We start from the raw sequence: 72,089 nt of genomic DNA on the forward strand, positions 1-72,089 counted from the left end.
TATATGCTGATGGGTTATGAGCACTACATCATTCCTATGGTATACATGCAAACCCTAAAGCTTTGGATCTAGTTTGTCTAATGAACATGCAATAATCATCCAAAGCCATAAACCCTAGATCTAGCATGTGATAATCGATATTAACATAAGAATAGGGTTTAGATCTTACCTTGATTGTTATGTAGCAATAACAATCTATTCCTTCCAATAATTGGCTTCTAAAAGCTTAGAGTCACAAATGTCACTCCTCTAATGGCTCACAAACACCAAGAGCGAGAGGATGAAGAAGTAGAAGAGGAGAGGCACTCGAAAACGTCTAGAAACCCTAAGGAAACTCTTAGCCACGTTTTTGGTGCCGTAGGGGTGCTTAAATAGTGAGGCTATTAGGGTTATCTAACAAGGAAACCCTAATTTGACTGCTTAGGCCCTAAGCAACCCATGGACTCCTCCTTTAGAGGCCTTGGATGATTTCTAATGGGTTTCCCCATAGAATTCGTCCACCCCTCTAATAAGAAGTCCATTAGCCCAATATTCAACTATCACACAATTAATAGTTCTAGTCCCCTAAGTTTAATTAATCTCTTTTAGCCATAGAATTAATTCTTAATTAATTATTGACTAATATTAATTAAACAATATGATTTCTCCTTTAATATATTATTCTCATAATATATTAATAAATCATAATTAATCCTCTCTCTCCATAATTCATCCTATCAAGTTGCTTTGGTGAAGGCAACCCAAAAGGACCATGCACCATCGGGTCAAGTACATACCAAAATAGTTATGGGCTTAGACACTAATCCAACATATGCGACATCACAAATGTAATATTTATTTGCAAATGAGTGTGACATATATTATATAAAGAATATAGATAAAAAAAATTTATATAAAGAATAAAAACGTGGTGGAGGAAATGGAAATTCAGAAGTCGGATTGAATGAAACTTCTTTCAAAACTTTTGAATCATGTGTTGTGCCCTCCCATCCAGCCCAAACAAAGGTGAATATCATATCAAAATCACAAATTCCTATGACATTTCGAAAACATTCACCTTTTCCTCTTCCCCTATAACGAGTTTGCTGATCAACGGTCACAACTACATGTACAAGAGTTCCATCTAATGTACCTATTGCTCCGGAAAAAATCTATTTTAACCATGTATGTCGTTCTGAGTTATGTTTTGTTGGATTTGGAGTTGTTGGTACTATAATTTCTTTTGAAAAACACATCATTGTAGTTAGGACCCCGTGAAACATTGATGAATCGCTTGTGTGGAGTGTTGAAATCTTCCCTTAACCACGCGAAAACGTTCATTATGTCCTATAACATGTAAGAACATAGCCATCTTCTGTAATATCCCAAAAAGTAGAGTAAAATTTTCATTTTTGCAAAGCAACCCCAAGACAATAATTGTTTACAAAAACATTGTTTCAAAAGTATGTGACAACCGTCAAATTTCGGTCAAGTCAAAGTCAAACAAAGTCAACAAGTCAAACCGGTCAACTCCAATAACCCTTGTATGTTAGGGTTTACGTTATGTAATCACTATACAATTCGCTATTTTAATGAGAAATCATCATTTGGAAAGTTCATGTGTTTGATTTTCCTTAGCCTTAACAGTGCTAAACAACGAACCAAAGCGATAAAACACTATTGCACAATCATCGGGATTGTGTACGACACTAAAACACGGTTTAACGGGGTTTACGAACCTTGCGTTGTGAAGCCGGACACTCAAATTAATCACAAACGAAACCTCTCTAAATCGTTTTCACTCTATCTCTTTCTATTTGAAATCTCTCCCAAATCTCTCTCAAAAGTTACTTTAACTTTTTGTAATCATTTGGGTCATCTCGACCCTTAACCGGGTCAAAAACCGCTTGAAACGGGGTAAAAACGAGTAAAATAGCTTTAAGGACCCGAAACCGAAGCTTCAGGACCGAAGCCTCCCATCCGAGGCCTCTGATCCGAAGCCGAGGCTTCTCACGAGACTAGGACCGAAGCCAGCAGACCGAAGCCTCGCATGCAAGGGTCCGAAGCCTCGCATCTTCGGCCCCCATGCGAGGGGTCTCGCAGACGGCCCCTTTTTACCGGTTTTTCGACTACGACTTCGTTTTAACTCCGTTTTTCATTATTTTAACGTGGGATTTTCACCCAAAACTTTATTTTATAAACTAAGGCCCCAAAATATATAAATCTCCAGGGTTTTTATAAAAATATATTAAAATAATTAGTGGTTGAACTAATTATTGAGGGAATATTTGCTTTTCCTTAATTTATGGCAAAAGCAAACCACCACCACCTTACTCTATGATTAGTCACTCTTTCCCACTACCCCTTGTCTCCTTAGTGGACCTTTACACCCAATCTCCAGCTCTTCCCACGTTCTAAGAGCTGGAGGATTGATCCTCTCTCCTCATTCTCCATAAAGTTCTTTCATTCTACACTTAGCAACCAAGAACACTCTCCAAAATTCTCTCATCTTTTCTCTCAACTTCAAGAACTTCAAGGATTTCTCCAGGGATTTCTTTCTTCAATTATTAAGTATCTTCATCATTCACATAATTATTAAACTCCATTCTACTCAAATCATTGATATCTTACACAAGTTCCATCTTATTCGGTGTTAGATTCTCGAATCATCAAGACATCTTCTTAGTGTTCTTGGGTTGAACACTTCCTCTCTCTCACTTTCATCTACTGAAACCACATAAGGTGAGTTCATACCCCTATATTTACATGTTTTTCTTAAGTTTTAAGGGGGGAATACAAGTAAAATCATCAAGAACACAATTAAACTTTTTCTATCAGATTACATCAGAAAAGATGAACTTCGATCACGGACTGTTTTGGTCAACTTAAATATTTTAGTTTTCAAAACTGTTCCAGGTTCAAGTATTTCAAACTATTAGCTTTAAAATGGCTACTTGCACATCTCCATATGATTTTTCTACAATTTATGGTGATTTTTACAAAACTGCCTGTCATTTCAGAGGCAAACCTGGACCAGTCTGTGATTTTGAACATTTTCACCTCTGTTAGAGATCACTAAAAATCATGATAAAATTTACGAACAAACTAGACTCATATTCCAAACTCTCAGAATTTGCGGATTTGGATTTAGAGCTTTGATGATTTTTCTATAAATTTTCTAAGAACAGTAACAGAAACTGTATTCAGCGAAAAGTTGCTGTCAATTTCATTTCACCTTGTAACATGTTGAGCAAGGTGTATATCTTTATGTGATTATATGTTATTGCAATATATGACATTTTATCTTAATATTTAGACACACATCAGTTTACAAATGGATTTGGACATATAAAATATAAAGAATAACAAGTGATTATAATCAAAGTACAACCGATACATTCAAACATTTAATAAACTATTTTGAATATAGTTTGCATACATTACTACGTACTACCCTTGGTTGATAAACTATAATAGGTATAGTTTATGATACATTACATAACACATACATTTAAAAAGGGTACATTTATACAAAGGATATTTTCATTAAGCAAGGTACGACCATACGGTACCAAGTTTTCATAACACGTAATTCCGTTAATGACTTTGTGAGACATTTACTTCAAATTACCATTAAGTCCTGTATTGTAACCAGAGTCTCCTTGAGGGAGAGCGTGATAGTTGTGTATAGATCTATATTGGGTTTGACAAACCCACACCTAAACTGCATGCAACAGTTAGACCGATAGGTCTGGGGTGACAAATGTCATAACATTTCCGACGCCTGAAGAACGTCGTTTTAGGCAACCTTGGTCATAGTATGGTTATAATAAACTCACATAAAGTATTAATAAACATTGGAATTTACGGGAACTTCATTAAAATTTAACGAGTTTATGTCGATTTAAACTTGCATTGTTTTACTATAAATATGACAAATTACTTGTACATTTCGGTCTTTGGGTTTTAAGACTACATTTACACATTAAGGAAAATATTGGATTTTCTAACACAAATACTACTTTTACAAACGAAAGGCTTTTAATAATACCAAACAAAAGCTTATGAACTCACCAACCTTTGTGTTGACACTTTTTCAAACAACTTGTATTCTCAGGAAATCATTAAACAGGTAACCAAGTGCTTTTGAGGATGGGACGCTAAGGCGTCTACTATTTCATATTTTGTCAATATATTGTAATTGATTCGTAAACATGTAATTCATACAATGATGTCACTTTTTCAATTATATATATGTTGGTTGTGTTTGCTTCAATTACTATTACAATTGTTGTTATGATACTATACATGAAGTCCTCCACCCCCGGACGTTTCCGCCATCCTTGGTTTGGGGGTGTGACAAAGTATAATTCATAAATCAGAATATCCCAAAATCCAATAACATAAAATCTAAAGGATGTGCACGATCACGTCTTCGCCTTATCACGATCTGTCACACCCCCGAACCAGACGGCGGAAACGTCTGGGGGCTTGTACGTGACTTCATCTTGAAATATCATTACAGTGAATATAAATGAAACATAACATCATCATCACCATGCATAGTATAATATAACTGCCATTGTTTACATCAAGTACAATCTTTTAAATTACATGACCAAAACATTCAATGGATGATGTTTAATAGTACACCAAACAAAATCCCATATTCTTGTTGATTCTTCCGCTTAACGAGTCCCTGAGAATACAAGTTTTTTTGAAAACGTCAACATATATAATGTTGGTGAGTTCATAAGCATGTTTGACTTAGAAGTTTTGTATAGTTCGTAAAACACCAGAAAATCCGATATTTTCTGCAAAGTAGTTTGAAAGTAATGTGTCAAAATCAAGTATTAATGCATGTGTTTTTGCTGCTTTTGGAATGTACAAATAACAACAATGTAATCCGGATAAAAACCCTGTATTTTCTGTTGTAAGTAGAAGGTAAAGTATAAATGTATTTATCCCAGAAAAACCGATATTTTCTGCTTATATAAGTATCGAAATCATAAAATTTCAAAGACTGAGTATCGATGTATGCATGTTTTTAGTATCATCTAGATTTGTATAAATATACCGAAATCTTTGATGAAGTTAGTCTCTAAGTGATTTGTTACAACCATGCTTGATAATGACTAATTCGCCTGTCTTGGCGTTTTCAGGCGCCGGTTTTGATGTAGGTAAGGTTTGTCGCCTTAGACTAGCCTAGTCTAGCTGTAGCGAACAGCTAAGGCGTGGGGGGTCACCCCGTATAGATCTATACACAAACTTCCGCTCTCCCTCCAGGAAACTCTGGTTATAACTACAGGCTACGATTGTACACTCAAAGGTGCCAACCGACAAGTCTCACTAGATCCTCAACTTTTCACGATTGTTATGTCTTTCACCATGTTTAATGTTTACGTGTATGTTTTAAGTTTTCAAATCTAAAAGTATGTATATGAATATATGAAGTTCAATAAATATGTAGAGGTATAGCTAAGATCCACTAAGCATGTGATTTTTAGTCCAAGCCCAATTAGCATGTAAATGGACCACTAAGGCCCAATAACATGTAAAAGGGTAATTTAGGCCCAATAGGCATGTAAATGGACCACTAAGGCCCAATAAACATGTGATCCATAGTTCAGGCCCAAATTAAAATCTAAATGGGCCGTAAGACCCAATAAACATGTTATGGAGAATATTAGGCCCAATCTACACTTAAATGGGCCCTTAAGGCCCATTGGCCATGTAACGAGAGTATTAGGCCCAATAAAAATTGTTATCGATGTATTTCGTCCGTTCGTTATTATTTCGTTGTTTGTTTTAGCTCGAGGTTTACCAAGACAACAAAAATATCTAATTTTAGTAATAGTGACACTTTTGGCCCACTAGACCGAAAATATACTTGTTAGTCACATTTTTGGAAAATTTGACAGTTTAGATCCCTTAAGGCTAAAAGTCTTCCATTTATGGGCTTAATTCAAATATAATGACCATTTGTGGCCCATTTTGGTTAAAATTTTACTTTCGGCCCAAAATTCATAAATATTTACAATTTTGGCCCAACTAAATATAATTTAACGTTTTTGACCCAAATACATCTAAATGAATATTTTTTGCCCAAATATATAAATTTTGCTGTTTTCGACCCACTTCTACAAAAATTACATTTTCAGCCTATTTTTCATAAAAATGACAATTTCGGCCCAATTTTATAAAAATAACATTTTTGGTCCAATTTCTATTAAAGTGTCATTTTCAGCCCCTAATTCCACAAATTTACATTTTTAGCTCGAATTTGTACCAAATGACAATTTTATCCATCAAAATCAAGATTTTTACATTTTAGGCCCAAGGAAAACGTAATGGCCCATATTATGGCCCATTATGCGAAAATTTTACTTTTAGCCCCTTTAAAGTCATCAATATCATAAAGACCCATTTTTAAAAAGAAAATGACTCTTGTGACCCTTGTAAGAATCGAAAATAAACTAAAAACCTCAACTTTTTGTTTATGTGCCAAAAATGATCCCTTTTTCAAGATTTGTTAAGTTCCTTAAGGATCTTTACATGTATATCACATTCATCTTTATAGTAAGTTATATGAAGTGTTTTAGTTTACAAAACCACTACTTTTGGTTAGAGATTTTCGAGATATATAGTGTTTCATCAAGTTTTATCACATAATCACAACATAAACCAAGAAAATCACACATAACATGCATAAATACATAGATCTACACATAAACACTTGTATTCTCCCCCAAAAACATGTAAAACCGAAAACAAGGGGGTATGAACTCACCTTTGCTTGTTGTTCTCGGTTTTTGGTGAAGATGTGAAGAGATTTTGGTCCTAACAAGCTTCTTGAACAACTTTAGAACTTAGATGGCTCAAGGATGATGATATTGGTGAAGGATCCTCTTGAAGCACTTCACAAATCTTGAAATTTTGATGGAAGAAGGAAGTGTTCTTGAGAGATTTGAGAGTGTTTGAAAAATTAAAGATGTGTGTGTGTGTGTATACTTGCTCTCGGCCAAGAATAAGAGAGGAGAGAAAAAGAATGATTTTTGCATGGAGGGTAATAGGTTTTATGGATGTATGTGAGTTTATAGATATATGGTGTGTAATTGTGAGTTGTCATCTTCTCCTTAATCCTCCCTTAATCTTCTTTTTTTTAACACACACACACACACACACACATATATATATATATATATATATATATATATATATATATATATATATATATATATATATATATATATTGGGCCGAAATTTGGGCCAAGGAAATAAGATTGAGATAGTTTGGGCCCATTCTAGGCTTAGTTTGAATTTCATAGGCCTAATAATATTTTTCGGCCCATTGGGCCCTCATGATGGTTCACGGCCCAATATAGTATAAAGGAATGGGTTTATGGCCCATTAGGGCTACCTAATTCATTTATGGCCCAATAAGGCCCATTAGGGTTAGAATGAATCATTTTAGACCCAAATGGTCCAAAATGTTATAGATTTATGAATTGGGTCCATTTAGAGCCCATTTAAGAAAATCCTAGTCTATAAAGAGCTTGAACCGAGATTTTTAGGGTTTTCAACTCCCAGTTGACTTTCCGAAATGTTTTGCATAAAGGTTTGAACTACAATTGTGGATCTTGACTAAGTTTGTTGTCATAGAATGAACATAGTGCATATCATCAAGTTAGGGTTACAAGGATTATCATAGTTAATGTTTACATGATCACAGAATTTCCTGGCAAAAATGTCAGTTGTGACACGATCAACTGAAGTACCTAAAACAATAAACTAAAACTGTAAGCCAAAGCTTAGTAAGTTCCCCCAAGGTACGACCACACAAACATATAACCAAACAAATATTGGGTCCACAACCTCCTGGTTAGATTACTCCTGGTTCACAACCTTCTGGTTGGAATGCCCCGACCCACAACCTTTCGGTTGGATTGCCTAATACATATTGGGTCCACAACCTCCTAGTTGGATTACCCCTGGCCCATAAGCTTCCGGTTAGAATGCCCCGGCCCATAACCTTTCGGTTGGAATGCCCCGGTCTGTTCAGACTAAGAGGTGAGTTTTTCCTCACTGTACTCGTGGGTCAAAGACACCAATGTCGGCCCACTAGATTATGTATCATGGTATATGGGATGTTTCTATGTTGTAGTGAACTGTTAGATTTGTGTCATGGTATATAGGACGTTGATATGTTGTAGTGATCTGTAGATCTGCATGTTTGTCTGATGACTGGTTATATGATTGTCTGTTAATGGATATCAGTTATTTGTTATACATATGTCGACATGGTGTGGTAGGGTTGAGACTTTACTCAGAGTAAAATTTTCATTTGTTAGGAGGGTACATTTCATCACCAAGTTACCTCGGTCGGCTAAGGGATTCGATGTGATATGGGCTATGGTGGACCGCCTAACCAAGAACGCCCACTTTCTAGCCATTAGAGAGAGCTCATCGGTCTAGAAATTGGTTGATTTATATGTGTGCAAGATTGTTGCTCGACATGGTATTCCAATTTGCATTGTGTATGATCAAGATGTTCGATTCACATCTCGTTTTTGGTAGAAGTTCCACGAGGAACTGGGTACGAGGTTACATCTTAGCATTGCTTATCATTCGCATATTGACGGTCAGAGTGAGCGGACCATTCAGTCACTTGAGGACATGTTGAGAGCATGTGTCATAGATTTCGGTGGGAGTTGGGACTCCTACATTCCCTTAGCTGAGTTTTCTTACAACAACAACTATCACTCCAGTATTGGTGCGCCACCATTCGAGTTCTTATATGGGAGAAAGAGTCGTACCCTAATTTTTTGGGGAGAGGTTGGTCACAGAGTCATGGGATGGACCGAGGTAGTTCTTTATACGATGGATCTTATTCAGCAGATTAGATAGAGACTACAAACAGCTCAGAGTCGGCAGAAAAGTTATGCCGACAAGTGTCGATCGAGTTGGAGTTCCAGGTCCGCGACATGGTTTTGCTGAAGGTATTACCCTGGAATGGGTGTAATACTCTTCAGGAGGAGGGGCAAGGTGGAGGCCCGATATATTGGGACATTTTGAGTGATTGTCAGGGTTAGGAAAGTAGCTTACAGGCTGGATTTTCCTGAGGAGCTTAGTTAGATTCATAACAACTTCCATGTTTCTCAGCTTTGGAAGTGTGGCTGATGATTCAGCAGTTGTTCCTCTAGAGGATATTCAGGTTGATGACCGCCTGAATTATGTTGAGAGACCAGTGACGATCTTGAATCGAAAGATGAAGGCCTTATGCAGCAAGGTGGTATCTTTGGCCAAAGTCCAGTGGAAACAACAGAAGGGTTCCGAGTGGACTTGGGAACTCGACGTAGAGATGCGGGAGCATTACCTTGAGTTGTTCACAGAAGCGGACTTCAAGGACGAAGTCTAGTTCAAGTGGGAGAGAATTGTAACATCTTGATTTACACGTATTCCACTTATGCCCTTAATATGAAAATTGTTTGCAAATTGGTCTTTAGTGGCATTTTCGTAATTTTTTGAGATTGCACGAGTACGTTGGGCGTACGTGGCAGAGTCCCAAATCGTAATATTTAGGGTTTGTGCACTATTTAAACACTTTTATAGCCTCATTAACCTTTCTTGCATCAGCCTCCAGCCCCATTTCGATCCCTTTGCAAATCTTAATCCATTTGAGAGCATTATTGAGCCTTGAGTGTGCATTTTATTGTTCTTGAAGGAGAAAGAAGGAAGAGGAAACCATCCTAGAAGAGTGAAACACTTTGGATCCAGAATCACATCATCATTTGACACCCTTTGAAGGTAAAAAGCTTTGAACTTGATGAAGCTATGCTTAGATCTTGTTTAGCCATGGGTTTGTGTTCATTTTAGTCCCATAAGCTTTGGTATTATGAGTATGGGTTACTCTAATTCATATAAGTTGTCCTTTAATACTTTTTTGGAGTGTTTAGAAGCATAAAAATGTAATCTTGGACCTTAGTTTCCTTCCATGCATGAGCTAGGATGTCTTAAAGAGTTAAGAAGTTAGGGTTTTTGGTATTGAGTACTTAATATGCAAGACCATAAAGTTGGAAAATTTATGGTTAAGGACATCATTTGATGACTAGATCTGGAATTTGGATGAAAGAGCTTAAGGGATTTAGCTCTTAATAGAAGGAAATGATAGTTGAAACGTACGTTGGGCGTACGCTATGGTATGCAGGGAGTACGAGGTCAACACCCGTTTTCTGGTCAAGACTTGAGTACACTAAGTGTACAAGCTGAGTATGTTGGGCGTACTCAACTGAGTTGACTCGGTTGACTTTTGACTTTGATCGGGATTTTACCAAGTTTGGCCTAAGGGTATTTTGTGTATTTTGAGTTGTAGTTGACTTTTGTCACTATCTGATATATAAAGAGTTAAGGTGTCTTGATATATTATGAGTTGGACCTTAGTTTCATTCCATGCATGAGCTAGGATGTCTTGAAGAGTTAAAAAGTTAGGGTTTTTGGTATTGAGCACTTAATAGCCATGCAAGACCATAAAGTTGAAAATTTTATGGTTAAGGACATCATTAGAGGACTAGATCTAGAATTTGCACAAAAGAGCTTAAGGGATTTAGCTCTTAATAGAAGGAAATGATGGTTTAAACGTATGCTGGGCGTATGCTATTGTACGCAGGGCGTACGAGGTCAACACCCTGTTTCTGGTCAAGGCCTAAGTACTTTAAGTGTAATGTCCTTACCATAAAGTTTCCAACTTTATGGTATTGCATGGGTATTTTGGGTATTTTGAGTTGTAGTTGAGTTTTGCCACTATCTACTGTATACGTGACTGGTAGAGCTGATATTAGGAGCAGTAAGCTATTCAGCTATTTGTTCAAACTGAGAGGTGAGTTTTTCCTCACTGTACTTGTGGGTCGAAGGCACCAATGCCGACCCACTAGATTATTTATCCTAATATATAGAATGTTGTTATGTTGTAGTGAACTGTTAGATCTGTGTCTTGGTATATAGGATGTTGTTATGTTGTAGTGATCTGTAGATCTGCATGTTTGTCTGATGACTGGTTATATGATTATATGTTGATGAATATATGTTATTTGTTATGCATGTGTCGACATGGTATGGGGTGGTTGAGACTATACTGCTTTGTACTGTCAGTCAACAGACCGGGGCATTCCAATCGAAAGGTTGTGGGTCGGGGCATTCTAACCGGAAGGTTGTGGGCCAGGGGTAATCCAACCAGGAGAAGATTTCAAAAATTATACACAGAAAAGGAGCAAAAAAAGAATTCTGATTCCATAACTTATACACAAACAATTTCAGATTTCATAATATCATAGCAAAAAAAGGATTCTTATTTCATAGCTTATACACAAACAACTTCATATTTCATAACATTAAAGCAAAAACGGATTTTGATTTTATAGCTTATACATAAACAATTTCTAATTTCAAAAATTATACACAGAAAAGGAGAAGATTATCCTTACCTATTTGACGAATATCCGGCCGGAGGTAGGAAATAGGGAGGGTGGAGGTCCGACTGAAGGAAGATGGTGACGACTGGCGAGCTCTCTTTGGCCTCGATAGGAAGTCGTCGATGGAGGCATCGTTTTTTTGGTCCGTGTGTCTTTCTTAGGTCACGAGGGAAGAAAGAATGGAGATGGTAGGAGCATCCTTTTTCCAGTTAGTGTATCTTGCAAATTGATCGTGTAAGGAAGTTGGGCCAAACATTCTGACCGAGAAAGCAAATATCAAACGGGTGGTGTCTAACCGAGTCGGCCCAAACCGCTGACTCAGACCCAGTCAGACGAGTATCAAATAGAGCCTTGTTGTAAGCCATAGGGATACAGAACACAAACTAATACAATTAAATATGTATGTAAAGTCCAATATTAACTTTTCACAAAGAATAGAGACTATATATATATATATATATATATATATATATATATATATATATATATATATATATATATATAATTAAAAAATTATGTCACATTGGTGATACATTAACACAAACGAGTTACAAACGACAATGTTTAGATAATGTCTTAAGTTGTAATAACTAGATATTCAGCTTTTGGTTGTTTTTCAAAGATATTTTATATATTATTGATTTCTTCAAACTTCTTATAAAAATAATATTTAAATAAACCATAGCAAAACGATTTAAATGTCATTTGATTATAAATCTTTAAAACTTCTCTCCCAAAATGTGTAAATTTAGAAATATATTAGATCGGTATAAGTTTTTTTATTTTTTATTTTATTTTATTTTTGGAGCCGCTGGATTTTAAAAAGAAAAAAAAAACTAGCAAGAAACTAGTCCATCAACAAGTACATCAAGAGCAAATACCTAACCGGGGGTTTTGGAGCCAACCAACATAGTTTATGTTTTTCTTAGCCCTAGTCTTACACCAATAGAAAGTTTGAATAACAAAATTATCAAACAAAATAGCTGCCCTTGGACCAGAATTAGCAAAAATTCGAGCATTCCTGAAATTTCAGATGTGTCACCAAAAATGAAAAGAAAACACCTTCCAACCAACTTTTAGCCTCGTCAGAAAGCCGATAAGAAGCAAACCAAGACGCCCAATCATCAAAGGAATCAATCACAATATCATCGAGGTTCCACCATCTAAAAACCTACAAACGAAGAACCCTAGAAATATGACAACTGAAAAACAGATGATCTATGTTTTCAATGTCAGAATCACAAAGAGGGCACTGCATCGACGAAACATACAAACCCAAATTTGCTAGGTTACTCCGAGTAGGGAGTTTATCCAAAGCCAAACGCCAAGAAAACATGTTAACCTTGATGGGAACCAACTTGCACCAATTAGTCGCTGAGGGATACGACGGAAGCGACTTCAAGTCAATAAACGATCGTCAAAATTTGATCTCAAATCAGGGTTCCATCAAGTCGCCATGGATGAAGAATCAATACCATGGACAACATTCTTAGTACCTGAAGGACTTTATGAATGGCTAGTTATGCCATTTGGTTTGAAGAATGCCCCAGCAGTGTTCCAAAGAAAAATGGATAAATGCTTCAGAGGAAGCAAGGCTATTTTTTCATCAAGGGAAACAAGTTCAAAATTTCCCTTATATATGCATTTGATATGCATGACAGCAATGGCATTGAAATGCTGATAGGTACCAACTTCCTAAGGTCCATGAAAGGAGGAATTCGTATAGAAGGTGATGAGATAACTATTTATAAGAAGGTTACCAAGATCAAAACTTCAGAGCAATCTGAGGTTGCTGAAGTTGTCATCACTGAGCTTGAAATTAGTGAAGAAGATTTCTTTGAAATAAATGAATCTATTTATTTCAACCAAGAAGGTAACAATGCATTCCTAGAACGGTTTAAACCTGTCATTGATAGGTTAAAGCTCCAAGGATACATCGGAGAAGAATCTTTAAAGCATTGGAAGAAGAATGGTGAGCTTTGTAAACTGGATATTATAAATCCAAACATTACAATTGAAGATCGACCACTAAAACATGTGACACCAGCAATGGAAGATTCGTTCAGAATACATGTTGATAGTTTACTCAAGATTGGTGCTATTCGTCCAAGCAAAAGCAGACACAGAACGATGGCAATGATCGTAAACTCAGGAACAACAATTGATCCTGTAACTGGAAAGGAGGTCAAAGGGAAAGAAAGAATGGTTTTTAATTATAAATCCTTGAATGACAACACATACAAGGACCAATACTCCTTACCAGGCATAAATACGATCATCAAGAGAATAGGAGGTGCAAAAATATTCTCAAAATTTGATCTCAAATCAAGGTTCCATCAAGTCGCCATGGATGAAGAATCAATACCATGGACAGCATTCTTAGTACCTGGAGGACTTTATGAATGGCTAGTTATGCCATTTGGTTTGAAGAATGCCCCAGCAGTGTTCCAAAGAAAAATGGATAAATGCTTCAGAGGTACATAATCATTTATCGCAGTATATATTGATGATATACTGATTTTCTCAAAAAACGAAAAAGAACATGCAAAGCACTTGGAAAAGATGTTGCAGATATGTGAGGATAATGGCCTAGTCCTGTCTCCAACAAAGATGAAGATAGCAGTCCCAACAATAGATTTTCTGGGAGTAGTCGTAGGAGAAGGAACCATAAGATTGCAACCGCACATCATAAAGAAGATTGTGAACTTCAACGAAGAAGAATTGAAGACAAAGAAGGGGTTGAGGTCATTCTTAGGAATCCTTAACTATGCTCGTAATCATATCCCAAAACTTGGGGTACTATTAAGGCCACTGTACGAAAAGACAAATGCTCATGGAGACAAAAGATTGAAGCCTTCTGATTATGAGTTAATCTAGCAGAAGAGATAGAGAAGTCTCCCATACTAGAAAGAGACCAAAGCCACCTAAATAGTACTGACTCCATCAACTGAACCAAACCTTCCCATTGGGTGTTTTCGGTTCCACCCCTAGGAGCCCTTCGAAAAGAAAAGAGAAGAGAACCATGTTTCCATTTTAGCTTGAACCATCACCTGCTTATCCAACTCTAAATTAAAAAGTCTCAGGAATTGACTTTTTAAATTAGAGTGTACAATCCAAATGTCATTCCAAAAGGAAGTTAAAGACCTATCTCCTACCTTCTTTTTACAAAACAAAAACAAGTTGACACCCTTATTTTTCAACTGGTCCACGACTCTCAAAATATCTAACCACACCAAACCTCTACCAATATACAATCTAGAACCAATACAAGCGTTATCCCCGTGAATAGCTTTGACAACTTTCACCCAAAAAGAATTAGGAGAAGAAACGAAACACCAAACCCACTTAAAAGAAGAGCTTTATTAAGAGCAAAAAAACTACTCACCCCTAGACCGCCAAAGCTTTTTTGAGCTAGAACTTTTTTCCAAGCAACCCAAGTTAATTTTTTCTCATCCGGATCAACTCCAATGAAGAACTTATTACGTATAGCTTCCAAAGAATTCAAAACACCAATATGAGCTCTATAGAAGGACATAAAGAAAGTGGGATGGGAGCCCAAGACTGACTTAATCAAAGTCAATATACCTCCGACCGAGAGAGTTTTGACTTTCCATTTAGAAAGTCTAGCCACCACTTCAACAACAATATCTTTCCAACTATCTATACGGGACATATTTTGACCCACAAGAAGGCCGAGATACTGAAAGGGAGCTTTCATAGAAGCACACCCAATATGATTCGCCGTCTTTTCAACCTGCAGACTTTGCACCCCAAGACCAAGTAGGTTGCACTTGGAAAGATTAATCTTCAATCCTGAAGCTAAAAAAAACAATGCAAAACACGAACAATATTTCTAATATTAAAGCCCTTCCATTCTCCGACAAAAATCGCATCATCCGCATAGAATAGGTGAGAAATACACAAATTCGGCCTCGAATCAAGAGAAATACCTTGAAATAAACCAACATCAACCACTCTTTGAAACGCCACATGTAAGCTCTCCATAACCAAAATAAACAAAAAATGAGAAAGAGGGTCTCCTTGTCTAAGACCCTTGAAAAACCGGAACTCCTCCGTAGGGCAGCCATTAACAAGAACAAAACCCCAAGAAGAAACTAAGCACCCGTGAATCCAGTTTCTCCATCTAACACCAAACCCCATCTTTCTAAGAACATCATCCAGAAAATCCCAGCTCACCGAGTCACAGGCCTTTTCAAAACCAACTTTGAACACCATAGCCGATTTATTTTCAGCTTACACCAAGATATAATTCCATTCATAATGAAAGGGCCATCAAGAATTTCTCTGCCTTTTATAAAAGTCGGTTGTTCGTTGCTAACCAAACTATCCACCACCAAGGACAACCGATTCGCCAAGATCTTCCACTATCTTGTATTGACAACCAATCAGACTAATGGGGCGAAAATCGTTTTTAGCATCAACCACTTATGAAATAAGAGTAATAAATGAAGGATTACATCCTTTCGGGAACCGAGAAGAAGAGAAAAAATCTTTTACCACCTTAACAAAATTCGTTTCCAACAAATTCCAGAATCTTCTAGTAAAATCAAACGAAAAACCATCTGGTCTTGAGGATTTATCACCTCCATAATCCCAAACAGTCGCTTTGATTTCCTCAATTTCCTCAGAAGAAACGTCACCTTCCAAAAACGAAGCCTACTCATACGACACGACAGAGTATGAATGAAATCATGCGAGACTAAAGCCATATTCCCACCCGGTTTTGCAAACCTGGTTCTAAAATGCTCAAATAATTCAGACTTAACAATGGATGGGTCGTCAACCCAACAACCATTTTTAAGAATACCCCTAATAGCCACCCGTCGCCTGGTTTTATTAAGGATACCATGAAAAATAATTGTGTTTTCATCTCCCTCAACATTCCACTTCACTTTAGCTTTTTGAGCCAAATCATCTATCTCTTGCTTTTCAATACACAACATTCTTTAAAGAGAACTTTCTTATTATCCAAATCCACCATTCACTTTAGCTTTTTGAGCCAAATCATCTATCTCTTGCTTTTTAATACACAACATATCTTTAAAGAGAACTTTCCTATTATCCAAATCCACCGTAGAAGCGAGACCCAAATTAATTTGTTTATCCAAGACCGCCAACTTGTTGATCATGTCATTTTTATTGTTCAACCGCTTCTCACTAACAATAGAAGCCCACTCCTTAATATTTTTCTTTAATGTTTGAAGTTTCTTTTTGATAGCTATCAAACCATTGGCCTCTACAACCCCATCATTTTTCCAAGAATTTTCCACAACCTTCACAAAACCATCATTTGAAAACCAGAAATGAAAAACTCTAAACAAAGCCGGCCCATAATCGTAAGCCAGTTCTTTCAAGAGAATTGGACGATGATCTGACGAATGGCGATCCAAAACTAACCCATAAATATTAGGAAAAGCATTAATCAAGCCTTTAGAAATAAGATATCGATCAAGTTTACTCATCTTTTAAGTTGCTTTGTTCGACCAAGTGAACAAATAACCTCCAAGTGGGACATCAAAGAGAGAAATATTATTAATAAAATTATTAAAAAGATCTGCATCCCCAGAATTAAAAATCGAACCATACCGATCAGCTTCATAACGAACTTCATTGAAATCTCCCATAATAATAACCTCCCCTTCCCAAGAATCCATAACCCGAAAGAGTTGATCCCAAGTTTTTATTTTTTCCGAAATTGCTTGAGGTGCATACACAGATATAACAAGCACCAGGACATTAAACGGTCTCCAAATACCCTCCACAAGAATAAAATTAACTTTAGAAAACACCTTGTGTTTTAAAAACAAGGATTTGTTCCAAACACATAAAATTCCCCCGGATAAACCTCTCGCCAAACTACAAGAATAATCAAAGTCATTATTCCCCCATAGAGAATAACTCCAAACTCTTCCTTTTAGTCTCCTACAATGATAAAAAAGAGATTTGATTCTTGTTGCATAACTCCCTCACCCACTTCATCTTTGGCCCCTTCCCCGTTCCTTAAATGTTCAAAGAAAGACAATTCATGATAAACCATTCGAACCTCCATTCGCCAAAATAATCTGTGTAAGTTAGCTATTCTAAAAAAGAAATAAATAAATTTAAGTTTATAATGACAAGTGATTCATTAACTCTTGTGTTTGTTTTTGTTATAGCTACTCAAATTGATTGTATGGATACAAACATCAAATAATCATAATCATAATAACTTTACCCAAACGCTAAATCTTAATCCAGAAAACACTATAATCAATCAAATTAAGTCGATGCACATCTAACCACCCCCTTCTATGACGTTTTTACATATTTTATTAACAAACAACATTACAAATTTGTAATGAAATCATAGATATAATTGCAAATACCATTGCGCATACATCTGCTTATAAAAAAACAAATTAATGAAGATAGAATAAAATACACTTTAAATTTTCAAAAGCTTAATATTCTATGATGTCATTCCCATACCATGGTTTTTTTTTACTAAACTAACACTAACTATATAAACTAATTTTCCTCTCATAACTCACAAACACCAAGTTGAGTTTACCTTGGGATTCTGAAATGAGACTATTGGAATATTTGGCTTTGACTTTTGATTCAAAAATCCCAGCAATTTATGCAATCGATGATTTGCAGATAGGGCATGACGTTTTCCTTCTCAGCCATTGATCGATACACTGTCACACACACAAACACACACAAAGAGCAATGGCTTATGAGTAAAAGATTTGTCTTCTTTGAAGAATCTCCAATTAATTTATAGTCATTTATTCTTTTTTTGTTAGAACGACTTAATGGAGAAAGTTAAGGAAAGTAAGGCTATCCCCATTAAGTCCTACCTTTTTTAAAAATTTGCCCTTAATTGTTTTTTGGGTTAATCACAAAAATGACCTAAATGAGAGGGGCGAGTATATATAGTAAAAAAAATCCTTTTGAACAAATATCACAAAAATAAGTACCCCATTTCGCAAAATGGACTTTTTTCTCAATTTTTTGTGAAATGGAAATTTTATTTTTAATATTGTTGTAGTGGGGGAACATTCATAAAGCAAACTTGAAAAATATTTTTTATCAAGTCTTTTTTTTTTTTAATAAAAAAAAGGATAAAAGTTTTTTACCTCTTTGTGAAATCTATGAAGGCAAGGAAGATGACGAATGGTTTCACCAATTGCAGGAGTCTCAAGACAAATTGAGCATTCTTGAAGATTTTCAGCCTGCAAACAAAATAGTATTTCTTTATTTATTAATTATTACTAATAAATAAATAAACAAATAAAATAACCACAAACTGTAAATTACCTGAACAGTTGACTCTGGTAAGTTATTAATTTGTGCATGAGTTGCACCTCCATGTCTGTGATTATCATCATCAAGAGCCAATAACATTTCATAATCATCCCTAAATATCACAAACACCTCCAATGTAAAAAAAATAAAATAAAAAATAAAGCATTGAATAAATTAAAATCAAGTCAACTTTCTTACTCATTGAATTCCCGCCGAATTCGTGACACATCATTACGCCTTCTCCTATCACCATCCGCCTCTAACATTTCAAGTATTTGCATTCTCTGTATTCAACACATTACACATATTCACCTTCTTTTAAGTCAATCACACCAACAAGTTACATTATCAAAATGAAAACACATAAATAAAAAGATTTTGAAAAAAAAAAATACATACCACATCCACATCCATATTTGGAGGAAATATTGAGTTTCTTCTGTTAATTGTTTGGAAACGAGTTCTCAATTGAGACATTCTTGAGGAGGCACGAGCTTGAGGTTGAAGGCGTCTTTGAATTGAAGAGGAGCGTGAAGTATTTGGTTGTCGTGCATTTAATGATGATGGGGTTTGCTGCATAAAAATTTAAAAAAAAAAATGTTTTTTTTTTCTTTAAAGTTAAACATAAAAATGATATTGGAACATTAATTATGAAAAGATCGAATCCAAAAATAATTTCTAGTTGGATAATGACATACACGGCGATATGCACGGCGACCTCCAGCTTGGCGTGTACTGTTGTCCTGCTGAGCTGGCATTGCAAATGCAAGATTTGAATCCATCTGTGATAATAGGCACAGCATATGTAACATTGTAAGTGTATATATATATATATATATATATATATATATATATATATATATAAGCCATATTTTGTTCATGGTTATATGAGTATATTACAAATTTGGTCCCTCGGTTTAGTATTTATTTCGGTTTTGGTTCCAGTAAGCATTGGTTAGCAATTTTGGTTCTGATTTTAAAGTTTCATGAAAATTTTGGTCCATGAATCGTTAAATCTAACTATTAGCTGTTAATTTTTTTAAATGACTGTTTTGCCCTTGGACAAAAACTAAAATAAATAGTTATACCACTAACCACAGCACAGGGACCAAATTTGTATTTTTCTTACTTTTTTTTATTGAATTATTTTCTAAATCATATATTAAGAAGTATTTAGTTTTTTTTAATTTAGGTTACAATTAAAATGATCATTTTGTCCTTGGTCCACCGATTTTGTTAATAAAAAATAAAAAACAATACTCAAATCCCGTTGGATATAGAAGAAAAGGTAGTTTAAAAACATAGTATATTTTTTTTTCAGTTTTGGTCCGAGGGCAAAATGGTCATTTTTTTAAAAGTTAACAGCTGAACAGTTAGAATTGACAATTTAGGGACCAAAACCGTTATGAAACATCGAAATAAGAACCAAATTTGCAAACCAATTCCCTTTGGAACCAAAACCAGAAAAAATATGATAAACGCAACTACATAAATTGTAATTTACTCTAAATATATAAATGAAAATAAAAAGAAAGAACCTCGTTAACTTCAAGGACAGATGTCAGCTCCTCATTGTATAACTGTTGTTGCAATTCTCTAGCCAACATCTCATCTGCCTCAACCTGTAAAGCTCTAACACTTGAATCCTCATTATTACATGTAATGGGCTCCACCACTGGATTCGAGGGGCCCACACCATTAAGATTCTTGTTCCTTTTTGGTCTTGATGTTGAAGTTTCTCCATTAAAATCATCCACAAGTGACACAGAACGTTTTCCAAGATTTCTTGAACTGGACACTGAAGAAGAAGAAGAAGAAGACACTATCTTTGATTCATCAAGATTAACAAAATCTTTTTCATTCCTATGATCCCTTTGCATCAACCCTTTTTTCTGTTGTTCAATGTCTCTCTGTTTCCTATGGTTGTGTGTGGTTCTCCATCTTTCTGATTCAGTAGATTGTTCTTTATGAATAGTTTTCCTGCAAGTATATATCATACAATCAATAAAGTTAAATTTACAAAAATACCCACCAAAAGATATTCAATTTGACAAAAGATTACATGTTTGGTACCTATCAGGCTCTTTTAAAGGATGATGTGAATGTGATACTGATACTCCTTTTCCCTTACATCTATGTGAATCTTTATCTTCAGTTACCATATCCTTAATATCAACTGTATTTGAAATTGAACCATTTTGTACTTCTTTTACCACAATACCAGTTTCATCCTTCTTTTCAATGTGTTTAGATTTTGCAATGTTATGAGGAGATATACATCCATTTCTAACCAACATTCTCTTATGAGGGACTTTGATAGATGAGCAAGGTTGAATACTACTTTCAGCTTTATGATGAGCAACATTTTTGAAAGTATTATCTACTTTACATGATTTGCTTGATCTATCTAAAGACTCTAGTGCAGGAATACGATTGAGGGGTAATACACCTTTAGTAAAAGCATTTACTCTGCTAATTCCAGAATGTCCAATTCCAATCCCATTTTGCTTGGGTACACCAACAAAACTACCACCTTCTTGATGAGTTAACTTTTGAACATCAGAATTACACAAAGATTTACCTTTACCTTTGTCATGTCTTGTAGTGTCTACAGAAGGTTTAGGATGTTCAAAAGAGGTTGAACTATAGGGATGAATAAACAATCTTCGATTCCCACTAACTGTGACTGATTTCCCATTTTCAATTTGCTGATTTCTCATTCTTCCATTAATATAATCTTTACTTGGTTTTTGATTATTTGTGGAAGCATTGTTTCGCCTTTCATTGAAGTCACTATCATGTGTTGCTGATATTTGTTGTCTATCAGGTGTGTCAGGAACCTCCAACACCTGATTCACATCCATTAAATCCATGGTCTGCATCACAACAAGTCAACAAACATGATCAATGGTTTATCCCAATGTTGAAATCATAATTGGAAAACTTAAAACAATAGGCAAAATTGGGAATCTGTAGTTTAGAAGTGCTCTTCATGATCATAATATTTGGAAGGAACAAGACAAGATTTTCAGGGGTTTGCCGAATTCAAAATCTTATTGATCAGAATATATATAAACTGAAGGGCTAAAGAAGAAAAGCACAAAATTAGTTCTGGACTTCTAATGAAAGCAACCAAGCTTCTCTGTTTGATCCCTTATGTGGCATATAAAGTTAAAACCCAGGATTTTGGGCAATATCTGGGAAGTTATCCCAAATTCTAGATATAAACATAAATTTCATACCCACGAGTGTTAAATTCATGTCTAATCCTCAATTTCTAGCATATAAAATAAAAAAACTGAAAGTGACGGATTATACCTTAGATTGTTCCTGTAGGAGTTCCGACCTTGATTTCAATGTCATCTGATAAAATCGATTTATGAATCTAGGGTTCTTGGCGTATGGAAGACGATGATGCGCATGCTTCAAGTTTCCATTTTGTTTTCTGGGATGACAATTGACAGGCGGTGCGAATCGTTGGGCCTCGATTCATAGCTACAAGCAGCCCATCCTAAATTTTATGAGCTGTCTAAATTCTAAAATTCCAAATTCTGTTGATAATCTTTGTCTCAAAACCAGGGCACCCTCTGTTGGTATTTGTGATATACAAGATTACAAGGAGGTCGAAGCAGTCACGCTAAGCCCAAAACGAATTGTTTTCTTTCCAACTTTATGCCATATCAATAATAACAATATGTTTTGGATTTCGGAATACGTAAAATTCAAAGAATATTTCCAACATTTCGAAAATCATATCCAAATTTTTCAAAAATTTTTTTTTTTACCGATATCTAAGAAATTGTTAAAAAAAAATATACCAAAAGGCAAATAGAATACATAAAGGGCCATAATATATAGGGCAAATTATAATAAAGTCGGTATATTATCATAAAATTTCGATTTTAACACCGAGTTATGTTTTTTCGTAATTATGTCACTATATTTACAATTTTGTTACAATATCAACCAAATAATCAGTTCTCCCGGTAACCACTTTTTCCGAATTGCAATAAAGTCATTAAGTTCACCAAAATTTTGATTTTGACACCGAGTTTCAAATTGCAAGTAAGTCATTATATTACCATAAAATTTCGATTTTGACACCGAGTTTTTTTTTCTCAATTATATCATTACATTTACAATTTTGTTGCAATGTCAACAAATTGACCGATTCAGTAGATGTTATTGTGGTTTAGAAACTCTATTAAGAAGCTTGATTTATACAACAAATAAATCAAGGTCAATCCAATTGTTCAAATTCACTTACAAGTCATTAAAAATGTCATAATCACCCTTTAAGGATATGCTATTATTGTTTAGAAGTTCGATTTGTACACTAAGTAAATGAAGACTCTTACAAGGTCTATTTATACAACAAATAAATGAATCAAGGTCGATTTATTTGTACAACAAATAAATAAAGATCCCTACAAACTCGCTTCTAAACCAATTGATCGGTTACCATCAATCTAGCAGGATAACAAATAAATAACATGACAATATTGTGATGCGGAAGCCACGTAAGATCTAATGTGGTAGGGTTGAGTTTCAAATATAGGGTTTGCATCGAACCCAATTTCACATATCTTTCTATCTCGATTCAATGGTTCAAAGTCACTTAAAAGTCAGGGAAAAGGGTGTACTCATCCTTTTGGGTGACACTTTTTATTATAATGTTTAATGTTTAATTCTCGTCGAAGTATTTCTTTACAAATGATATCTGAAAGTCAATCTAGTGGTTCAAACTCACTTAAAAGTCGGTGAAAATGGCATACTCACCCTTCAATAGATGTTATTACAGTTTAGAAGCTCGATTTGTACAACAAATAAATGAAGGGTCTTCATTTACTTGTTGTACAAATTGAGTTTTTAAACCACAATAACATCTCCTGAAATGGCGACTATGCCCTTTTTACTGACTTGTAAGTGAGTTTGAACCATTGGACCGACATTTGGTTGATATTGCAACAAAATTGTAAATATAGTGACATAAATGCGAAAAAAATAACTCGGTATCAAAATCAAAATTTTTGGCAATATAGTGACTTTATTGCAAATTGCCCTAACATATATCAATTACTTGTAAAATTGGCGGTAATGGTAAACATTTTGTATTACCAAATTTTAAGAACATGTTCAAAATGTAACATCCAAAAGTCACAATAAATTTTAACTTTTCAAAACAACCCATTTCTTCCATAAAATGTTTACAAAACCAATGTTTTCAAAAGTATTATTCAAAATCAGAGTATCCCAAGATCCAATGTCATAAAACCAGAAGATGTGCACAATCACGCCTTCGCTTTACCATGATTTTTTGGAGTACCTGAACCAATAAATTGAAACCGTAAGCACGGAGCCTAGTGAGTTTCCCCCAAAGTACCACCACACGTCATAACAACAATAACATGCATACATGAGCCTTCGGCATGACTGGACGGGCTCGCAAGCCTACAGACTATTTGGACCGCTCTCAAAGCCTTCAACACGATTGGACCGTCGTACCGAGCCTATAGCCTATATGGATCGTTCTTCGGGCCTTCGGCCTGACTGAACCACCTTGCAGGCCTTCAGTCTATCCGAATCGCCCTGGGTATCTTGGCCTTCAACACAAAGTAGGACAGTGTCAACCCAACAAACCATAACATATTAACATACACTATAACAGTCAATAGCTAGCAGATACAGTAGTCATATAGATCTTGTTGGGGTTTGAGCATTCTAACACTTCTAAGGTGTACATACAACCCTAAATACCTTGGATCTATTTTTTCTCTATTATACATGCAAATATCAATTATCCAAGGTATTACCCTAACTAGCATACAATCATATGTACTAGGATAACAAAACTAGATAGAATACATACCTCTTTGTTGTAGCTTGATTCCATGAAGCTTAATAGCCTAGTGCCTCAAGTGTGACACCTCAAATGGTTCACACAACATCACCAACATCTTGGAATAACCATGAGAGAGAAGATACTAGTCTTGTTACTCTATGAAATCGGCTTGCCCTCCTTATTATGCACTAGTGCCAATTTCACCAACCAATGTGGTCTTTATATAGTGTGCACATTAGGGTTACACCATGTAACCCATGACTTTTCCCATTCCTTATGCTCCATGGGTTTTAACCTCCATGGAGTATCCATGGGTCACCACATGGGTTAAACCCAACAAAAGGAATCATGGATCATAAGCCCACATATATAAGAATGAATGATTTACACAATCAATCCCCATATATTTAATTAGTCTCTTTTGATCACTAAATTAATTCTTGATCAATACTAATTAAATAATATGATTTCATATTAATATATTAGAACTTATAATATATTAATATGTCACAAATATCCTCTTCTCACAAAAGGTCTATCCAAATGTCCCGATGCCATGCAACTCAAATGGACCATGCCGGATCGGGTCAAGTATATACCAATTATAGTTATAGACTTAGACACTAATCCAATAGTATTCAATGTGGATAAGTCTAATAACTATTATTGCAAGTATGACTTCATAACCCGACTAGCAATCGTAGCTCTTGAAAGCCGCTGTCGAATCTCTGAATAAATCAATGATGCGTCCATTAGATAAGTGATCATATATTCCTCCATTCTAGATATCATATGGACTGAGACATGGATTATAATCATTCTCTCTGTCCATTTGTTGTTTCCCGATTTCCGATTTATGACGACCGACTAATTGAACAAATCAAATCAGTTCAGGCTTGGCCAAGCACTTAGAGTGTCATCACTAAATCATCGAGGGGCCCACAGATATCGTTTTTATCCCTTTAAGGGTAAAAGGAATGGATAAACTTTGACTCATATGCTTGTACTGACTACTTGTTGAATCATACACAAAGGCACGTTTTATAACATCGAGTTACCAATGCGTTTTCGTACAATCAACGTATAACCAACTCATAGTCAACAACTCATATATCTAGGTTTGAAGAATATAAGATATTATCGTCTCATGATCACTCGTGATAAAATCCATGAAGTGATTCAAATGAGCGTGGGTTGAATCCAATACTCAGAACTTATGAGCACTCATGAATGTCTTAGCAACTCTTGCTATGTCCACTACCTTGGACATCTACAAACCAACTTCATGATAGTCTTGCCTTAATACCTACTTCCAACGTATTATCGACCGTGGATGGTTTGAATAACTTAGTCATTCGGAAAGAATGACCTAGTTATTCTGGAAGTCAAAACATGCAAAGTGAAACACAAGAATAATACTAATCCTATATGGCCCCAAAACTCTTTGAGTGTAAATAAAAACACCTTTTATCTAAGCACCATATTGATTACTCATTATTCATTGTATAATGTTTCGAATTATCAACTTCATACTTGAATAAAAACAATAGTCATGTCATGCTCCAAGCATGCACACTATGTTTGTTTAAACAATAGCTATGCCATACTCCAAGTATGCACACTATATTTGTCTTATGATCCTTACTTTGTGAAATAGATCAATTGACAATATTTCAATGATGCTCATTTCACAATCCCAATCCTTATTGTAAATGTAAGAATATCAAACTCTTGCCATTTACTATTAGATTCTAAACTTACATGCAATGATCCCCTTGCAATGAATATGAACACAAGTCACAAAGACTTGACAACAGACATTACAAAGTATTCCAATGGAGAGCAATTCCATGGAAATGAAGTCTCACATTCAAAGTACATTCCTTTGAACACCTTTCTTACATTAAGTTCTCTAATCTTACACAGATTCAAAGAATAACTTCCACCTATGGAGACAATTCCATATTCCCATTTTGACTATCACTTCTGAACAAGAGTTGCCTCCTTTCAGAATATGTTAATATGGTCCTATCTCTATACTTCCAATTGTCCATGAGCAACCAATCTTTGGCAAACCTCAGATTGTCCTCGACAATTGTTTAATCATTTTAGTCAAATCCAGTTCTATTCCTTTTTCCCTCTTAACGCCCTAGGCATTTGGAAAATTTAGAATAGATAAATATTATAGCACATGTAATCGATCCTATACCCGAAGCATATGAGACCCGATTCATGCTATAAAAAATTTTATTTGTCATGTTCTCAAAATTCAAACTATGAAGAGGGATGCCGTAATCATAATTGAAAATTTGAGAATGCAACATATATAGAATTTCCTTATGTTGAACCATTCCAACATAACATTCATATATATCCTTGACTAAAGTTGATTAAAATCTCAATCTAAGCTTTTAGAATTGGAATGAAGTATAAATCCTCTCCTTTAATTATAGCAAAACAACTTTTCAAAGCGAATTGAACCTTTTGTTTTCTATAATTAACATTGCTAACTTGCAACACTAACCATAATAATCATGCTCCCACTAGCACAATGATTATTATCTTACTAGCACAACACTTATGCTCCCACTAGCTTTGACATGTACTCAGAAATCAACTGGACTTCTAGAAATCAATACTTTATTGACTTTCTTGCCAAAGTTCAGATTTCTGATACAATATTGCTTTGATAAGACTTTATCAAAATCATACACCTTTCCTTAGATAGGTCATATGTTTATCTAGACCTTTTGCCATTCTCACTAGTTAGTGTGCCGGTTAACCACACACGCTCCACTAACGACATGAGAATGCAAATATCACAATTGCTATCTACTTAGTGAAAGCATTTCCTCACCATTATTTTCATGAATCGGAGAGAAACCTTATGACACTCAGATTTTTATGGTGTATGTATTCTTATCCATGTGAATTTGGCAAAAACATAATCACAAGACAGGGTTAGTGGCAAACCCAAACTCATATGGACTAAACTTGTTCAACCTTAATTTCTTGCCACTTGGCAGCTCAAGGGCCTACCATTGCTTCCACATTGTTATGCAAACAATTGAGAACTCATAGAACTCACAAGCATAGTCAACTTTAACTGGAATAGGCACAAAAATAAGAATATGTTAACACGATAGGTTACAAACCTCAAGTCGTGGGCTAGTGATTAACAATACTCTTGATTAGTTCTTGAAACCATCTCAAGATTTTTAAAGACTCCCACTGACCTCTTGACATATAAGATTCTCTTTTGTCAAGAATCATTCCTTGACAAAACAAATATTCAAGAGTTAGTGCAGATTCTTATCAAGTTAAACACTTCTCACAATTGGTCTTAGTTGGTCTTTGTCTTATCCAAAACATCATAACTTACCAATCTCAAATGTACAAGAGTAGAAAACATTTTACTCTACATTTGACAAGTGTTTTACACCTTTTTAAGATTATGTCACTCAATGCTCAATATTGGAGTATGACTCTAAGATTTGATTTTGGAACGAAGTATGATTTATCTTTTGATTTAACCATTTCGACAATTCATGATTCCTCTCCTTAGCCAAACAAATGCACTAAGGTGTCCTTAGAGGATCAATTGTGATATGGTTTCATAATCACCAAGATAAACATAAACCAATATACTTAAGCACTCTCCCACATTTTCAGATTGGAGAAACTTTTATCTTTCTGCCTAATTTGATTCTTCTTATCCGTCTTGCCATACATTGAAACTTTTTCAATGTTTCAGAATTACACTTAAACTTGTAAGTATAACCATATTTACTAAACTTTAGTAAATCATGACGAATAATCTTATCGACCTTTGTGGTGGACCTGACTAGCGCACAACCTAGTGTACCCAATCCTTCAGTCCTTCACTTGACTCACACATACATGTGAACAATGAATTAGTCTTAATTTCCCAAAAATGAAAATTCTCACTCATAATACAATACAACTTGCATGATTCCAAGTTTCTATCCAACTGAAACTTGGGTGATGAGAATCTTTCCTTATTTGGTAAATTATGATACTACCATAAATGAAAGAATCAAATCCATTTTCCAATATTGCTTATCAATGGAAACATATAAACAATAATTTTTTTTCACAAATGTCATTGTAAGGATACTTAAAATAAATCAAAACCTTTTCTTTTATTTTAAAACTTGTGGAAAAATCTTATCCTTACAATGCAAATACATATGAAAACATGTTGTTATCTATTCCTAAGCAACATATCATAACTCTTGAGCAGCAGCTTAAAATTCTGATCATCGAACCATGCGATCGAAATCCATCTTCGCGATCAGAATCAACATACTCTTTCTTTAGGTTTCCTTTGATTCTTCAAAACATCAAAATGTAACTAGATTACATTATGTATTAAGAATCTCCAAAAGATACTTAATAGAGTTAGATAATGGACTTTACCTGAAGTAGAGTCAAACTTTTGACTTTACCAGATCTTTTAGGTAAATCTGGCAGCTTCACAACCAATGCCCCTTCTTTTGGCAAAAGAAACATATGGACTGTTTGGAAATGGTACATGAGACTATCTCAGACTTATCTGTTCTCTTTACCATTAGTTCAAATGACTTGACCATGGCCGATCCCTTTCCATTTGGAAGAGAAAACTTTTCTGGACTTCTAATGTTACCACTGTCAATGTCCATGGAAGTTTGGGAAGCTGATCTTCCAATCAAATTTTGCTTTACCAGTGCCCCAAATCATTGATGATTTAGTAGCATCAAGCAAATAAGTAAGATCATTAAGGGTCATGTCTTGATCTGTCATCAGGGTGTGACTGAAGAACCAAGTCAACAGCCTGCTACCTCGAGACTTCGACACCCGACTCTCCCAGCTTGCCAATAGGGATTGAGTGACCTTGAACTTTTCAAGTATTTAAACTTGTGGGATAGGGAGAATAATTGGAGGAGGTGGAGGAAGTGAAGCATGATTTCCAGTCCCATTAATGCACAACAAAGGGATTAATCTTTCACCTTGATTGCCATGTGGGATATCATCTTCAATAGGAAAGTTTGTTCCTAAAGATTTGGGAAGACCATAATTGTCTGGAATAGACATTTATGAGGGAGAAATTCAAGTTTAGTTGATTTAAAGTCTTTAATATAACACCCAATATGAAATATTAAGGCTAGGACCCAACAAACTATTTATAACTGGAAGAGGGATGCCGTAATCCAAGTTATAAAATATTTGAAGGTAGGTAAATGACGATTTACCAATTTCCACCATGAAAACGAAATATAATTAAGTTTTAATTGGATTTGAAACTCCTAGATCTTTTGAGATACATTGAACTTTCAATGGCATGTTTGAATCTCGATTGTGCCCTCTCAAGTTTGTGACTGGGATGCCGAGGATCACAAACAAGGTGTGAATAACCATGAAAATTGACTTGGTACCCTCAACTTTATCACCTAATTGATGTGCCGGTTAACCACACGCGCTCCACCAATCTATGATAAACATTAAGTTACCCTTTGCCACACATTGTCAGTCCCATGTTAGTGTGCCGGTTAACCACACACGCTCCACTAACGACTTAACAAAGGTGCAAAGTGCAATTTCATGGGTTATAACCATTTCAAATTTTCCTAAGTAACTAAGATTGGGAATTAATAAGTGTTTAGTTAGTTAGTTTTTATCATTATACTTTTAATGAAGGGAGAATTAGAGTCCTATCCTACCCGTTCGGCTAACGACCCTCCACCAGTCAAGGAAGCGGTGGGTGAGAGTGGACACCCATTAAACTGCCATTTTATAGGTAGTAACTTTATACCCCTCTTATAGACCGGCTTCGTGAATGAGGCCTACTAACGGTAAGATTGACTTTATCTCATACATATCTATATATTAAAATTATAATAATAGTATAATGGTTGAATTTTAAACTTTTAAAATTCTAGGGTTTGATTAGGAATTAAAGTATACATAAGGGGTAAACTTTACAAATTCCAAAACTTGAGGGAAAGTATTGAAACTGTTCAAAACTCTTGGATTTTCATAACTTATGAGTTTAATTAAAGTTTTAAAAACTTTAATGAAGAGACTCTTGAACATCCATAACTTGAGGACAAGTTATGAAGTCCATAAAACTATTTATGAGAAAAAAACTCTTCATTTTGTAACCTATGGCACTTTTATGAGTTTTAAGATTCATAAATGTGACTTTTCATATAACTTGAGGACAAGTTACAAAAACACATTTTATGAACTACTTTTAGATCAATTTGGATTGAAAACAACTAATACATATTTTTTTTCATTAATCTAAATTAACTCATAAAACAAGGTGACACAAAAAAAACTTGGTAATCCATAACTTGAGGACAAGTTATAGAGTACATACAATGTCATTAAGATCAAGATTTACACTAACAAACAATTTGCACATAATTCCTATGATCCACCAAAACTCATAAGCATGAACAATCCATATCAACAATTTTTCAAGAATCATATAAACATATATAAAACTTGAAACTTTGATAATAACTTTGAAATTGGTTTAACATAATCATTACCACATTAAAAACATGTTTTATAAGTCTAAAACAGTTAAAGGTAATGATTCTAGACCAATTCCAGCCTTAAAAGTCGAAAATATGCTGTCAGGGGCTTCTACTCGTCGAGTGTATGAACCTACTCGACGAGTAGGATGAATTTCTTCATGGACTCGGCGAGTCCATCAGTGGACTCGGCGAGTCCAGTGCCCAGGAAGCCTGAATTTTCGATTTTTAAGCTATTTCAGCATGTATAACTTGAAAACAAACCTAGGCTCCGATACCACTGTTGGGTTTTGAGCATTCTAACACTTCTAAGGTGTACATGCAACCCTAAATACCTTGGATCTATGTTTTCTCTATTATACATGCAAATATCAATTATCCAAGGTATTACCCTAACTAGCATACAATCATATGTACTAGGATAACAAAACTAGATAGAATACATACCTCTTTGTTGTAGCTTGATTCCATGAAGCTTAATAGCCTAGTGCCTCAAGTGTGACACCTCAAATGGTTCACACAACATCACCAACATCTTGGAATAACCATGAGAGAGAAGATACTAGTCTTGTTACTCTATGAAATCAGCTTGCCCTCCTTATTATGCACTAGTGCCAAATTCAACAACCAATGGGGTCTTTATATAGTGTGCACATTAGGGTTACACCATGTAACCCATGACTTTTCCCATTCCTTATGCTCCATGGGTTTTAACCTCCATGGAGTATCCATGGGTCACCACATGGGTTAAACCCAACAAAAGAAATCATGGATCATAAGCCCACATATATAATAATGAATGGTTTACACAATCAATCCCAATATATTTAATTAGTCTCTTTTGATCACTAACTTAATTATTGATCAATACTAATTAAATAATATGATTTCATATTAATATATTAGAACTTATAATATATTAATATGTCACAAATATCCTCTTCTCACAAAAGGTCTATCCAAATGTCCCGATGTCATGCAACCCAAATGGACCATGCTGGGTCGGGTCAAGTATATACCAATTATAGTTATGGACTTAGACACTAATCCAACAGATCTAACAGATCACTACAGCATAACAACATCCTATATACTGGGATACAGATCTAACAGATCACTACACCATAACAACATCCTATATACAATGATACAGATCTAACAGATCACTACAACATAGCAACATCCTATATACCAGGATACAGATCTAACATATCACTACAACATAGCAACATATAACAAACCAGGATATCAATCCAATGGGTCGGCTGTAACACCTGTTCCAGGTATTAATGTAATTTTCAAAATTTTAGGGTTTTGGCGCTAGGACTCGACGAGTTTGGATCCCCGACTCGTCGAGTGGAGGCTATCAAGAGGACGTGGAAGTTAGGTCCTACTCAACGAGTCAGAAGGCCCGACTCGAGGAGTAGGAGCTGTAAAGAGAAACCCTAATATTTAGGGTTTGCACCTTATATAATCTCCTTAAGGACCTTGAGGTTGACCTTTAATCAGCCTCCAAACCCTAAAACGTATGTGCTAAACCCTAATCCCCATTCTCTTCCATTTTGTGAGCGAAGAGTGATTTGTGGAGCTTAAGAAGAAGGAGATAGTGAGAAGAAGGAGGAGATCCAGCAAACCAAACCCTCACTCTTGAGCTTGATCATCTTGTGGACTGTTGTAAGTCTTCAAGACTTGATTTTTATCTTAGAAAACGGCTAGATTTTGAGTTTACTCTTCATTTCCCATTATTCTTGTTGATTGCATGCATGAGATTCATAAAGTTTGCAACTTTATGAATCTCCAGGGCAAAATAGTCCCAAGGTGGGCTAGATCTAGTTTTTGGCCAAGCAAGGATGCCATGCAAGGGTTTTTAGTGTATTTTTTCCCTTTTTGGCCATTTTGACTTAAGGACATGCATTGGACATGTATGTCCAAAAAGTCTCCATCTTTGGAACGTTTTGAGGACTAGAAACTCTTCTGGAAAGGAGGGATCCAGTGTTGGATTAGGTGTCTAAGCCCATAACTATAATTGATATGTACTTGAATTGATAGCAACACAATCCTTTTGGGTTGCCCTCAACCTAGCAACTGGACAAGGAAACTATGAAAGGAGAGATATTAATTTATAAGATTAATAAATTAATATATATAAATGATTTATTAATATGTTAAAAGATTAATATATTAATTAGAAATCATTATGTTTAATTAATAGTTAGCCAGAAATTAATCAGAATTAATTTTGGGGTTAAAAGTATTAATTGTAAAGTGCAGGGACTAGTTTGCAATTATCTAATAGTCAAGTGGAAGGCTCTAGAATCTCCTTAGAAGGAGGTGGACGAAATCTATAGGGGAAACCCTAAGGATTTCGTCCAAGGGGGATTTGGATAAGGCCCTTGGGTTTGCTTAAGCCCTAAGCAAAGGAGCATTAGGGTTTTCCCAAAACCCTAGATCCATCAGCTATATAAGGAGCCTCCCAGCTCTCCAAATCGGTCACCACTTCTGGGAAGAAACCCTAGGCCGAAATTGCATACTCTCTCTACCCTCTCTCCTCCAAGTTTCCTTCTTGCTAGTTATTGGGTGTGATTCCATTAGAGGCATTACATTTGTGGTGCTAGGCTTCCAAGAAGATCAAGATCAAGATCAAGAGGATTATCAATTGTTTGCTATAACAATTGAAAGGTATGTAACTCTTAAACCCTAGTTTGTTAATTTCGAAATTAGCCTCTCTCCTCTAGGGTTCTTGTTTGCAATTCAAAGTTGTATGTTCAATAGTTAAAACATAGATCCAAAGTAGGTTGCATGTGAACTTAGGAATTGTTTTCTAGTTTATTTGTTTTATCTAAAACTCATCAGTGGTATCAGAGCCAGGTTTGTTTTAAACTGAATTGCTATAATTGTTGAATTGCAAATTAGGGTTTATAGCCATTAAACCCTAAAGGCCAAATTTTCGATTTTAGGGTTTTGGTTCAAAGGGTTTTCGAAAACCCTAGCCTCCAAAGAACCCTAATCGAAATTAGGGTTAGGGTTTTGAAAACCCTAGCCTCCTCCCTTTGAATTTCGAAATATGCCTAGTGATTTTAGGGTTTCTTGTTTTGGATAATTGTTACTTGATTAGATTAATTGGATAATTATCCTTTACCCTAATTTTCGAAATTTAGAGGGATAAGGATTAGGATTAAATTAATTGATTAATTTGATTAGATAATCCTTACAAGATTTAATAAATTGATTAAAAGTTAATTAATAGATAAACATTAAATCTAGTAATTTGGTTTATTTTAAATTTAAATTAATAGTTTAATTTTCGAAATTTATATAAACCTTAAAGTTTTAAAAAGTTTAAAACATACCTTATATATGTATTATAATTAAAAGTTTAATATTATATATGTATAAGAATATGGTCAGTCAAATCGCTAGTATGCCTCATTCACGAAGCTAGTCTATAAGGGGGGTATAAGGAAACTGCCTATAAAATGGTAGTTGAATGGGTGTCCACTCTCACCCACTGCTTCCTTGATTAGTGGAGGGTCGTTAGCAGAACGGATTTGATAGGACAACTACTTCTCATTAAAAGTATAATGCTATTAAAGAAAGTACTAGAACATTGTTTTACAAAATCCCAACTCTAGTTACTTTAGGAAAAATGTGAAAAGTATGCTAATCCATGAAATTGCACATTATGCTTTATTGGTCGTTAGTGGAGCGTGTGTGGTTAACCAGCACACTAAAAGGCACTAATAAAGAGTAGTGGGTATCTCATAATTATCATTTTGATGGAGCGTGTGTGGCTTACCAGCACATCAATAGTTAATGATAAAGACAATGAGGTTACCAAGCACATTTGCATGGTTATTCACATCTTGTTTGTGATCCTCGGCATCCCAGTCACAAATAGAAGAGCATAATCTGAGATTAAAACATGCCATTGAATAGTTTCAATGTATCTCAAAAGAATTAGGAATTTCACTTCGTTTGTTTCGTCTAATGGTGGAATTGGTGAATCGTCATTCACCTACCTTTATGAAATTTACACTTGGATCTCGGCATCCCATTTCTAAGTTGTGAATCTTCATAGTTGGATCCTAACCTTGATATTATATCTTTGGGTTATTATATTAAGGTATCTTGAAATCTAACTAAAACTTTCTTTCTTTTCAAATGTCTACTCCTGGAAACACTTCTGCTTCATCCTCCTCCAACCAAAACTTCTCTTTGCTCAATATCTGCTCCAAAGTCGTTATGGATGGCTCTAACTATAACGATTGGATGCGCAACATCAAGATGGCGCTTCGTTTTGAGAACAAAGAATATGTTCTTGAAAAGGAGCTCAAAGAGCTTGATGAGTCTGAACTGGAAGAGCAAAGGTCCTCCTAAGCAAAACTGGAAGAGCAAGGCTCAAGCTGGGTCATCTGGTAATGGCCCAAAGGCTAAGCCTAATGTTACCACTCCCCATGTTTCTGATCCAAAAGAGGTCGTTTGCTTTTTCTGCAATCAAAAGGGGCATTGGAAGAGATCTTGCCCACAATATCTGCAAGATATCAAGGATGGCAAAGTAAAGCCATCTTCGGCAGGTATTTACACTATTTCTTCTAATAACTCATTATCTTCTCGTTCATGGGTCCTTGATACAGGATGTGGTTTTCATATCTGTTCTGATTTGCAGGGGCTAAAGGAAAGTGAGGAGATAGAGCGAGGAAGGATAGACTTGATCATGGGAAACAGAAAGTCTTCACCAGTGACCAAGATCGGAGTTTATCAACTTTTGCTTAGTAATGATGTTAGATTAGATTTAATAAATTGTTGCTATTCGTCTGAGATGACGAGAAACATTATTTCATTTCATGCATTGTTCAGACAAGGTTTCAAATATTCTTTTAATGATTTGAATGGTTCAATTTCTGTTCATAAGAATGGTGTTTTTGTGTTTGAAGCTTTACCTTGTGATGGTGTGTATGAAACAGTGACTTGTGTTGATAGCTTAGGAAATAGTGTATTTAATATTGACTTGTCTAAAAGTGTAGACAAGGCATGCTTGTGGCATTGTCGTCTTGGACACATTAACAAGAAGCGCATAGCCCAACTCCAAAAGGATGGAGTGTTGGAATCATTTGACCTAAAATCAAATGATATGTGTGAATCTTGTCTTTTGGGAAAGATGACAAAATCACCATTCACAGGGTCTTGTGAAAGAGGTGAAGGTCTGTTGGATCTCATACACACAGATGTGTGTGGGCCCTTTAGATCAACCACAAGGGATGCTAATCGATTCTATGTGACTTTCACTGACGATTATAGCAGATATGGTTATATCTACTTAATCAAACATAAGTCAGAAACCTTTGAAAAGTTCAAAGAGTTTAAGCATGAGGTCGAAAATCAATTGGGCAGGAAGATAAAGATACTTAGATCCGATAGAGGCGGGGAGTATCTTAGTATCGAGTTCAACGACTATCTAAAAGAATGTGGGATAGTCTCACAATTAACTCCTCCTAGGACACCACAGTTAAATGGTGTAGCTGAGAGGCGTAATCGAACCTTGTTAGACATGGTTCGTTCTATGATGAGTCGTGCTTCGCTTCCTATTCACTTCTTGGGGTATGCCTTAGAGACAGCCGCTCACATCCTCAATCTTGTCCCTACAAAGAAGGTTGCCAAAACACCTCACGAAATGTGGACGGGGAAAGTTCCCTCGTTAGCACATATTAAAGTCTGGGGTTGTGAAGCTTTCGTAAGACGAGAGACTCACGACAAGCTAGCAGCTAGAAGTGAGAAATCTGTTTTCATTGGTTACCCAAAGCAGTCTTTTGGATATTTGTTCTACAGACCTAGTGAAAACGTGGTCTTTGTAGCACGAAGAGGAGTCTTTCTGGAAAGAGAGCTCATATTCAAAGAGGACAGTGGGAGCACAATTGACCTTGAAGAAATTCGAGAGTCAGCCAATGAAGGAACCTTAGATGACACTAGCACTCAACCAGAGGAAACAGTTCCTGTTGAACCAGTTGATAACTCATTACCTCTTCGAAGATCCACTAGAGTGAGTGTGCCACCTGAGTTGTATGGTTTTCATATTACTTCAGATGGTGACACATTCATTAGTGATAGGACACTGGTGAATTTGGATGAACCAGTCACTTACAAGGAAGCAATGGCAGGCCCAGAGGCTTCCAAGTGGAAAGAGGCAATGGACAGCGAGATTAAGTCCATGTATGACAACCAAGTTTGGAATTTGGTTGATAGTGCACCAGGTCGTAAGACAGTTGGATGCAAATGGATCTTCAAGAAGAAGACAGACATGGATGGAAATGTGCACACATTTGCAAAAGGTTTCACTCAAACCTCAGGGGTTGATTATGATGAGACCTTCTCGCCAGTAGCTAAGATTAAATCTATTAGGATATTGCTCGCCATAGCTGCCTTTCATGACTATGAAATCTGGCAGATGGATGTCAAGAGTGCTTTCCTTAACGGGAAGTTGGTTGAGGATGTTTACATGAATCAGCCAGAGGGTTTTGTTGATGCAAAGTTTCCCAATAGAGTATGCAAGCTTGAGAAATCCATTTATGGATTAAAACAAGCATCTCGCAGCTGGAATCTTTGCTTCCATGAGAAAGTCAAAGAGTTTGGTTTCTCTAGAAGTGAAGATGAGTTCTGTGTGTATATCAAGGCTAGTGGGAGTATAGTAACTTTTCTGGTGTTATATGTCGATGACATATTACTCATTGGTAACGACGTTCCGACCTTGAAAGATGTTAAGTCTTGGCTTGGAAATTGTTTTGCCATGAAAGACCTTGGAGAAGCTGCCTATATTCTTGGGATTAGAATATTGAGAGATAGAAAGAAGAGACTAATTGGACTTAGTCAGAGCACATACTTGGATAAGGTACTAAAGAGGTTTAGTATGGAAAATTCCAAGAAGGGAGAGCTACCTATCCAGAGCAATACCAAATTAAGTAAGATAGATGAGGAAATAGATGACATGAGTCGTGTACCTTATGCTTCCGCTGTCGGATCGATCATGTACGCTATGACATGTACTCGCCCTGATGTGGCATTTGCTTTGAGCATGGTCAGTCGCTATCAGGGAAACCCGGGTAGAGCTCATTGGATAGCCGTTAAGAATATACTCAAGTATTTGCGAAGGACAAAGGACTGGGTCCTTGTGCTTGGTGGCAGTGATACTTTGAGAGTAGATGGTTACAGTGATGCCAGCTTTCAAACGGATAGAGATAACTTCCGTTCTCAATCAGGCTGGGTATTTTTACTGAATGGAGGAGCAGTTACTTGGAAAAGTTCCAAGCAAGATACGGTGGCTGATTCTACTTGTGAATCAGAGTACATAGCAGCGAGTGAAGCGTCGAAAGAAGCAGCTTGGTTGAGGAACTTCATCGGAGATCTCGGAGTTGTTCCAACCATCCAGGAGCCTATGGAACTGTTCTGCGATAATGAAGGAGTGGTTGCCTTGACAAAGGAACCAAGAGATCATGGTAAAACCAGACATATCGACAGAAAGTACCATTTTATCAGACATAGAGTGGAAGAAGGCCATATTGTAGTAAAGAGGGTATCATCTGAAGATAACCCAACATACCCCCTCACAAAGGGTCTGAGTAGGGCTAAGCATATTCAACATGCACGGAGCATAGGACTGAAAGATGATATTAGTTTTAGTAGTTAGATTAGTTTTGTTCTGAAACTTGTAACAAAGTAAATGTAATTGACTTTTGGTGATTAAATAATAAGTATTGTTTATAAGTTTGGTTACTGCCTTCTGTCAATTGTTTATTATTGTGTTTCATATTTTGCATGTTTTACTTCCTGAATAATAAGATTATTCAAACTCCACAGTTGCTCGTACTTTTGGAAGTGAGTAGTGAATTAAGACTGTCGTGAATTGGATTGCAGATTGTCTGAGGATAGACATGGCAATAGAATTGCTGCAATGTTCATGAGTACTCAGAAATTAAGATTCGAGTATTGGATAAACCCTCGCTCAGAGTATTACTTCATGGAATTCATCACTAGTAATACTGAGACGATAATATCTTATAATCTTGAAACAAAGATATATGAGTTGTAATTTACAAGTCGGTTATACATTGGTGATATGAAAACGCATCAGTAACTTGGTGTTATAAAACGTATTGTCGTATATAATTTGATGAGTAAAAGATACAAGCATATGAGTCAGCGTTTATTCGTTCCTTTTGCCCTAACCGGAAAAGCGATATTTGTGGGCCCCTTGATGATTTGGTGTTGACTTATGTGCTGGGCCCAGCCAGGACTAAATTGATGTGTTCAATTAGAAGTCCTACATCATCACAAATCAAAAATCGGGAAACATAGATTCTGGACAAAGAGATTGATTACGTTCCATGTCTTATGTCTGGGGATATCATGCAGAACGAAGGATTATATGATCACTTATCTTAGGACACGTAACTGACTGGGTCAGAGTTCGGCAGCAGCTTTTGGAAGCTACAATTTGTTGGTCAAATTTAGAAAGGCATACTAGCAATTATAGTTACACACTTATCCAAGTGGGAGACTGTTGGATTAGGTGTCTAAGCCCATAACTATAATTGGTATGTACTTGAATTGATAGCAGCACAGTCCTTTTGGGTTGCCCTCAACCTAGCAACTGGACAAGGAAATTATGAAAGGAGAGATATTAATTTATAAGATTAATAAATTAATATATATATATATATATATATATATATATATATATATAAATGATTTATTAATATGTTAAAAGATTAATATATTAATTAGAAATCATTATGTTTAATTAATAGTTAGCCAGAAATTAATCAGAATTAATTTTGGGGTTAAAAGTATTAATTGTAAAGTACAGGGACTAGTTTGCAATTATCTAATAGTCGAGTGGAAGGCTCTAGAATCTCCTTAGAAGGAGGTGGACGAAATCTATAGGGGAAACCCTAAGGATTTCGTCCAAGGGGGCTTTGGATAAGGCCCTTGGGTTTGCTTAAGCCCTAAGCAAAGGAGCATTAGGGTTTTCCCAAAACCCTAGATCCCTTAGTTATATAAGGAGCCTCCCAGCTCTCCAAATCGATCACCACTTCTGGGAAGAAACCCTAGGCTGAAATTGCATACTCTCTCTACCCTCTCTCCTCCAAGTTTCCTTCTTGCTAGTTCTTGGGTGTGATTCCATTAGAGGCATTACATTTGTGGTGCTAGGCTTCAAAGAAGATCAAGATCAAGATCAAGAGGATTATCAATTGTTTGCTATAACAATTGAAAGGTATGTAACTCCTAAACCCTAGTTTGTTAATTTCGAAATTAGCCTCTCTCCTCTAGGGTTCTTGTTTGCAATTCAAAGTTGTATGTTCAATAGTTAAAACATAGATCCAAAGTAGGTTGCATGTGAACTTAGGAATTGTTTTCTAGTTTATTTGTTTTATCTAAAACCCATCATCCAGATCCCTAAAGTCTTGGACCAAATGGCTAAGCTTTGGAGCTTTCCAACCTTTGATAAGGGCCTTAGAGCATTCGGAGTGGTTCTGGAAGGTAAAGTTGGAAACTTTATGTGACAACCCGTTAATTTTTATCTTGTAAAAACTCAACCAAAGTCAAACATATCAAATTAAAGTCAACCTTGTGTATTGATTAATTTAATAAAGTTAAATTAATGATTTTGGTTAGGATAAATCTTGTGTTAAAGTGTGTAAAGTTTAGAAGGAAAATCACCCAAGAAACCGAGGATTCTCGCCTTAACCGAAAACCCTCGGACTGCCCTTCTTTCTTCGGACCGCAAACCGAAGGAAAATCACCCAATTATGTAGATCTTCTACGTAATTTTGAAGTGTCAGAGCTCAATCCCTCAGATGTAGCATTTCCTTTACCTAATGAAAAGGTACAAGAACTTTAGTCTTAAAAAATTATGTTGGACTACTGGGAGCAGCGTATAGAAAAGGAAGTTTGTTACAAATATGAGAGAAGTCAAAAAACTCAAACTTGAAGCTTGACGGTATTTAAAACAAATCAATAAAAGCCAGTAGTGTCTTTTATATGATGAAAATCGTAGATGAGGTATCTTAACAACAAATATCTCTGAGAGTATGAACAATGCGTTGAGGGGAGCAAGACATCTACTGATTAGGGTGTGTATTGACCTTACATTCAACACAATTGTGCAACTTTTTAGAAAGCATAGTAATGTTGCAACAAATTGCAATACACCTCTACCATCATGTATGTGGCGTCTATTTTGTAACCAACACACTCGTACACTAAGCCATAATTTAACCGAGTTTGATCACAATGAAGGCGTCTACATAATTGTTACAAAGTTACGGATAAATGGCACCAGAGGAAATACGTATACTGTCCATTATTTTCAACAAACATGCACATGTGGAAAATGGAAAATGGAAAGATTCCCGTGTTCTCATGCTCATTCAGTTTGTCGGTATAGAGGGGATAACCCTCTTTCTATTGTGAATAATGTGTACACTACAATGATGTATAAACATTAGTATAATTCTGCTTTTGTACCGCTTTCTCACGTTGATTATTAGTTAGAGTCAGATCGGAAGATCCAAGCATATTACTCGAAACTCTCTGTTCATCAAGGTCGGAGACGTTCAAACCGTTTTCGTAATGAGATGGACATTCGCCACCCCGACGAACCTCGCAAATGTGGACTATGCCACCAACCTGGTCATAATCGAAGAAATTGTTCAAATTCTCAACCAAGATACAATGTCATGTGAAGTATGTACTTTTATTAATTTATGTTTAAATGTGTGCTTAATTTGTATTGTTGTTTAATGCTTATTTAATAATGTAATGTCATATTTAAATGCTTTTGTAATTTCGTAACAATGTAATATATTCAATATTGGTGTTTTATTTGGAGATGTTGATTAGATTTATTTAAAAATATAATTTCCTAAAAATAATACATGAACATATTTTTAAATAAAGTAATTAATGTATAATATATAATTTGAATAAAGTAATTAATATATAACATATAATAAGGTTAAAAGGTAGAGTTTTTAATAATAAAAGCTATATAAAAAATAAGATAGAAGCTAAAGGACCAAAAATGTAAAATCTGAATTTTGTTTAATTCTAAAGTCGATAAACTGGTGGGGTCCCAAGCAAAAAGACATATATTTTTACAAAGGAAAAAAAAACTACGCTCTATTTTTACCAAAAACTCTTAAACTTTGCAACCGTTAAAACATACGAATATATGATCCCAATTCATAAGTTAGTTAGGGTACCCCCACCCGCCTCCCACTTTTTTCATCGGTTGGTGGCGCGTAATCCTGACAATTATGAAAGATCAAACTGCCTCTATCTTTTTACACCTCATGAATAAACAAAACCGAAATCCCTAATCGGATTTTCTGTCTGATCCCCATGAGGGTTTGATTAGATAATGAAACCTCAATCTAATTGAATCCATGGGGAAAATGGCAGGTAACCATCGATTCTCAATAATTCATCTTAAATTTATGTTTTGATGTTTCATACGGGAATGTCAAATTTATGTCATAATTCTCAAAGAAAACTTAGAAACGGAAGGTCTCCATGGACCATGTTTTTTTTTCCTGTTATTGTTGGTTTCCATGCAATGTGATTTACTTTGTGGATTTTTATTGTTGATAAGTTGTTCGATGAAATGTTTGAACGACAGTGGTTTTCTGATTGCAGGATGCTTTGAATTGTAACTTATTGGAGTCAAATGAAGACGTGCAATCCTTTTTTGTTCATAATTTGATAAGAAATTGAAGAACAACAGCTTGAAGGGGTATAGTTTTTAATCCGAAGCCCATTTCAGTTGAGATTTTCCTACCACAACATCTCTTGTTTTGGAATATCAAGCCCTTATAAAGTGCATCTTTTGCAAGACTACAATAATGCTAATTCACTGCTGAGCAATCTTTATGTCATCAGTTTTATTTGAGACAATGACAAATGAAATTTCGGGTAGTTCAGGTACTTATGTATATAATGGTATAACAAGGCGTGAAAGTGATCTAGACTCCCGTATACGCAATCTATCTGTACAAACAGGCGAAGAATTTTCCCCAGAATTTATAAGAGAACGCACACCTAGAAGAATCATACAAACAACCAAAGAATGTCCTCAACAAGTTTACATAAAAAGTCAATCATCAAGAAATTTATTAGAAAATCTTGAAGATTGCCCCTTAGAATACCCTCAAGATCATAACACATATACAGATCCATACCAACAAAAGAAAGTAGGGTTTCATTTCAATCCTAACCCACAAATTCTTTATGAAGATCATCCTCACATAGGACTTCAACTTCCGGTTGAAGTAGAAAAATATGCATATTCTGATTATTCTTCTTCTGGAAAAATGAAATTTTTATGTAGTTTTGGTGGGAAAATATTACCAAGGCCAAGTGATGGGAAGCTTAGATATGTTGGAGGGGAGACACGGATTATATCTATTAGAAAAGATTTAAATTATCAAGAACTTATAAATAAAACTTCATATATCTGCAACCACCCTCATACAATCAAGTATCAACTTCCAGATGAGGATCTTGATGCGTTAATATCCGTATGTTCTAATGAAGACTTTCACCATATGATAGATGAATATCATGAACTTGAAAAAGGGTCTCAAAGATTACGTATTTTTCTTATAAATTTAAACGACCTCGAGAGTTCAGATTCTAATGATTCAAGTTCTATTCAGTATGTGGTTGCTGTAAATGGCATGAAAGATCAATGTGCTCGCAAGATTTCTAGTAAAGAATCTCTAACTCTTCAACCAATTGAAGGCAGTTCATTGAATTTGATGAAATTAACAAATCAAAATCAGGTGATTCGGACTCCTGTTAATGTGATGACGTCATATATGCCACCTCAGATGCCATGTCAGCTTAATTATGGAGATCGAGTGGATCAACAACCAGCATATGGGAGCTCTTATCATCTTGATCTTACTTCTTATCATGCCAATGATCATGGCAATGTTGATGTTCAAACACCTGTAAATAATGAATCTGCAATCCAGCCAAAAAAGTTTGTTTTCCCACATGATAAATCTGGTATGTTTTATGACCTTAATTTCTCATTTGGTCCTCATCATTTGACTATTTTCCCCTTGTCTACTATCGCTATGAGCAGATTACATGGTTCAATCTTTAATGCCTACCCAACATGAAAACCCTTTCTTCGTGCATCAAGAGATGATAAAGGAGACAAGTCAAACATCTGAAGTTGAGTTTCCTCCAACTATCATAACTTCTGATTTTAGCAATCAATATACTGAATGGAGTCAAGATATAAGGGACCCACATCAAAATCAGCACAACCATGTATATCCACCTTCAAATAATCAAAATTATGTTGTTAGAACAGAAAGTAGCAATGCAATCTTCAACCTATCTTCTGGATGGCATCATGACACATCGGCAGAAATGGGAATTGCTGACGTGTATGCTGAAAACTGTGTTCTCTTATCATCTAACAGAAGTGGAAGCGGGTCCATTTCGAGATCAAATTACGAAAATGCCCCTCATATGAATGACGTCATCATTACAAGTCCAGCTGTTTCTTCTGCCATTAATAATGACGTTTCTCGTTTTGGAAGCTTTGTGGAAAATGATAGTGTCCAAGAGTTTCCTGTTATTGTTGAAGATGTAACTGATAATCAGCCACCTGGCATCCCTTCATCTGCAGCAGTGATGCCATATGTTCAAGATGAATCAAGTGATGGAGTTCTAGTGATTAGAAACAGAGAAAACGAGATTGTTGCTCAATCTCATAGCAAGGTAAATTATTTATAGAAATTCATTTTATTTAGTAATTTTATTTGGTCAATTTGATTAATCTCCAGTTTTAGGATGTTGAGGATGAGAAAGGAGTGAAGGGTGAACACCATACAACAGTAGCTGAAGTTGAAGCTGGGATGCATGGTCTGCAGGTGATGTAATTCATGCTCTCTCCTGTTACAAATAGGGCGAATAAATAAAAGTTTAAAAAACTTTAATCAAATAAAGATTTTAGCTTATTTTAACTAAGGATTCCTTAGATGCAGATCATAAAAAATGCTGATCTTGAGGAACTACATGAATTAGGATCTGGTACATTTGGAACTGTTTATCATGGTAAATGGAGGGGAACAGACGTTGCTATAAAAAGGATTAAAAAAAGTTGTTTTTCAGCAAAAAAATCAGAGCAAGAGCGATTGGTAATTTGATATTTCTTGCATCTAACCTAAATTATATATAAAGAAAGATTAGTTTTGATCCATGATTCTTTTATTAGACTAAAGACTTTTGGAGAGAAGCTCAGATACTTTCAAGACTTCACCACCCAAATGTTGTGGCACTTTATGGTGTGGTGCCAGATGGGCCCGGGGGAACATTATCCACTGTTACTGAATATATGGTTAATGGTTCACTTAGACATGTTCTATTGAGAAAAGATAAGTAAGTTGAACATCAATTTATTACTTATTTAAAAAAATGGATATGAAGAATTAACATATATGTTGCAGATCATTTGATCGGAGAAAGAGGCTTCTAATTATGCAAGATGCTGCAATTGGCATGGAGTATTTGCATTGGAAAAACATTGTTCATTTTGATTTAAAATGTGAAAACTTGCTTGTTAATTTGGGAGATCCTCATAGACCCGTATGCAAGGTAATTCATATCTATTTTCTTATAATCTATAATATTTCAAGTAACAAATATTACATTTAAAATACCATTATACAATTAAATTCCAGGTTGGTGATTTTGGTTTATCAAGAATTAAACGAAACACACTTGTGTCGGGTGGAGTAAGAGGAACACTTCCATGGATGGCGCCTGAGCTTTTGAATGGTAGCAGTACTAGGGTTTCTGAGAAAGTAAGGGCAAAATAGTAAATTACCCTATATCATTGAATCTAGTTCTACATATCTTTTTTTGTTAATCTCTATGATTGTTGTCAGGTTGATGTATTTTCATTTGGGATTGCAATGTGGGAGATTTTGACTGGAGAGGAGCCCTATGCAGACATGCATTGTGGGGCCATCATAGGTAAGCTCTCACTTTTCAAAACTATAATTGATATTATATTAACAGTTCAATGTCAACCCATTTACGTGAAAAATTGGTCAATTTAAGCTATTATTAATGGGTAAGGTTGGTTAAATTGAAGGGTTTAATGCAAGAAATAGCAATGTATTTTTATTTATTTATTTGGTTATATTGAAGTACATTGTTGTAATAGAAAGAAACGAAGGTAAATAAATGAAATTACATTGTTGTTTCTTGCATCTAGCCAACAATGAAAAATATTAGTTCAAAATTAAAATTCCAATGGGTACTCCAAAAGTGTTATATAGATATGTTCATGAAATTGGATCATTATCTCAACAATAGGTTTTGTAATGACATTTTATATATGTAGAAATTATTTATTAAAATTTGAAGCTCCAAAATTGTTATGAAGGTGGGATTGTGAGTAATACACTACGGCCTTCAATCCCGGAACGTTGTGATCATGGATGGAAGACACTAATGGAAGAGTGTTGGTCATATGATCCAACAGACAGACCTACGTTCACCGAGATAACACACAAGTTTCAAATTATGTCAAAGAGATATAATCATGCCAAAAGATGAAATATATATAAGAAAAAAAAAGATGAAAAGCAATGTATCACATTAGTTTATAATGCCATATCAACTCTTTTATAGCACTCAATATATTGTAGTTCAAATGTGGCAATATCATGTAACCACATTTGGTGTCAAGCATATTGTTCTAGGAAATGGAGGTGCAAAACTTGATCGAGACACTGAAATCGATTATATTCGGTTTGGTTCTCATTCTCGGATGTAGATTTTTTTTAAACGGGTCCATAACAAACCACAAACCTTTTTTTATTTAAAAAAACACTCATATTTGAAATGGCATGAGTTTATATGCATAAATTTTAAATTATAAAACCTGTTTGGTTAGATAGAATGATATGATAAATGAATAGGACGAACATTACACTAATAATGTAATGCAATAAACAAGATGATGGATCCAGCCATTACATTTCATTATCGTATTTGGTTTACCTATATGAATAATTCAGAAATAGGATAAAATTTCATGTAAATATTTTATGTTATATGTAATATAACGCATAGTTTAAAATCTAGTGTATAACAGAATTACACAATTCAATCAACTATAATCGACGGGTTTTTCTTGTACAAACACAAAAAATTAAACATAATAAAAGATCACTAAAATTTAACTAAGATTATAATAATAAAATTTATTTTCTATTTATGTTTGGGTACTGTGCTAATGAAATGAGTCATTAACTCCTGTTGTTTTGATCAACAGAAAATGACGAATGAATACAATGATGTTAACAAAGGAACTAACGATGACAAAAATGTCACAAATACAAAATGCATATAATTTATCATTTTTTATGATATTATCAAGTCAGTATTATGTTTTATATTGTAATATATAGATATATAGATATTAAAAGAATTAAAAATATAAGATATAACATAAATAAATTATACAAAGATGAATGTTTTTATAACAAAACATTTTCAAAAAGTAATATCGTTAAAAAAGATATTAAAGAATATAAAAAAATGACCACATGTTTTTAGAGGAATATAAAATAACTAAAAAATTTGAATTCACAAAAATGACCCTCTAATCTGAAATAGATCATTTTGGACCGAGAACTGCCGATAATTACGCGTGTCTCTCTATTTAAAGATAATCCAAAATGCGGTACACACCGTATCCTCGAACAACGTTTTGATTTTCTCAAGGATTTCGATGAAACGGAGTATGTATTTGTAGTCAGATGAGATTACGGTGAACCATGTTAGTTTTGCATTTTTACCATAAAAAAAAACAGTGACCGAAATGAAAACCCTAGTCTGGAAGCTGAAGAACATTTCTGAAATCGGTTGACTTTTTTTTAAATTAAATAGGTATTTCACATGTTTTTTTTGTAGTATTTAGATTATAAGAGTTGTGTTTGGGGCTGTAGTTAGGTTTAAATATTATAAAAACAATGTCTGAAATGGAAACATAATCCGAATACGAAGAACATGTCCGAAATAGGTTGCTATTTTGTTGTTCGGTATGTGTTTCATAGTTCGGTATGATTCAATTTTTGTAGTTGGGTATTCTTTTCATGTAACTTTGAGGCTTACAACAAAATCTACAGAAATGGTGCGTATGATGACTTTGCATGGATGTTGCATAAAAAAATATGTTACATAGACGAGGAGATGATAGCTCAGAACTATTAAAATTAGAAATGCTCTCAATATTTTTATATATGTCTTTTATATTCTTATTCACCGTTAAAAAAACCTCCTACTATATCATAATACTTCTTATTTACGGAGAGAAGCATCGGTTGAGGATACATAACCAAAACTTCAACCACCAACACCAAATGTGAAATTAAGGAGGCGGGAGAGGGTGCGTGAAGGTCAAACAACGTAGTATTGTTGACAGAACCCGTGTAGACTTCTTTTCTCAGTTCAAATATATATGAGACCTCTTGCATAATATAAGATCCTGACCTCAGTAGTTGAGGACCATCAAAGTTAATGGTTTATCGTATGACAATGATCTTTGTTACAATATCTAAAAATATAAAATAATTCATCAAGTCGATGGAAAGAAATGAAGATGCACATGTGCCAACTCGACCACTAGAGCGAATTATATTGACCAACAATGCTATAAACTTAATTGAAAGTTACATTCATGGCCGGCCTTGGGGAGGGGCAAAAGGTGCAACCGCACAGGGCCCCCAAAAAAATAGGGCCCTAATTTTTATTTAAATTATCTAGAATATATAATATATGATATCATTTTTTCTGAAAAATAACATAATTATTTGCTAGCTTAGATGGTTAAGACGCGCGCCTTGAATTCTGTAACTTCTAGCTGATCTGTGTTCGAGCTTTCCTACTGCTATTTTACAATTTTTTTTCTCAAATTAATCATTTATAAGATTTGCTAGTGAAGTTACACTATTGGTCTCTAGTAGTTGCTCATTTTCCTACATCCCGTTTCATATTTTATTTTCCATTATAGTTTCCTAAATTTACACAAACTCACCCCTTGAGTCTAAAAATACACCTTTGTATCATGTTAATTAATTTCATTCACATTTTTTTTTCCATATGACATTCAACACCCATATATTTAAATATAACACATGCTTTTTAAATATTAATTAAATTCTTATATATATATTCGATATAAGTAACTCTTATAATATATTTAAAAAGTTCAAAAGTCTAATCCAAATTTACAGATGTCACAATTTAATACTCCATATGGTTGTCATCCTCTTAATTAAATTCATACTTACAGTCCACAATCTCACAAAAAAGACTTAATGGATTGGGAACGATAACTATTGAGAACAATATATAAAAGAGTATTAATTATAAAAATTTGTGAACAATTTTGCTTTAAAAAATAGTAGAAGAGCATCTATTGACTTATCGTAGGATAATATATTGTATCATTATTTTGTTTTGATTATTTTTATAACGTTTATCGACTTATCATAGTATTAACGAATTTTACTTATATATATAATTAGGGGCCCATTTTTATTTTTTGTAAAGGGCCCTCAAAATCTAAGGGACGGCCCTGGTTACATTGACAAGTTTGATGTTTACTCTCAAGCCACTTTTGTTGGAAGTTTCGCAAATCCTTTGTTGAATTTTGTAATATGTTTAATGTATTTCTTATAAGACAATATGTAATGTATTTTGAACACTAATATGTTTTTTTTCTCATTCCTAGTCCTAGTACTAAAACGATATTGGGACCTTACAAACCTATTATAATACCATTCAATTAACTAAGTCTATGTTCTATCATGATTAGTCTTATTGTACATCAAGATAACCAAAACACTATAACCCATGAAAGCGACATTTACAAACTGTTGTTTGCTTCAATTGGGTTTTTCCATACTAGTGCACTAGGATGGACATTGGTTCACTAGACTGTTGTTGTTCATTAGGATGTTGTTGTCGTCTTACTCATTTGCTTATGTATTTCAATAAATTTCTCTTTTTACCAACTGTTATGTAGTTCTTCATCATACAACTAACTCAAAATACCCACAATATTGATCCTTATCTGGAAATATAGGAAACCAAAGTAACGCCTACATGAGTTTTTATTACTCCAAGAAACTGAAAACTTAAGTTAAATACCACAGTCGCATCTACAAAATGGTTGATTTCTTTGTGCTCATGTTTATGTTTTGGAGCTTTAGCCATGTCAACGAGAGTGCATTATCATTATTCTTGAGAATAACTCTCCGTTCCGAGTCCAACTTCACCATAAAAGTGAAAGGAATTGTAAAGAAGGGAGAAAAAAAAATTATGTTTCTTAGATTTTTTTATTCTTTTATTATTTATTTTTTTTGGAAAGAATTGGGAAAAAAGGAAAGATTTGTGATAATCTTCCCTCCTAACTTTCTTCCAAATCGAGGAGATTTGAAGAGAAAGTAATTATCCACATCGCCATCTTTCAACGTATCATCCTCAACCTATCTTCTCCATGACGTTTTAGAACATGCAGAAGCCCTTATCTTTTTCTCTGTAATGTGGAAACTTAGTAACCTGAGAATTTGCTTGTGCGAATACTACTGATGTAACAAAATCTTGTCTTGTAAAGAATTGTCTTTGATAACATGAGGCAGTGTTGTTGAGTATCCATGAAAACCCCTTTTCTTTTGAGTTTTAAAGCTCAACGTTCTAAAGATACAAAGAAGCAGCAACGTTCGACTAAAAAAAGGATGTTGCTTTGACCTGTTTTCCATTAGTATGCACTTAATTTTGCATTTTTAAACCAACAAGAAGCTTAAATTGATTTCTTTTGCTATGCACTTAATTTTGCATTTTTATGCCTGGTGGGTATGTTGTCCTTCCATTAATCTCCACACAGTTATATATTATATTATTCTTCAAATATTCCATTAGAATATCTTATATTATATTATATTATGTAGCGAAGGAATTTTTTTTATAGATTCAAAGTTTAGCCTATTATCATTGTTTTTATTCAACGTGTTTCCTAATTATCAATGCACATGACTTTTTATTTGGGGAGGAAATGGAAAAGGGATTATCGAGTATCTAGTATAGAAACCGATGGAAAGATATAAAAGGATGATGAAAGGGTAACCCAATTCTGACCCACAAACCCGTATAATTAAACGAGTTATATGGGTTGACCTGTTTATGGTTAATCCCGTTTATGGTTGAGCAAGATAATACAAATATTTAAATGGGTCATGTCTGGGTTGAGCTTTTATGACCCGCCAACCCTAACAGGGGCTAAGAAAAAAACCGGGCTAAGGAATGAATGAAAATGAAAATTAATAATAAAGACGGAATCACATTCCATTCCATCACAACCAACAAACAGTTTTTCTTATACCAATCCAATAAACCATTAATGATCGCAAACCTACCAACTGGTGTTCAATGGTGAAACACTCGTAAACCAAATCCCAATTACACATTGGGTCAACTACATGATATAAGATTCAATAACTGTTATTGTAACAATCTCAAGGTACCAACATAAAACTGAATGTCTACAGAAGCTCACTCTCTCTGTGTGTGTAATCTACCTTCACCTATAAGAGTCAGGCTTCTTTGGTTTGCTTTGAACAACAGCCTCGATCTTCTCCATCACTTCAGGTGTAAGCTTTGGAATGACATCAATGGCCTTCATGTTCTCTTGTATCTACATTTAATTGCAACCCAAAAGATGATGCTAATGCTTTAGAAACAAAAAAGGAGAAGATGCAAAAAAAGTGATGAATCTTGGATCTGAATATCTGATCTGACCTGATACTCCTTTGTAGCACCAGTAATAACTGATGATACATTCGGATTTGCAGCACACCAAGCAATTGCAAGCTGGGATAAGGGGACTTTTAGTTCATCAGCAATTGGTTTTAAGTTCTTAACTTTCTTAAGAACATCATCCACCAATGATCTACTCGCAAGATTCTGCAATGATGAACACAAATATTGATTAAGTAAAGAGGGCTCAAACCAGAAATGTAGATTGGATTTAACTTTACCTTGTAGTTCTCCAAAGCAAATCGACTATCAGCCGGAATCCCTGAGTTGTACTTTCCGGTCAAAACTCCAGATGCAAGTGGACTCCAAGTTGTAAGCCCGATGCCATAGTTGTTATACAAAGGAAGATACTCATTCTCAACCTGAATAAGTGAATCAGTTTATATCAAGGATCAGAGTGATTTGAGTTCATAATCGATCAATTAGGGTTTTGATGTATACCTTATGTCTAGAAAACATATTATACTCAGGCTGTTCAACGATCGGTCCGACGAGATCCAACCGATTCGCAATCCCCCAAGCCTCCGTAATCTGTTGCGCAGACCACTCACTAGTTCCCCAATAAAACGCCCAACCTTTATCGATCACATGATTCATAGCCCTAACTGTTTCCTCAATCGGCGTTTGCAAATCCGGTCGATGACAATAAATCAGATCGACATACTCCATATCCAGTCGTTTCAAAGAAGCTTTAGTCCCCTCGATGATATGTTTCCTGGATAAACCCTTGTCGTTGGGTCCCGGCCCTCCCCAAAACAGCTTAGTAGACACAACGATGTCAGAGCGTTTCCATCCGAGTTCTCGGATTGCTTGTCCCATGATTTCTTCAGCTCGGCCATTGGCGTAGACCTCTGCGTTGTCGAAGAAGTTGACGCCATGGTCACGGCAACATTGGAGTAAAGTTTTGGCTTCTTTTACGTCTAACTGGTTGCCGAAACTGACCCATGCACCGTATGAGAGCTGTGACACCTTCAATCCTGATCGACCGAGGTTCTTGTATTCCATATTTTCCGATTGCTGGTGATCGGAAAAGATGAAATGGAGACGATTGTATAGAGGTCAGAGAAGGGAAGTGTGAGACGGCAGGTAGCTGAAAATGGACTACTTAACATGTGAGTGACAGCAGAGAGTATAAAACAGTGACATTATTCCATCCAGGTTGTTCCCACAAAACAAAATTAATCAAAATTTTCGCAAAACATTTTTTAAAATGAATCCGTGTTTGGCAAAGGTTATTTAAAAGACTTATGATTTTTTTACTTATAACTTATTTTGATGAAATAATGAGTTTTTAATAAGTAAGAGGTAAGTTACTTATCATTTTTAATAAGTAAGTTTTTTTTACCCAAACACTTTTTTGACTTATACTGATATCAAACCGGTAATAAATCAAAAAACTCATTTTTTTAAGTTTTGCCAAAGACCCCTTAGTAATCGGTTTAACACATCTTTTAAATTTAGAAATTCTAGGATAATTATACAGATGGTCCCTCTAGTTTGTGGTAGTCTGCATAGTCCCTAATTTCTTTTTTATTTTTTTAAAAAAATCTGTATAAAAGTCAATATATATATATATATATATATATATATATATATATATATATATTGCGATTTAGCCATTAAATCGGTAAACACTTATAAAATAATCTTTGTACTCGGTTAGTGTCAGTTTTAAGTATTAAATTGCAAAACAAATAAATAAATATTTATGATTTTTTCGTTAAAACAGTTAAAGTTTAAGGATTTTTTTGAGATTATTTTATATGTACTAAATTTATTTGAAGAAACTTATATTTATTTATTAAAAAACTCAAAATAAAGATATTTTTTTAATTAAAAACACAATAATGATAATTTATATATCATTTTTGAAAAAAAAAATGTATTCTTTTTAATAAATATCATTATTACAATCATAAAGATACCATCTATATCCTATATAACTTAAAAAGATTTTATTGATTTGTCGCAAGAAATACATTTCTACGCCAAATGCTATTTCGTTGTTGAATTTTTAGGTTTTGAGTGTAAAACATTTACCATAAAACTACAACTTACCGAAATTTTTTGCACAATCGAACGACACCTCATAAAATAAAGGCTTATCAGAGGTTGTTATTCCTAATTGATTATCAGAGGATGTTAACCTTTTATCAGGTTTTGCACCCTTTTAGTCAGTCACCATTGTCATAAAAGCTCTCATATTTACACATCACCACCAACACACTCTACCACCACCACCCTTTGCCACCAACAACACTGTCTACTACCACTAGCCTCTGCCACCACAACTGTAACGTCCCAAAAATCATGATAAAAAATTTCATTTTCAAAACCATTTAATAACCCAAAAGTCATACAAAACATTGTTTCAAAAAAGTCATAATCATAAATCAAAGTATCCCAAAACCATCTATCAATAAAATATCCAAGGATGATGTGCACAATCACGCATTTGCCTTGCATCGATCATCCGATGTACCTAAAACCATGAAATCAAACTATAAATCAAATCTTAGTAAGTTTCCCCCAATATACCACACATAAAACCAAACAGATAACAACATGCATATACAAGCCTTCAGTCTGCCTGGACTGCCTCGCAATGCCTACAATATGTATGGACCGCTTTGCGAGCGTACACCCTGACTAGACTGCCTCGTAAGTCAAGTTATGCTTGAGATTCTTGAGTTTCATATCATTCTCAACTATACTCTATATTGTTGTGCTGATTAACCATACGAGCTCCACTAACAGAATATAAAGAGATGTGCGATTTTCATGGATAATATGAGAATCACATTCTATTAATAAAACGAGATTTTGTTTTGTACTTGTATTTGGAATACTTTTAGATTGACCATTATCACTATCAAACCCTTTTGGTAACTTTATTCTCAAAATGCAATAGGGCGGTGAGGGTGGTAAGCGCGGAGCATAATAAAAACTGAACTCATTAGGAATCATAGAGATCTCCTTAAACCCCTACATCAGAATGGGTGAGCCTAGTCATGGTAAGACTGACAATGTCAATATTTAAAACATACGAGGGCGTAAGTTGTAACTTTTTTATGAATATAGTAGATATAATATATATATATATATATATATATATATATATATATATATATATATATATATATATATATATATATATAAGGGGTAAATTTAAAACTCTTTAAATTTAGTTGTATATTATTAATTCTAATTAATTGCGATGATGCAATGTAACAATTAATAAATCATGAGGGGTTAATATTCAAATTTATAAATCTCTATTATAAATAATATTAAATATTTAAATTCACTATTTAAATAATAAATAAATAAATATTCAAATTTAAATCTCTATTAAATATTATTTATTATTTTCCAGATTTAAATCATTTTAAATTTGGTGTTTATCCATATTTAACAACCATCAAATTTGAAAAATGAAAAAAAGGGGAAACCCTAATCTGCCTAGCTCACATTGTGAACATCATGCTCTCACGTCGTGAGCTGCGACTGCAGGTTTTATCAGTTACGATTTTTTCAATCTTCCTTCTTTCATTCAATTTCAAACAAGTATTTTCAAAAAACATGGATTTATGGTGAATGTAACCATGAACCAATGCTTTGATACCACTGTTGGGTTTTCTATGCATCAAATACACTCTAAACTAGGTAGCGGAAAAACCAAAACTACGATATACCTAAGTTGTGACATCCCCATTTTTACCGCCAGAAAAGACCGATTTCGTTTATGATTTTATAATAAAATCAGAGTAATCTTTCAAAGAAAAGTGTTGCGGAATTCGTTTCCAAAACAAATATGATAAAAATTTATCAAAGCATTTCTTAAAGAAATGTATTTTCATTACATTACAAAACTCGGGATGTCAACGTCAATACAGATCAAAAGCATAAACAAAACATCTTAGGCCGCAAGACAGAATTGACCTTAAAACAATATAGGCCTTACAACATTCTATTTATTTTATACGGGCCTACAAATCCATAATCTCTCGTTAATCATCCAACTATGCTTTTGCCACCACCTGTAATACAAGAAACTGAGTGGGTCAGGCTGGGGAGCCTGGTGAGCATATATGGTTTTCAACCCACAATAATAAGTTCATTATTTATTTTCATCAAATCATTAACCCGATTACCCATTCCCGTTATCCTCACTTTACATCCCTAAAACATCTATTCTAAGGGACCTAGCCTAAGGATTTTTCTTCGGGGTGAAAACACTGCTTAGGGGATTTCTCATCAATACATGTCAATAAGGAAACCATTGGGGGGGGGGGGTGGAGTACTTCTTCAAAAACACCTACAGGTTGCGAGCCTGCTAGCGTTCCACTGGACTGCCTAGAAAAGTCCGTGGTCGTCATCTATACTCCGCTAGATGACTGGATAATCTTAAACATCATAAACATCGAGACCTCTCATCATTTTATCACACATCATCTATTTCATCTACTCATGTTCTACCCAACATATTTGTAGATATAAAATACATACATAGTCCAGATCTGAAAAACAAAGTTTACATCTTTCACCCAACATAACTTTCAAAGCATAAAATACATATACAGTCTAGATCTGAAAAAGAGTTTAGATCTGAGATGAGAAAGTGTAGATCTGAAGGAAAAAGTTTCAGATCTGAAAGAAAGAAGTATAGATCTCTCATCCAGCAAACATCTCAGGTAAACAGATAATATATATATATATATATATATATATATATATATATATATATATATATATAGGCTTAGATTATTCTATTCAAAGTAATTATTGTGTTATTATATGCATAAATGTGGATCAATCAAATTTACTTATTTTAGGAAAGTGATTAATATATAGTATTGAATTAAATATAATTGAAAAATATCATCTTAATTAATTACAAGGGTAATTTAGTCAATTAATATAGATTTAATAAAGGAAAATTGCATTTTTTAAGGGATCATAAATTCTATTACTTTTAAAAATCCGATTCTACGAATTATAATTCTTTTAATTCAGATATTCTGACAGAATATGTTTATGAGTATATTCAAAAATAAAAATATTCTTGAACCATAAATAATAAAAATATTCTTGAACCTGTTTCTTGATCATGACTTTAAAAACTTCTTGTAGAATAACAAATTCTTGAACAATCAATTGAAGAATAAAAACAAAAAATACATTATTTCTTATAGAATACGGGTAACAATTGTTAAGAATTACATTTATTGTTAAAAAATAAAACTAAAAAAACTTTCAAAACGGGAAAGAAAACATCAAAATCTAACAACGACACTAATACATTCTAAAACAATAATGTTGCTTAGAATCACTTTCAATTTTGTGGTCCGTTCTTCAAGCATCAACTTCTGTGATTCCAACAGAATTGGAATTCGTGATTCCATTCCAACAGAATTGGAATTCGTGATTCCATTCCAATAGAATTGATGGGCTATACAACACCAAAGTATCTAAATCATAAACACACATTAACAATTGGGCCAAATAATCTCAGGTTGTTTGTAAGCACGACTTGAGTTAGTTGTTCGACTTGGTCCACATCATATATTTAGGAGATTATCGGCATGAAAGCTCCATGAAAACCATAAGGCACTCGATATGGCAAGGTAATAATTGCAACTGGGTCACTGGTAAACTTATGTGCATCTACTAGGATAACCTGTGAAATTAAGCCAATTTGTGTCCCATTGATATCCAAGAACCATTAGTCCAATTTGCTTCACAAGAATATCTATACATGTAATAAGAGATTGATATAAACTTACCCGAGATATATTCAAATGTTCATCATGTACAAACGAGATCACCCAGCCATCATCTTATTCAAGACCATCGGGCTTCGGCACAAACACGACACTTAAAGAAAATGTGTTTTCTGGGAACCTATTGAACATAAGCTACTGAATCAAACAAATCTACATGAAAGGTTTTTTTAATACCAAAGTTATCGAAGGTCAATTTCAGGCAGATTTAGGTTTAGGGCAGATCATGAGGAAAAATTGATCGACACCATGAAGATGATAAAGATATGAAACAATCTCAGGAAAACCCTAGCTTGAACAAATAAGAAGGAAAGCATGATTGAGAAAGCGTGTATGAATACCTTTGAACAACAAGAAAGAGTGTGCGATCGGAGCAGTGTCTAACCCTGATCTAAGTGAGACCTCCATCGCTCCAATTCACAACAGATCGGAGCATATTATCGATTTTCCTCTTGAATTGAGGAGTCCACCAGCGAAACGATTCACGTGGGAGCGATTCGAAAGATGCCTCGCCATCGATCCTCAACAGTGAGGTGGGTAAGGATGTTGAGGAGACACTCGTGAGTCAAATCGGCCCAGCCGGAGTAGAGTTCTGACTCGTCGACTTCTTCTTCTCGACGGTGGGGCGTCTATGTGATTTAATTGATATCTCCGGCGGTAAACGACGACGATGAAGTAGAAAGAAACGGACTACGGAGTCAAGATTGAGGCAAGAAAAAGAGAGAAAAAAGCCTTTGGCTTGCCAACGAGTCTGAGAGCTGCTTGATTGTAAAAGGTCGATGTTTTCTGTCTAGGGTTTTAAAGCGGTAAATGTAAATGATTTTGCCTATATTAAAGGGTTTATGATTTGAATAATTAAATACCAAAATTAATTAAAAGCTAAGATTACAATTTTACCCCTATCTAGGTTTTTAAAATTATTGGTCCACATTTATGCATACAATAACACAATAATTACTTTAAACACCTGAACCTATCTCTCTCTCTCTCTCTCTCTATATATATATATATATATATATACACACACACATAGCACGTAATTTATATAAAATACTTCATATCTATGTGTAAGATGAAAGTGACTATACACTCACCTGATAAGGAGTGATTCAGACAGCACTTCGCTTCTAAAAACAAACTTCTTTGACGAAGCTGGTAAGTTTGCTTGAAAACCGGGCTCTGTGCGGGCAGAGTTTCAAACCGAAAAACTCTTTTTCTCGGAGCCTTCGGGTGCTCCGGAGCTTTTTTCTAATGGTAGGGAGGTTTCCTAGGCTCCGGGGGTGTTTTGGAAGGCTTGAGAGAGAGAGAGAGAGAGAGTATAGAGTGAAAGAGAAGTTGGACTTCGGACCTCTATTTATATGTGACAACCCGGAAAAATTTTTAAATTTAAAGCCCAGTCAATCAACTCAAATGAGTGTCAAACTCATTAGTACTGAGTTCTAGCCCGGTTAAAGGTCTTTCTAAGGAGTTTTAGCCTAGTACACTTAAGGAATAAGTGTTGGGATTTATCTGCTAAAGGCCACAGTACAAGAATCAAGCCCTAAACTCCATCAAATGGAGTTTACGACCGTAAACATGGAGTTTACCGCCGTAAACTCATGTAGGCCGTAAACTCCTCCATATAAGTTCATTTCCTTCACTTTTCTTCATTCTTTCACTTTCCCTTCAAGAACACATGACTTTTCTCTCAAGTATCATCCCGATCTTCATGCTTGATCTTCAAAAATCGTAAGTGTTCTTTCTCTAGTTTGTTGATAATCCTTCTTAACTACCTTCATCCTCATGATTCATCCATAAAAATCATGTTTTCTTAGATCTTCAAGTTTCACCAAGAACACCAAGAACACACACTAGTGTTCTTGGCCAATATCAACCATTTCAAGCTTCTAGATCGTAAGTACACTTCCCTATACTTCATATCTAGTTAGTATCCATGCTTAGAGGCTTGAAAACACCAAGAACACAAGATCAAAGGGAGTTTACGGCCGTAAACTCCCAAGACCGTAAACCCCTTTTTGGTGGCCATTAGGGCCATAAACCCTATAGGATGCAAGGCAAGTGACCCAGAACCCTTCCTTGAAGTGTATAGGACCTTAAACATCGAAAACATCAAGGACCATTAGAGTTTACGGCCGTAAACTCATGGAGAAGTGGTCCATGCGCCGTAAACTCTACAAAGGGGTGAAATGTTGCCACAATCACTTCCTAAGTCTTAGACTTGAGGTTAGGATGCTTCCTTATGACCTTTAAGACTTCAAAACACAAAATGGTAGAAGTACCACGAGTTTACGGCCGTAAACTCATGGGTTTACGGCCGTAAACTCATGGGTTTACGACCGTAAACTCATGGGTTTACGACCGTAAACTCCAAGGGCGTTGGTCCCTAAACTGTAAACTCATGTTAGTGCCATTTCACTTTCCTTTGTTGAATCACATGTGATTCCAACACTTGATCAAGGTGTTTCCTAGTCCCGGAAGGTGTTTCCTTTCATATAGTCGTTTATAAACACTATATTCATGTCAATATGTGTCCTTATATGTCATTTAGGACTTATTGAGTCTCGGGACTTCATTCGTGGAACTTCTCATCCTTACACGCATACCCGTTTGAATCACTCACATCAGGTGAGTTCATACCCCGTAATGAATCTTTTAACTGTTTTAACTGTTTTAAAGGGGGGGGGGGATACAAGTTGAACACAATGATAATTGTGTAAATGTTTGTTATAAACATCTTTCAAAATGTTACTTATGTCATTTATAAGTCGTTAAAAACATTTTAAAACTCTTTTAAAGTTATGTGACTTTATAGTTATACGAAACTCCGTTTTTAAAGTACAAACATAACTTAGTAGATAAACGAGTCTTTCCAGTAACAGTCCAAGTAGAACATTAGTAAGCTATAATAGGTATAGTTTAGGAGAATGCTATTCATTACTTCTAGTACAATGAAGCATAGAAACAAACAATACCATACAGAACAGATAGTGAACATAATCAAACAATACCATACAGAGAGAACACATAATTACTAGAAACAAACAGAACGTACAAGATACAGTACAAAACAAACAAGTTAGGTTGCTATAGCATAAGAACACTCATACATGATCTAATTATACCAATGAATCACTAACTCATTGTTTTAAACAAAAGGTGATAGTTATATTGGGTATACATGATCATATACTTTAATGTGAATTACATGGCTTGCAAGAATTTGCAGAGGTCGTGTTTAGTTCCCCAAATCTCCTGACAGGGAGAGCGTATAGTAAGGGTTCTAGCCTTCACATTATAACCGTAATAAAACAAATATGTTTTTAGGTTATTAGTACATCCGCATGTCATTATAAACGACAACTGTGTACTTACATTTCCCTTTACTTTCATAAAGTAACAGTACCACTTGAAAGTCAAACTCAAACTATTTTCGAGTCAAGATAGTTATAAACTAGGGAAAATATACATTTTTACAATCGACAAACGGAACAGTCGAGTCTAGCACATAACAGAAGATGCATTGGTATAAGGCTACGTTTAAAAGAAAGGACCATAATGCTAGTCTTATGATTCCTTAATGTATACATCACAGGATATATATATACCAGTAGAGTTCGACAGGTAATCGGATGTGTGCTCTCCGCTTCATTTCCTGTTCCTTGTTTGGTTGTGGGCTTGGAACGAATTCACCCAATCTATTTTCTACCCGATTCTATATATATGTATGCTTAGTATACATTAAGTCATCATAAGGGTACCAGGTATGGGTCAGGTTATAGGACACAGAGTCAAAGCATAGTTTTTCTAGTACAAAACATACTTTCCAAAATCAGTACTTTTGGTATACAAAACTAGAAACTTCCCAGTAAAGGGTTTAATCCATTTTATTAAACCAGTACAATTTAAAGGACCTTAGGTGAGTAACTCTATAATACCTTAGTTTATACACCATGTTTATATATAAAACTAATACCCAATAGGTAGTTGGATGTGTGCCTTCTGCCTTACTTCCTGTTCCTTGTTTGGTTGTGGGCCTAGGGCAGATTCACCCAGTTAACTTTCTATCCGATATTGGATTATATATATCAGTATAAACTAAGCTATTATAAAAGTAGTCACTGTGGTCACCATTTTATTATAAGAAATATGGGTTTTCTTGAAGAACTTTTCATTAGATATAAAGGAACCATTACAATTAACTCCATGAGTAACAAGTGAATACACCAGGGTTATATATGACGATGATCTAACAACCAATGGGATGTGTGCTATCCGCCTTGATTTCTGTTCCTCGTTTGGTTGTGAGTTTAGGGCAGATGCGCACAATCGATTGTTTGTTTACTCTGAGTCTTATATAACTTGTACCCACTTAGTACCCATAGAAAGGGTTGTAGTGTCATTTTACTTAAACTTCCATCAAAGTAGGAAATATAGGATTTTCTAGAGGAACAGGCGAACTTTTCAAAACAGAACTTACAACTTACAACATTTTACATCTACACTTTTAACAACACTTTACAACTTACTCACATCACTAAAATCTTATGAACTCACCAGCTTAATTGCTGATCAACTCTTTCAAATAACTTGTATTCTCAGGAGACTATTAGACAGGTGCTCGTGCTGGGAATTCAGAAGATGGAGCATTAAAGCTTCAAGTCTTGTTTTGTTATTTGTTATTTGTTTATGAATTCTATGTTTTGTAAACACACACATTGTAAACACTTTCTTTGGAAATGAAATGGTTGTTCATTACTTGCTTACCATATACATATCTCGTGATAATAAACATGACGTCCTCCACCCCTGAACGATTCTGCCGTTCCGGTTTTGGGGTGTGACATTATAGTCGGTGGACTTCGGATTACGCTGGGTGTAGTCTTCGGGTACGCTGGGTGTACACCGAGGTCGTACAGACGTGTCATCAAACTGTTGGGGCGACGTGGACCACTTCGGAACCGCATAAAAGGTCAAACCGCGGGGCGTACCACCTTCGTACGTGGGGCGTACTTCGGTACGCTTGGCGCCCGAGGATACGTTGGGCGTACCCCTCGCACCCAGCTTCGAGATTTCCCACTCTGACTTCAAAAATTCATATATTTCGCATACGAGCTCCGTTTTTTACGTTATTTATACCCACACGTAGGTGGGATCATGCTCTACAACTTTTATTTAGACTCTATTGGCTAATTCTCGACCGATTTTAAGTTTAACAGTATGAGAAGATTACACTGCTAAACGACCGTGTAGAATTCATAACTTCTACATACAAACTCTGTTTTCGACTGTCTTTTTATCATTGAACTCCTATTAATGAGATCTTCAATTCTCATTTAGGTTGTGTCGGCTAAAAATCGCTCGATCTAAAATTCGAACTTCGGGTTGTGCACTGCTGATCCGAAACTTAGAAAAATCATAACTTCCTCATACGAAGTCAGATTTGGGCGTTCTTTTTATGCACACTCTCGGTTTAATGAACACTACGACTTTCGTTTAGATTGCTAGGGCTAAAAAGTCCTCTATCGTAAATTCACTATTTACGTCACGCAGTGTCGTGCCGGTTTTGTCGCAAAACTTCGACATGCCATAACGTTTTCGTTATAACTCGGATTTCGGCGTTCTTTATATCTCCGGAATCCTTGTCACGACCACTACAACTTTCTTCATAGATATCGGGTTTATCTAACATTTTATTTTTGACGCTTATTTTTATGTTCAAGTAATTCATCTTTATTACTTTAAAATGGGTTACAATGGTTGACATAGACTATTACATCATCATTAATGCTTAGCCCAGAAACACGGGCGTTACATAAGTGTACATGCTCCCTAGGATCCATGGCTTCATACTAGTTATAGCTACCCTATGAAAACATAAAAACATAAGGAAGAAAACATACGTATTATGTAGCTCTTGATCTCCATGCTTGAGAGCTTGATCCTCCATGAAGTTGCTTCGATGAGAGGACCCAAACAAGAATCCCACTATTGGTATCACACCCAATGATACCAAAGAGTGGAATAAAAATAATTAGGGGAATGATCAATTTCACACCCCCTAAGTGAGTTAGAAATCATCCCTAAGAGGGGGAGGAAGAAGGGTTGGCGAAACTTCAAGCCAAGGTGCAAGGAAGAATGAAATCCCTAAGTCCCTATTTATAGCCTTGGATGTCTTCCAGGGTTCTATCCTCAAGCCCATGTGGGATGGATAACCCTAAGAACGAAATTCCCTTTATCCTAAGAGAATTTTCGTCCACCACCCTTCTTCTTAGTGTTCTGGAATATTCATGATCAACCAACTATTGATTAATTGAATATTCAACCCTTTGATTGATTAAACTGTTAATTAATTCCCAAAATATATTCTCAATTAGTTTCTAATTAATTATTAACCATAATAATTAATAAACCAATTTCTTCTTTATTTATTCTACTCAATTTGGGTCATGAGGGCAACCCAAAAGGACCCTGTTATTATTAGTAATATTACCAATAGTTAATGACCTTGGACACACTTTCCAACATTTATCACCAAGATGATGTTAATGAAAAGCAAACATATGATGTTAATGAAAGGCAATCATATGACATATTGCTGAAAAACATAATGATTGAATGAAAGTTCAAAATCAAATAATGAAACAGATGATGTATTGCCAAATAACATATTATAGGTTAAATTGTTTTCTAGGTCAAACTAATTCAACAGATGATGTTTGATTGCTAAAATCACGAATCATACATATATAAATTAGAGAAATCGCTAATAGCTTGATGATTCAAATCATGAACTAGTTTAAAAAATAAATATGTTATATGCAAGTAACAATGAAAGCGATGAAAACTCAAACCTTGATCAATTGATGAATTCATGATGTTGAGTAAAAATCACAGCTTGAATGATCGTAAAAAATGTTGAAGATGAAGATTAGCAGAAATCATTGAACACTTGAACATCTACCTTGGATGAGATCGATGATCACAGAGTTAAAATCGATCACAATCTTGTAATGAATTGTTAATGTCGATAGATGAACATAAACCTCAATCACTTAGATTATCAATTGCAGATGTAGAAGAATGAAGAACATGAACTCGAAAAACACAAAAATTGCGAATTTAAAAGCTATGATTTAGCATCGTTCGATCAATTTCCAACTCAAATCGATTATCGATTGAAAGAATATAAGATTGGAGATAGAAGATTGATCATTGTAGATTGAAGATTAAGGAATGTTGATCCAACAAATATCTTGGTAGAAGAATCAAAGAAGATGAGAGGATTTCTTGATGACGTGAAGATGACGCTAACATTATATCAGATATGATCATCTTAAATTTAACCTAGTGACTAATCTACCCCTAATTTAGTAATCAATTAGGTTAATTAATGTTAATCCGTTATTTTATGAGCCACAATATCAAATTTGATCAAAGGCTGAGATTTGGTCCATATGTCTCACAAAATATAGACGTTCTCAAATGAACATGTATATATATATATCAAGGTTGTAAAAATCGTTCGACGTTGGCTAATCGGTGGACTGGGATTAAGAGATTAATCGGTTAGACGGAGATTAATTGGGGGATTAATCGGGGACCATTAATTGTTAATTTGTTGAATTTTAAAAAATAAAATATGACTAATATCATATAAAAGTTCATAAATACCACTAATATCATCACAAAATAGGTTAATATGTTTAATATAACACTAATCACACCTCAAATACTTTCTATTGATGTATAACTTCTTTAAAGTGTTAAAATTTCATCGGGTTGGACTCCTTTACTCATTTTGTATTCAGGGATTAATCGTTAGGCGCCCTATAATCGGTCGAGTAGCGCCTAGGGATTAATCGGGACCTAATCGGGATTTTTACAACACTGATATATATATATATATATATATATATATATATATATATATATATATATATATATATATATATATATATATATATATCAAAAAATTTAACATTTCGTGAAAAAGTAGTAATTTGCAATGTTTTTCTAAATTAATATTACCCTAATTTTTTTAGAATGGTTTACAAACGCATCCACTATTTTATTCCAACCTTACTTCCTCTACAGAACTTGAAACATCAATATTTGACTGAGGGACATCAATCTATAAACTTCTACACCACTAGACCAAAAGCCGTAATATTATCCTAATTAGTCAAGATTCATTGGTATTGTAGAGCAATTATTTTGTAGAATTAGACTATTAACAACTTGCAAAATAGCTTTTGGTTAGAAAAGTTATTTTGCAATTGAAAATGATTCACAAAAATAATTTAATTAATATAAAATATGGTTAGTTAATTATATCACATATTTTACTTTGTTTATGGGCATAATTAACCATAAATTTTAAATATTAAACTATTAATTTCTGTTTCGAGATTTTAATATAATAGAATTAAAGTTGATAGTGATTTTAAGGTATATAAAGGGTTTTAACCAATCTCATTATTTAAACTAATCAAATGACAAATCAATCACCATAACCATCAAGACATCAACCATATAAATAATTGATTATCACCAATCATTTTTCTATTGATTATGATATTTGGTTTTAGCTTATAGTAACCCAAACTATCGTCTTGTATACATTAAAATCAGAAGCAAAATTTTCTTAAAGAAAATTGATGTCTCATAACTGTTGTTAAATTTGGGAAATGGAGTGTGTGGTAAATCAAAAACTAGATTGCTTGCATAGTTATCAATCGTGATTTTACTTTCCTTGAAAAACTGTTTGCACCTTATGCTTCGGATCCATAAATATTTTATCACGATAATCCAATAATAACAACAACGGGCACGGGCACATGAATCTCATTAGAATGGAGTATAGGGTAGATGTCGACAGTCGTGCCTAGATAGTTAGAGCGAGTGTGTCTCATAGATGACCTCCGACATGTGTAACTAGAGAACCAGTAAATGAGTCAAAAACATAGATAGAATAAATAAGAAAGACCAGTACCACATATATGAAAGTAAATGATAATAAACATTATAAAAAACTTTCTAAACATCTAATAATAAAAAAATTGTTTTCAAACCGCGGGAGTTTGAATTGTTTTCAATTCTAAGGCACAAGGAAAAAAACAATAGTTGTAATCATATTTTGAATTGTTTTCAAATTTGTAAGTTTAAAAAAAGTGAGTATATTAGTCTATATCATGGTTGTAAATAACGTAACGCGTTATTTGGCGGCATAACCAAACCTCAAGCCTTGAGAGACATGACGAGGCATTGACATTTTTCAAGACATGAAAAGGCGGTAAAATTTTAATATATTTTGTAATTATATATATATGTCTATGTATTTTTACTATCATCAAATTATATAAACAAACCATATATTAACTAAAACCTAATGTTTTCACATGTGAATATACATTTAATCTTACATATAATCATTGATTTACAATTATACTAAAACCTTACAAAAATGTCATCTTTTAAAAAGTCGGTGAACATTACAAAAGCATGAAATAGCTTTAGATCAAATCCAATAAGGAACAAAAACCCCCTTTGTGGCCATGAAGGTTCACCTCGATGACTCTTGGCTACTCGCAAAGCATGTCGAAACCTCGAATCCATAGAAAGCCTTTAAAAAAACGCTTTATGGAAAGAAAAAAAGACACGCATTTTCACGCCATACCACGTTATTTGGCCGCCAAGCTTTATACAGCTACCTAGGTCGTTATCGGGACATCTACACCCCGCCTCGACGACATAGCACGTTATTTAGAACCTTGGTCTATATATAATCACAAAATCCCGCGGTTTTAAGAGATTATTTGCAGTTATGGAAGAGTTACGGTCGTTTTCAGAATGTTCAGTACAACGACATGTTACAAATCTGTCTCATCATAAATTTTACATGTTCCTCAAGAAAACGTTGAATATATATATATATAATAAAAAATTTAACATGTCGTGAAAAAGTAGCATTTTGCAATGTTTTTCTAAATTTAATATTACCCTAATTATTTTAGAACACTAACAAGTACTTTTAGCATCTAATAGAATCGGATCTAAAACATTCTATTTCATGAGACTATATTCAATTAAAATGTCAATTTTGCAAGTATATTTTTACCATGAGTTGAACATGGGACCTTTTAATTACAAATTAACCACCAAGAGTAAGAAAAACTGTTTTTTTTTTTTTTTTGGCAAAGCTACAACACACATTGGTTACAGAAAATGAAGCCATGTAAAGGTAATGACAAAGATCAAGAAACAAGATGATGAACCACGCAAATCATGCACTCCGAATCCCGTTGCATCCGATTGCTTCGTTTGACTAAGCTGTTACATCAATCTACAACATCATTTGACCATATTATCAAAATGGTTTATAGGAAAGAACAGTGTTTAAAGATTACCTGTGGAGAAACCGAACACAACTCAGGTTGGCGAACAATGTAGATCTGATCACCAACGTCGTTTTCCTTATAAATATCCTGGTTTCGATGCCATGTCCATAGTGCATATGTAGAATTCACAACCTGCAAGATAGAACAGAACAGGTTGTACTGCATTTAGCATGCATTGGATTGAGACTGATATGATGGACAAGCTTTCTTGGCTATTTTCAATGATGAGGATGAGGAGGGCATTTACGTCTTTTTGTCCTTAATTAACATTTCTTACCTCGAGGATGCCATGTCCAAAGCTGCTTTCTCTATACGCACTCCATTCGGGTTGTTTATCCCAACAAAATTTGCCCTTTGCAGGACCAGAGGTAAAATTTGTATGACATACCCCTCCAAATTCGGGTGTATTATCACTAGGTGAAGGACATTTTCCTGGTTCATCTGCGTATTCAACATCAACCTTCTCAATGTTACCACCATCTCCAATTGTTATATACACGGGCCCACAAGGGTCTAAACTGTAATTATACACTCTATTCATCCGCTCATAAGCATGCACCTGAAAAAGCCACAAATTATGGTTCATTTCATTCATGGTTGATATCTCATACTCAAGAAACATTATCTTTGTGTTATGTCGTTCTTTTTACATTAAGTAAAAAAGAAACAGTATCTTACATGACCAGAGAACACAATGTCGACATGATACTCATACAAAAGTTCTTCCATTTCTAGCCTCATACACTCAAATTCTTGATAATGTGAGGAATAACTATTGTACCAAGGGGAATGCCATGCAGCCACTAACCAAGGTGTCACACTTCGGTTTAATTTTCTCAAGTCCTTTTGAAGCCACGAATATTGTGCACCTGAAAAAAAAAATCATGTATTCGTATCAACTACTCACTACTTGAAAAACGAGTAACAAATTAGCAATTTTGGTAAAAGTCAAATTTAGATACCGGTTCTATTGTAGTCAATATATGCTCCTAACATGATGAAGTGTATGCCTCCCGCATCAAATGAGTAGTAGAAATTCGTGTTAGAATCCGACTCTTTCGAGGGAACTGCGAATCTTTTTAGATATGATTCAAAAGTGACACCAGAAGCTTGTGGTTCGATCTCATGGTTACCTTCAATGATCATCATGGGTACTCTAGAGATCAAGGGCTCCATGAACCTGAACTTTAGCAACAAAACTCGTGTCAAAATTATCACATTCTTCTATATGGATATAAGGGGGAATCACAATCCATATACCAAAGTCATACAGAAGAGTTTACCTTCCCCATCCATCCCAACGGGGTTGATATGTTTCACGAATTGGGGCATCGGGAAAAGTACAAGAGAAGCAGGAAGCACCATCGCCACCGGTTGTAAGGTACTGATTAGCGTAACTTAGGTCACCCACCATTACAACAAGAGATGGATCATTTTGAATCAGATGATCGATAGTGGTGGTCGTATTTGCAGTGAGGCCAAGGTCTCCGACGACTCCGATTCTACTAGGGTATGCGTTAGGGCTGGGCAACGGTAACGTTTTGAAAACACGCTCGTCGCTCATCGCCGGAATAGAACTGTCTCCACATTTGTAGTAATAAGTCGTACCAGGTTCAAGACCTAATAAAGCAAATCAAGTATTGATTTGAACTAGTGATTATGGGTATTAATGGAAGATTGAGGTGATGAATTCTTACCATCAATTTTGACATGATGGATGATCCCGGAAGTGTAATTAAGAAGCCCCTTGAATGGATACAACTGATTATAAATCACTGAAACTCCATGTCGTTTCTTCGAATACACCCCCACTTTTTTTCCATACCACACTTCACTAGCAACAGTCGATGGATCGAGTGGCGTCACATTCTTCCCAATTTGTGCATCGCCTTTAAAACAAGAATGAAATTATATCGAGAACAATCACATATACATTGGTGGAAATGAGTGAAATTGTACCAGTGATCCATGAAACCCACATGGAATTTGGAGTGGAAAGTGCTAAAGCAATTTGTTCTGGAAAATTTGAAGTCACATTTTTCTTTAATCTGGTATGATTCATGGGCAAATCGTCGCTGCCTCGACGAAGTGATGGGTCGAATTTTCGAGTTTCCGGGTTAAATGGGCCGTCTATGGTGGTGGGTATTTTAGCTGAGGCACTCATCAGGATCACCATCATCATTGTTAAGGATTTAATAAGTCTACCCTCCATGGCTGAATGTTTATGTGTTCTTTCTCAGTTTCAGTTCAAATAGTTTAAAGGTTGTAATCACTAATCGGTGGAGTTAAACTTACTCTTTGAAAAAGTTTCGAAAATGGAATATGATGGAGCGAGCATATATTCAGAGTTCAGCGGTGATGGTAGCACTCACGATTTGACTCCAATATTAATTGGGTTTTGCTAAAAAAAAAAGTACTTTGTTTTTTATTACTTGGTTTTACAAACGTGTCTAATCAATTAATTTAATACTCCGATATTATTTTCAATTACTTAATATCTATATTATTATTTGGTTTTAGTTTTAGTTTTAATTACTTACCTACTTAATATTTACATTATTATATTATGATTTTTATATTTTTTTTCCGGATAACTTTCTAGAAAGATTAGAAAATTAAGTCTGTTACCTAATTAAAAACAAAAAATTCATTTAAAAAAGAAGAATTGAAACGCATGTTTTAAAATTCTAGAGTTATCCGATTGTATAAAAGATGCTCTACATATATTAATGTTGCCAACTTGTCCCGTGTGTAGCGTGCAAGAAATGTGTTTTGGAAATTAATTTATTAAGTGTTTCTAGTAAAAAAATCATTTTGATATAGTTATTAAATGAAAAACCTTGTTATTGATAAATCAAATTGTATTTTAAGTTTTTAATATCTTATTTGATTCATAGAATTATAAATTATTATTATTACTATCAGCGGTGAGTCAAGAACCGCTTGAAAAATAAGGAGCATCCGATATTCTTGATATTCAATATCAGCCGTTGTAAATCGCTATTTACAGTTATTGTGTTCAACCTCGTCGTCTCCTTCTCACATTCTTCAACCTTCGTCAACATCGATTTATTCTCATGTTTTTCAACTTTCATCAAGATCGATGTCAAACTTCTAATCTCTTAACGGTTGAATACATTGAGCGCCAACCATCCCATGATTCTTCATGCATCGCCGATCTTTGACTTCTCGTAACTCCTCTTCGCCTTCAATTTCCCAACGGTTTTTCAGAAGGGTATTATTCTCCGCTCACGTCTCCTTCTTCAACCTCACCATCTGCTATATATTGAAATCGCAAGCCAATTCTTTCCACTTTCCACTGCACTTCCCCATGTTCCTTCTCTCTCATCTCGCACAACCACTCAGGTATGTTTCTTCTACGAGCTCCACACTCTGATTGTGTTAATTCCCCCCCCCCCCCTCCATTTATTGCCCTTATTTAATCCCGAACTGGATCGTTTGTGTTCAAATAATGCATGGCTACTTGATGTGGAAGAAACTGGACCCGTTTGATTTTCGGTTTGAGTTTTGATCGAAGATGTTTGGATGTATAAATAAGAAGAAGCGGCAGATTCCACTTCTTTTCCCTCACCTGCACAATTGTCACTCCTTTTCTCTATGCACACACATCTCTGAGATGTGATGGAAGCTTTTTCCTATATCAGCAAACCCTAAGACCAAAAGGAAGAATGAGAGATGAAAACTCCAAAAAGAACAAGGTTTTATTTTGTTTCCCCAATGCATTTTCTCAACTCTTTACTTGGGTTTATTGATGATTTGGCTGAATGAAGCTTTGTTTTTCTGTTGGGACATTTCTCTTGGTCAATTGGTTTAGAAAGTGGTTGAGTATCAAGAGAAAATGTAAG

The 72,089-nt window shown here is 34.9% G+C and overlaps 4 protein-coding genes across 5 annotated transcripts; 1 reads left to right on the plus strand and 3 right to left on the minus strand.

Annotated features, from left to right (window-relative positions):
* Positions 1–17,851: 17,851 nt before the first annotated feature.
* Positions 17,852–22,412, minus strand: LOC145158704 (uncharacterized). Its single transcript, XM_079077566.1, has 9 exons — positions 22,077–22,412; positions 20,832–21,634; positions 20,297–20,738; positions 19,457–19,540; positions 19,158–19,331; positions 18,957–19,042; positions 18,771–18,870; positions 18,590–18,685; positions 17,852–18,148 (listed from the first exon to the last, which is right to left on the minus strand). Exons 1-9 carry the CDS (start codon positions 22,119–22,121, stop codon positions 18,086–18,088), a joined length of 1,893 nt encoding a protein of 630 aa, XP_078933692.1. The 5' UTR covers positions 22,122–22,412; the 3' UTR covers positions 17,852–18,085.
* Positions 22,413–42,404: 19,992 nt separating this feature from the next.
* On the plus strand, positions 42,405–47,020 carry LOC145106825 (RAF-like serine/threonine-protein kinase 20). Its single transcript, XM_079043758.1, has 10 exons — positions 42,405–42,596; positions 42,831–44,204; positions 44,284–44,930; positions 45,002–45,082; positions 45,197–45,349; positions 45,427–45,590; positions 45,659–45,806; positions 45,893–46,015; positions 46,100–46,187; positions 46,603–47,020. Exons 2-10 carry the CDS (start codon positions 43,064–43,066, stop codon positions 46,773–46,775), a joined length of 2,718 nt encoding a protein of 905 aa, XP_078899884.1. The 5' UTR covers positions 42,405–42,596; positions 42,831–43,063; the 3' UTR covers positions 46,776–47,020.
* Positions 47,021–51,531: 4,511 nt separating this feature from the next.
* On the minus strand, positions 51,532–53,159 carry LOC145158711 (putative voltage-gated potassium channel subunit beta). Its single transcript, XM_079077571.1, has 4 exons — positions 52,485–53,159; positions 52,265–52,405; positions 52,026–52,190; positions 51,532–51,921 (listed from the first exon to the last, which is right to left on the minus strand). Exons 1-4 carry the CDS (start codon positions 53,046–53,048, stop codon positions 51,808–51,810), a joined length of 984 nt encoding a protein of 327 aa, XP_078933697.1. The 5' UTR covers positions 53,049–53,159; the 3' UTR covers positions 51,532–51,807.
* A 14,752-nt stretch (positions 53,160–67,911) lies between these two features.
* PAP23 (purple acid phosphatase 23) lies at positions 67,912–70,572 on the minus strand. Of its 2 annotated transcripts, none has more exons than XM_079077574.1 (8): positions 70,183–70,572; positions 69,921–70,112; positions 69,507–69,843; positions 69,186–69,403; positions 68,902–69,092; positions 68,501–68,782; positions 68,233–68,355; positions 67,912–68,155 (listed from the first exon to the last, which is right to left on the minus strand). In XM_079077574.1, the coding sequence occupies exons 1-8, from the start codon at positions 70,433–70,435 to the stop codon at positions 68,042–68,044; spliced, it is 1,710 nt and encodes a 569-aa protein (XP_078933700.1). In that variant the 5' UTR covers positions 70,436–70,572; the 3' UTR covers positions 67,912–68,041. The 2 variants fall into 2 exon arrangements, with proteins under 2 accessions (XP_078933700.1, XP_078933704.1); XM_079077578.1 differs by having other exon boundaries at positions 67,946–68,168.
* Between the last annotated feature and the right edge of the window lie 1,517 nt (positions 70,573–72,089).

The sequence above is a fragment of the Lactuca virosa genome, chromosome 1 (genome assembly GCF_052849685.1).
Source record: "Lactuca virosa cultivar CGN04683 chromosome 1, Lactuca_virosa_CGN04683_v6, whole genome shotgun sequence".
In the NCBI taxonomy this organism is placed as follows: domain Eukaryota; kingdom Viridiplantae; phylum Streptophyta; class Magnoliopsida; order Asterales; family Asteraceae; genus Lactuca; species Lactuca virosa.

Excerpts from the sequence above, each read along its gene's own strand:
- LOC145158704 (XM_079077566.1), bottom strand. The coding sequence starts at position 22,121 with ATGACATTGAAATCAAGGTCGGAACTCCTACAGGAACAATCTAAG. Across the intron at positions 19,332-19,456 it reads GTCGCCGTGCATATCGCCGT|CAAACCCCATCATCATTAAA; the intron begins GTATGTCATTAT and ends ATTTTTATGCAG. Across the intron at positions 18,149-18,589 it reads TTCATAGATTTCACAAAGAG|TGTATCGATCAATGGCTGAG; the intron begins GTAAAAAACTTT and ends TGTGTGTGACAG.
- LOC145106825 (XM_079043758.1), top strand. The coding sequence starts at position 43,064 with ATGTCATCAGTTTTATTTGAGACAATGACAAATGAAATTTCGGGTAGT. Across the intron at positions 45,350-45,426 it reads AATCAGAGCAAGAGCGATTG|ACTAAAGACTTTTGGAGAGA; the intron begins GTAATTTGATAT and ends TTCTTTTATTAG. Across the intron at positions 45,591-45,658 it reads GTTCTATTGAGAAAAGATAA|ATCATTTGATCGGAGAAAGA; the intron begins GTAAGTTGAACA and ends TATATGTTGCAG.
- LOC145158711 (XM_079077571.1), bottom strand. The coding sequence starts at position 53,048 with ATGGAATACAAGAACCTCGGTCGATCAGGATTGAAGGTGTCACAGCTC. Across the intron at positions 52,191-52,264 it reads TTGCTTTGGAGAACTACAAG|AATCTTGCGAGTAGATCATT; the intron begins GTAAAGTTAAAT and ends TCATCATTGCAG. Across the intron at positions 51,922-52,025 it reads GTGCTACAAAGGAGTATCAG|ATACAAGAGAACATGAAGGC; the intron begins GTCAGATCAGAT and ends AATTAAATGTAG.
- PAP23 (XM_079077574.1), bottom strand. The coding sequence starts at position 70,435 with ATGGAGGGTAGACTTATTAAATCCTTAACAATGATGATGGTGATCCTG. Across the intron at positions 69,093-69,185 it reads TATTGACTACAATAGAACCG|GTGCACAATATTCGTGGCTT; the intron begins GTATCTAAATTT and ends TTTTTTTTTCAG. Across the intron at positions 68,783-68,901 it reads ACATTGTGTTCTCTGGTCAT|GTGCATGCTTATGAGCGGAT; the intron begins GTAAGATACTGT and ends TGGCTTTTTCAG.